The following is a 60,156-nucleotide window of genomic DNA, read 5'->3' on the forward strand; positions in this document are numbered from 1 at the left end:
TGAATCCTGAAGTGGTCAGGCAGTTGGACGAGATGATCGTTGTAGGACCCTTCCAACTGAACTATTTTATTCTTTTAAGTGGAAACACTGAGGAACCTGTGAATATGTCCAAAACGCTTAGCCTATTTTCATAATTCCAAACGATATCCTAACCCTGCCCGTCTTCTAGGTGAGGCAATTTTAGTGGCTTTATGCTTTTAGCATACTGCTAGTTCAAGAATGGTAGTAATTAACACGACTTTATAGCGACCGCTACTTGTTTCCGCAAACTGCGTTCGGGCAGCAGGGGAGGTGGGCTGCCGGCTCTGCTCTCCATCCTCCCGCGGGCGGCCTGGTGCTTTCTGTGTCACCGCTCCGCTTAATAACGTTAAATGCGCCCTGGCGGCAGAGTCCTGGAATTGACATTCGCCTGTCACCGTAAAACCTAGATGAGGTCAAACCCAAGGGGGTGACGCATCCTACACCCTGTCCTCTGCCGGTAAAGTTCCTTTTTTCTGTGATTTTTGTTCACGAGCCATTCGGTTTACTTGAGAACAGTGTTTCTAATGAGATAACTGTATCGCTGTAAGTGTTCCATTTAAAAGCTGAGCAGGGTAGTTACCTCCATCCTGTAACATCTAGTCAGGTTCCTACTCGTCTCCCATTAACAACATTATTAATTATCACGTTTTTCCAGCAGCTCCAGCCCCGCCGGCGGAGCGCGGCCTCAGGACTCGAACCGGCAGCCCCGCCGCTGCGGGAGGGGGCGGAGCTTCTGCCTAACCGCCGCCCGAGGCGGCCACTCAACGGCTGGCGGGGGCGGGGCGCCGCCGTGACGTCAGGGCGACGGCGCCGGTGGGTTTGGCGGGGGGCGCGGAGTAACGGGCGGGAGCGGCGGGGCTGAGGGGAGGGGAAGGCCCCGGGCGGGGCGGGGGGCGGTGGCCCCGCTGTGCGGGCGGGCACGGGGGACCCGCAGGCCTGCCCCGGGAGCGGTCTGCGGAGGGGGGCCGCTCGCCGGAGCTGGTGGCACCGCAGGGCCTTCCTCAGGCCTCGGCGCCCGTGGGAGGCCGCAGCACCGAGCCCCCACCTCGGTCGCTTCCCAACGGCTCGCGCTTGTCATTCCTGCAGGGCTGGCAGGTCGGAAGGAGTCTCGGTGTAGTGCTTAAATCAGAGGCAGCCTCCATGCTGAACACTACAGTCGTAAATAGTTACCAGTATCCACTAGTGCCTGGTAGCGCACTGGTCCCCAGTCCCCTATGAATTCATCACTGCCGCCTTCTGCTTCACCTCAGGTAAAAAATGAAAGTACAGTTAACAATCAGAGCGCTCTTATTTTTAACGTGAAATTGCTCATTGTACTGCTGACGGTTTCAGTCAAGGACCACAGGTGGTACCACAAGCGTGAGGAACTTTTTGGAATGGTCTCTGTTTATAATATAAAAATATTTTAAATTTAATTAAAACTTGGAGTTTATTATCGGAGAATTTGTGGCTTCTTCTTCATGTTGAAATGCATTCCATGTGTTACCTTTTATAGAAACTTAGCCCAGGCCTTGAGAACAGCACCATTCAGAAACAGAGGCAAGAACTCCATCTTTTAATTGCAGAACTGAAAGATCGTGATAAGGAACTCAATGACATGGTTGCAGTGCATCAGAGACAGCTTCTAGCCTGGGAAGATGACCGGCAAAAAATACTGACTTTAGCAGAACGATGCAGCTTATTAAACAGTAAGTATTGTGTGTATAAAGAATAAGACCCTGGTCTTTTAAGTACGTTCAGGTGCTTAAATCCCGTAATAACAGTTTTGCGTCATATAAGGAACCATTTCCTATCCTTCAGCCTTTAATTTGGTTGTCTTTCTGAGATCAAAACTTCCACAATGGTACTAAAGTGATCTGATCTTGAAGGGGATATGATAATCGGATAGCTCTTTCTCATCTGGATATGCAAATGGCTTCTGTGGACTCTAAAAAAAAATCTGATGAAATAAATGTGGGGGAAGAGAACAGTTTGCAAACATGCTGGTGTACTGCAGAGCCCTGTGCCCTGAGGTTCTGCTGCGCAGCCCTGACATCATCTGCAAGCCATCGCCTGGCAGCTCTGAACAGTCTTGTTTGACAGCCATAGTACAGAGGTCACCACAGAGTTCGTATTCCATCTGACCTGGGTGCTAGGGAATCCTGCTTCAGAGTATCCAATGCGAGCATCCATTTCTGAATCGCGTGGTTTTGAAACGCTGGATTAAATTATTTCTGAGATTTAAAAAATTGCATGACAGTATCTGAGCTGTTTTCTCACAGATACCTTGTCTCCCTTCTTTTCAGATGAGCTGAACAAGAGAAATGAAATTATAAAATCACTGACCAAAAGGTTAAAGTTTTTAGAATCTCAGCAGAATGACAGTAAGACAACATTTGAAAATACACAACAGAAGTTTAAAGAGCTGTCTCAAAAAGTAACAGATGCAACTGTTCACTGTCAGGCTCTGGAGGTAGGAGTTGGGTAATGGTCTGATTTTGCAGTCGATGCATGTACGGAATGCCAGTGGCATTTGTGAGTTTCACTAGTGAAGAATTATTTCATATTAAGGCTCTTGAGTTGCATTTGTCTTTTAGTACAGTAATGTTAGATTAAGGTATAGCTCTGATTTGTCGGGGGGGAAAAAAAGGGCAAAAAAGCTTTCCTAAGCTAGGATTTGGAGTTTGCTGTTTGTTTGCTTAGTTTTGGGGAACACTGCTCAGAACCAACTTGCCTCCAAAAATGTCAGGCACTGTGATTGCCAAAGGCAGTGTTGGCCCCTGGAGCAGTACTGGTACTTGCTTGGGAAGTTCCAGAAAGTTTTATTTACAGCTTTGATTACTATGATGAACTGTAACATTCTGAAAACGGTTTAAGGATATGAAAATAAAAAGATATTCAAGGTTCTAGATTTTTTTTTAAAGTGATTTGGCAATTATGTGTTTATTGGGATAATTTTTTCCCCTGTATGCAATACAGAAAAGCAGTATTGTGCGCTTTCATCTGTCTGATCGGCTTGATTTAAGACATGCAGGATATTGAGATCCTTGATTACAAGCAAGTTTGGTTGTAATGAATTGGGGAACAACTTTTACTCCAGTCCTCTTTTCTCCAGATCCTCACAGCTTGCTTAGAATCCCACATTGCCATTCAGGATGTTTAAATGAAGTTGCGCACACATTTACTGGAAAAATAGTAACTTTGAATCATTGGAGTAGTAACTGACACTCTTATTTCTGTTCACTAGGAGAAAAATCAAAGTCTCCACTGCTCAGTTTTGGAACTGTCTGCTAAAACAGGCCAGCTGCAAGCGAGAGAACAGGAGCTACTTACTATGCTTAAGCTGAAGGTAACATCTGTCGTCTCATCAGACACTAAATGTGGTCAAACTGCAGTGCAGTTATTGGTGACTGTGCCGCAGTGGTTTAGTCACCGTTGATCTCACTGCTGTGTAATTCTTAGGCTTTTTTGAGATGGGAAAAGTGGTCAGCAAACAATAAACTGGTTTATTTTCATAAACAAGCTTGTTTCCTGGCTTTGATTTATTTATTTGTTTTCTCAAGAGCTTAGAAGAAAATCTGTGAAGTAGCTATAACTACTGCAGTAAGATGTACTGTTGTTTTGTCAAAATCCATAGACGAAGATAAAACAATAATCCAGAATACATTCTGTTTCATATTTCAGGACGAGGCTATACTTGAAACAACCGATCACATTACTGAGTTTACATCTAAATTCAAAAAGCTGGAAAGTGCATTGCGTGCAGCAAAGACGGAGGAATTCAGTCTCAACAAAGAAAAACAAGACCTCAAACTGAGACTGAAAGAATTAATACTTGAAACAAATAAACTGAAAGGTAAATGTTTATACTGGGCACCTAATTTAGTGTAGACCAGCACGATTCTTTTTCATTCTGGGAAATACTACATTTTGTTTTAAAGATGACCTCTGTGAAAAGATGAAAGAAAATAATAAGCAGCAGGAAGAAATCACTCACCTCAAACAAGAAAATGGCTGCTTGAGGAATGAGCTCACACTTATTGGTAAGTGTGGGCAGTCGGCTTTTCATGCCGTAGCTTTCAACAGCTCGGAGACTTCTAGACAACAGCAATTCACTAATATCTGTAAAGGAGGCAGCTTCTTACCTACCTTTCTTGCAGTTTAATAAAGGCATATGCCTTTGTGTGTCATTCTTCTATGAAAGCAATATCTAGGGCTTCTGCAGGGACAGTTTATAAAATCTTGTAAAAGCACAAAGTTCAATTTGTACAATATGATTACTCGTGGAGGAATAAATGGCTCGGAGGATTCTCTCTTGAAAATTTTTGAGACTTTCATGTCTCCTGTGGTATTAATACAATAAATGGGGGTGACATTCTCCCTTCTGGCATAGGTTGCATAGGAAATGGTGACCTACTGAAAAGAAGCCACATTCAAAACCTAAAGCTTAGGCCATATGAGGTTACCAGCCCATCCACTCCCTCTGGTGTTTGTATGGAAGCAGTAGGTTTACAAATTCACTTTTTCTCTTGCTTTTCTTTAACTGATGGTTTTGGTTTAGGCTGGTTTAATACGCAGGACTTGGAAAACTGCAGCTTCCTATCTGTTGATATCTTCACTTTGGTTTTGGGTAGAGAGGAGCTCTTCTGTGCTGCAGTGGATGAGAAAGGCAGGCTGATGGTTGCTGCAGTATTCTTACAGACAAGCGACATATACCTTGAAAGATTAGGTGACCAAAGATGTCCTCTGCTGTGAGATGATTTACTTGGCTATCACTTTTTATCTGCCATTACCTTTGCCAAATATTGATCCCATATCTCATTATTTTAAAAATAATAGTAATGGGAAGTATTTCCCAGCACTTCCCTGTACAAGGCATGAATTAGAATTAATTACTGAATTTCCTTTCCATGGAAGAATGTTAACATAAAAAAGTAAAATAAATCAGTCAATAAAGCAGAATATTGCTGCTAGTAAAGTAAAGCTAGGTGCTGGTGAAAAGTCCGAGGAAATACTTGATCTGCTTAGTTGTCTTACGGTTTTTGTGCTCTTTTTATTTGGAGGGTAAACAGATCCCGTTGATCTTAAGAAAATGCTTTTTTTTTGGTTAGGTACCTGTTTCTACTGCTACAGACATACGTGTTAACAAATGTACTTGCTTTGTGTCTATTCATTTAAGCAATTAAAAAATTGTATACGTTTTGAAACAGTTGAGAAAGCAAAGAGAAAGGATCAACTTCTTCAGTTTGCCAAGTCTAAACAAGCACGGACTGACACAGAACTATCAACTTTGCGACAGGTACAAACCTAATTGTGTTTCTACTCTGAAATTATGAAGGCATTTTTCAATAACATCAGATCTGCATGGAACAGTATAAAAAAGTTAGCTCTAGCTATTCTTAATCAAGAAAAAAAAATCAAATTTGCTGTTTCTTGTAGATTTTTTTTTTTTTTATTAAAATTAAAAACCCATGGTACAAATCCTTGTATTTACATGTGCTTTTAGCCTTTTTTGTATAATTGTATTTACTCGGTCCTACAACGAGTAAATACCACCCTCATAACAGTAAAGTGCGGCACCCTGTTAAGATGACAGTTCGTCAGCGTGTGTGTATGACCAGAGCGCTAGGCTCGAGAAGCCACGTGAAGGGCAGTGGGAGTGGGGCGGGCTGCCTCGCACACGTGCCCAAGGTGAACTCAGGCAGCGTAAAGGGGCATGGTGTACTGAAAGATCTGTTTTTCAAGAGACTTAAAACCAGTGTTTTCACCTGCACTCATTTCAGGTTCTCAAGGCACGTTCAATTTTTTTTTATTGCAAATAGTTGATCGCTATGTTATCTTCTACATTAGCTTTACAAAAAATCCCCTGCGGTGAAAGCCAAGTACCATGATCATCATTCATGTCCTGCAATTCTGCATAACTTTGAACAAAATCATAACAACACGTATTAAATATCAAATAACAGTAATGATACTGTATTTATGGTTCAATGTGGTTCCATCTTAGCAGAACACTGCAGTCTTCTAATAGAAATACTGTTTATTGGTGCAAAACGTTATTTTCCTAAATACATGTAGATGATGGCCCCTTACATTTGGAAGGCTTTGACAATAGTTTGACTGCAGGTATTGGTTTATAAAAATGTTTTGAGGATATTTTTGGAAGACAAGCAATGTGTTAGTACCTGATGACAATGTTCCGGTGCTCCAGACTTTCACTAATGCGCGTTACTATCTTTAAACAGATCTATGTAAAGCAGCAGCGTGATTTGCAATTTCTTCATGTCAATTTGGAGAGCTCTCAGGAATTAAGGCAAAAGCATGAAAAGGCGGCACATGGAAGAAGGTAAAGTAATTTTTTTTTCTCTCTCTCTTTTTTTTTTTTTTTTTAAAAGTAGTTTACTCTGGGAGAGAGACTTCACTGTTCAGCCACAACTAACATCCTAAAAGAGATGTGTGCTGTGTCAAGATGGCTTTGCTGGACTTAACCACAAACATCCAGTGAAGTTGTCAGCTACCTTTTTTAACTCGGTCAGGAGACACCATGAGTATCAGTCACAGAATAAAGCGTTGTATATATAAGGCCAGACAGTTAATGATTTTTTTAAAAATGGAATAGTCTGGAGGTAAGGGTGTTAATCTGGCCCACTACTACTTTTGTTTAAAAATCAAAGTTTATTTTGCTTTCATATTTGGAAATTGGTGCACACCCTGGAGGTTCAGACAGAATCACCACACTATATAAAACATAAGGGAACTCTCAGACTGATTTTGGAAACTAACAGCCACATCTGGGCAGACTTCTGTCGGGTTTTGGCAGGATGCAGCTGCCTGTTGGTATATGATCTACCGCAGAACCATGGCTACAGCCTCTGGTTAATGTATAGTTTTAACCTTGAGTACAGTTATGTATGCTCTTTAAATGCATTATTTCTGACTGTTTTCTTTATCATGCCATTGTAGCATAGGTATGGCATTCTCTGCCCCTGAAAGTAGCAGCGAGACAGACATGGTTAGGACTGAGGGCACCCACGGGATGTGCGAGGAGTGTGGAACTGCACAAGTTCCAAAAAGTAGGGCAAAAACCACCTCTGAGATGTGTGAAGTAGATAATAGACTATTACTGAATGCATCAGACTTGGAGGAAACTACCTCAGCGTACTTAAACCGGTGTCAAAAAGTTGTGAAAGTCTTGGCTGTCCTTACGGAAGAAGAAGAAAAGCAGGATGTTGCATCAATTTCTGATGAGCTAGGCAGCAAAGTATTTTGTGAGGCAAACAACACAAGGCCATTGAGAAACAGGGAAATTTCTGAGAATGGAGTGGAAAGCAGAGACCAACAAACCTTTGAGTCATCTTTACCCGAATATGAGCATTGGCTTAACGTCGGTTCTTGTGTAGATTCGCAAAGTACTTTGATCCAGAACACCATCACATCTGACAAAACTGATAATGAGAATAAAACCTGGGAAGAGAGAACTGAAATTCTGTTTGGCCAAAAAAGCAGCGAGACTCCTGTTGCGATTCACAAGTCTGAATCTGATTCCTGTAGTAATAACTTCATCATAAAAAAAGATGCGTGGTGGAAGCCAGTATCAGATCTGGAATGGTTGAAGATTTTCAAACCCAAGAAAGGAGATGGAAGTATATGGCATGGAAAAGATTGCAGCTGTCACAAGACTGCACAGGAGATGAAATGTGCCAGCTCAAAAAGGTTATGTGCTTGTTACATTTAAGAAATAGATAGGTACAAGCTGGAGTTATGTAGAAACTTGGGTGTACAAGCTCTCAATAATTTGTATTCTCTTAAGTGATGTTTAAAGTAACTGCTGCTTCAAAATTAGTCTACCAACTTGAACAGTAGTAAATTTAAATAAGGTAAAATAGCTCTAAGGTACCATGATTCTATTTTTAAGCATTTATTTTTTCGCATCTCTTATCCCCAAGAGCTGCGTGGGTAGGAGAAGCTGCAATACCATGTAACTTGCCAAATAAACTCATTGAGAAAAATGCCGATTTTAAAAATCTTCTGATTTTTTAAAATCCCAGATGTTGCTTGTAAATCTGGTGGGTAAAATATGTTCTGACCAGAGTTGGACTTCTGCAGTGATGTTTCTGTAAGGCAAGAAACAAACCTAGATTTTGTGTGGTGCTTTAGTGGCTGTGTTATTTCTGTTGAGAAATCACACGGTGGCTGGGTAAGAATGTAGGACACGGCTCTTCCGCACAGGCTGGTTTCCTCACTCAGGGCAAGAAAATGAGATGGCAGGATTTAAAGGACAGCAATCTGTCCACTCTCCAGTGCGTCTTTGCTCATGGGACTCGATCCCTGTGTTTATACAGGGGGAGGAGAAAAGGACATGTGGTTGGGGATAAGCAGAATGAGGTTTCTAATGCTGAGAAGTGTTGGAAAAATACTCAGGTGTCTTAGTGGTGTTGGAAGGTATCTGAGATATAAATGCTGCTTCGCATTTATAGAAGTGGTTTTACGCCTGCACAAGCAAGGGCGTCAGAGCTGTGACTTTCTGTGGATTTGTTGTGTTCGTTCCTCTATTTCCTTTCAAAAAATTGACTGACTTACCAGCTCTATTTTAGAAGGATTTCTGAAGTTTTACAGAGATGTCACAGCTGCCTTTTAGACAGAGAAGAGAAGGAGTAGCTTTTCAGCTGGTTGGTTGACAAGTACAGTGAATGAACAGCTGTTTAAACCTGCTAAGAATTTTAGCCAGCAAGTCTGCCCAACATCCAAACAAATTAATGTTATGGAATGGAAATAGCTGATGTACAGATGCTTTCATTCTGTGTTGCTTTTAAAACAAAAATATTACAGAAATTGTTACTGCAGTGAGACAGACCTGTTCAGAAACAAGGTGAATGGGCAGCCATTGAAAAAGAATGCTGTCCCGGCACATTCCGACACAGCTTAGCTGAGCTTCACGCTGTGTGTGGACTCTCTCTGGTTTCCACTGTCCAGACTCCATTCCCCTTACGTCTACCCTGACCTTTCTTATCTACTCCCCCAGCAGCATGAATGACACACTGCCATCCCTCCAAATCTCTTTTGAGGCTGAATCATGAAAACTGCTTTCACTTTTTGTCTTGTCCTTAAGGGGATTTTAGGGGAGAAGGAACAAATTCAACCTGGGCAATGCAGATAGAGCAGATATCCTTCAGTAAGGGAGGGCTGCTCTACCCATTTGGGATTTGCTGCCGAGCTATCAAGTTTTCTTGATGCCCACATTCGGTCCTAGGAGCCCTGCTAATTGGGGATGGATTGACTCCGTGCACATCCCAGACTGCCTGCTTTCCAGCCTCTGCTGGCTCTGATTTGCCACCGAATAAATTCTCGCCCCACAAATGGGAGGAAGGCAGTAGTATTGCAGTCTTCAGTGTGGGCTTCTTGTTAAGGCATTAATGGCAGAGACCAAACACCACATTCCTTCTGGGACTTGAATCTGGATCCTCCAGTTTTCCATTGCTGGCTTCGTAGTGCTGATGATGTATTTTGTGTGTAGGGAAGGGTGCTGGCACCTCCCTGTCAGCCCAGCAAATATTTTTGACATGAGTTCTTGAATTCTGGAACAGCCAACAAGAAGGCTATTAACGCAGTCAAATACCTTATCCAACTGCAAGAGTGGTTGTGAAATACTGTAGCGCAGGAATCATTTCTGTGAGCTCTGACTTGGTGACTTCACTTATGTTGGACCAACATTTGCTGCCTTTGGATTTTTATCTCAATTCTGGTTTTAAAGATGGAGTGTCAGCAGTTACTTGTTCAGTGTGCTCCTGCTGGACTAAGCCACCAGTTCCTTAAGCCATCTCCCTGCCTCAAAATCAAACCTGTTTTCCCCCCTCCTCCCAACCTGTGAATCCTTCAAAACTGGCTGTGCTCATTGCATTTCCTCACATCCCCTGCGTCTAGGCTGTTACAGCTTGTTCCCTCACATCTCTCCAGAGCCTTTCCTTGTCAGAAGCTCCCAAACGTGAGCTCTTCCCTCTTAAAAGCCCATTGTATCCCAGTGTTTTACAGGAGAAGTGAAATGAGACACAGCAGACAGTTCTGAGCTGGCATCTCTCACAAGGGCTTTTTCTTAGATTGAATGTCATTTAAAAATAAACCTGTTTGTAAGTCTTGCCAGGTGTGGAAAGTGGTGTATCTAAAGAATATTTAACGAAATGTTGTAAATTTGGAGACAGTATTTTCTTTAAAATATATGTGTTTTTTAATTGTTTACCCAATCCAGGCAGTGCTAGCGGTGTGCTTCAGTTTTGTTCAGAAGTGTGATGAATACAGAAATGTTGGGGAGATGGTCGCTATTGTATTTATTATTTAAAAACTGTAAGAAGTGGAAATTAGCAGTTGAAAATGAAATTCACTGCATAGCTTGTAACTGCTGGCAGAAACCGGGGCGCGTCTTTGTACGAGCCGCAGACAGCACTCAGTGCTGTGTGAAAACACAGCACAGGGGACAGGTGAGCCCCGGGGAAGAGGGCTTAGTTGGGGTGATCAAGATAGTTTCTAATGTGCTACAGCTTTTATTAGTTCTAGTCTTAATTTGTGATTAATTCGTGCTGGAGCTGAGTGAGGGATTTGGTAAATTTTGGTAAAATTGTGATTTAAGGAATTGAAATTGAGAACTATTTTTCTCTAGGGTAGGCTTTCAGTGTGGGAAAGGTATAAGAGAAAAGTTTCAATCATTTGACGTGCATATTAAGGGCTAAAGACCTTTTGTATTAGGACAAGCTTGGGATGGCTGTGAGTCAGTGTTTGGACAGTAATAATGTGCAGGGTATGATTTGTTGTTTAACTGTCATTTAAATTGCTTTTCGGATATTCCTAAATACACTCAGATATAGCCAGTGCTAAATTAAGACTTTGTTTTGCTTTAAAACCTAGGGGAAGATGTATGCCAGTAGATTGTATGCTTCAGCTCCACACTGAAATGGTAGTCAGGCAACTGAGTTTTGGGTTTAATCACAGTTTGCCCAAACAGCACTTTACTGTTTGCTGCTGTATTTAAAAATAAATAAAATAAAGCCTCTTTTGGAAAGCTCTCCTGTGATCTCTGAAGTGAGATGATGACTTTAAAAGACTGTGAAGTTCCCTTGAAAAGTGCACCCACAAATATTAATTTGCCTACTGGTTGATTAAAAAAAAAAGGGAGTAGGCTATGAGAGAAGAAAGAGTAACAGAGTATTGGGAGGAGCTAGATACTGCCTTTTGCGTGATCTTTGCAAGGTTAAATAGATGCTCAGGCACATGGTAATGTAGCTGTTCTTGAAATTGGTTGAATGTCAAACTGTTATCCCCAGAGGATAAAACTTGATCTAATGTTGAGTATGGGAACCACTCTGAAGAACAGAGTCATCTCACACGCTTGATGGTTTTCTTGGCTCAGGGCCCATAATTATTTATGTTGTCCCATGATTTTCCTTTGAAAGTTTAAAATGGATGGTGATACTGTTTCTGGCAATGTCTTAATTTTTTTAACAGTGAAGAAAATGTGGATCTGAATTCTTTTCACTTGGATTCTCCCTGTTTGACATCCACCCAGAAAGGAGACAGGCCTCAAAGATGTGAGAAATTCTTCGATGAAGACTTCCCTCTGGAGATCAATAACCCCTCAGTGACTAAGCCAACAAATAGATGCTGCAGTGCTACCGTGGACCAAGTCAGTATTTTATTGCAGAATGTACTTCATTAATTTTAAGGGGAATTGTGACTGATGGTAGGAAAGCAAATGTCTGCCGGCATGGAAGAACTGGAGACTCGAATGATGAGACAGCAGGCTTAAAGCAAAGGTGGTAAAATATTTTTTCAAAGTAATTCCTTGTTTTCTCAATATATCTTGGACAGCATAAGTATACGTGAGTTTAAAAAAAAAAAAAAAAGACAAGCTTTTGAAATGAAAGGCTTTAGGATAATGGATGCTGGCTAATTGGTAATTCCAGTAAAGCACAATATCTGAGTACATTTGGACACAGTTATTAGGAGCTACTGGACACTGTTTCTTTCTTGTTCTGCCTGGTTTCCCCTCTTTCTCATGTCTTTGTTTATTCTCCCCTTTATCACTGAAGCGTGATACACACTGCTGTTGTGTGTGCTACGTATACATGCATGTATATACATATACATGCATGTCTGTTAAAAAGCTGACACTAGGAAAGACCTCTGTGTTTATTAGAAATACCAGCATTTAGACGGAGTCTGGAGCAGTGTTATGTTGTAGTGTTTTGAACTGAGACATTTAAAGATGAAAGTGATGATTCTTGGTATGTTATAATCCTTTGACATATTCCAAAAAGATCATTTCATAACTTTGGCTCGCTTTCTGTCTCTTCCAGGACACCAGTTCCCCCATAAGTAAGCTGCAGCATGCATTGGCCGAGTCTCGACAGATGGTTGCTGATCTGGAGCTTAACACTCTCCTCCACGCAAGCCCTCGCTGCAGTCCAAACAGCAGCAGCATTAATATGGTATATATTACTCCCCTATGACTAGATTTAGGCGGCCGGGAAGGTGGTTGTGAACATCCTTTCCCTTATGCTTGATTGGCGCTACGACATTATAAACGATATCCTCCTCACACTTTGCTAAAGAGAAAATTCCTGCATGCCTTAGCATGAAGTACTTGAATTTTTTTATAGGATTCTTTAGAGCTCCTCAAGGTCATGACAGGTTTTATCTTTTGCATGTGTCTAAACAGATGGAAGGAAGAAGTCATTTTGGAGCAAGCTGTAGGAGGTCTAGAAAAAAGCAAATACAAGTATGACTTACATTCACAACTGGTTTATTACGCTAGGTATATTTGTGGAAAGGGGGACAGTATAGGAAATAGGTGATATATAGAATAGTTTTGTATATGAATTTAAACCAGACTCTCGGCTTATGTGGGTTAATAGTTTTAGCTCCTTCATTCTAGGGTCAGAGAACTTACTCAATGGTCAAAGAAAATAACCTATACGTAGCTGTCATGGCAATTTATTGTATGAGCATGAACGCTGGTAGGGAGTTTCTGTCTTGAGTGCGTGGGCGATAGGGGTAATTGGAGAAGGGGGCACTTGTTTGTTTTCATAAATATCCTTAAGAATTTCTGCCCTGTTTGACAAGGAGATTGTACCACTCATCACTAGAAATGAGTAAACTTGTGCTGATATGTATCACAAAGGGAGAATTCAGGCTTTTGGTTTTAAAGCAGACTCCTAATTAGAAGACTGCATGCTGAAACCTCTGCTTTCTCCTGAAAGGTATTACCTCTCTCTAAAAATGTTGCACTCCTTATATCTGTAGATGAACTTGACCAGAACAATGTTACTGTAAGTAACAGACAAAGCAATTTTGATAACATTCAGAACCATAAAACCTTAGCTGTGCTGGGACTGACTGACTGAGTATAAAAGTTGTGTGCCAGCGTTTGCATAAACTGAAAGGATATTTTGTTCAGAAGTTCATTTGTAGGATTTAATTCAGCGTGAAAGACAGCAGCAGTGTAGTCTTTTGCAAAGACTGTCTTGTAGGAGGGATTCCTGAAAAGCTCTCTGCAAAACAGTGGTTGCTTGTGGCTCTTGCCCAGCCCCGTCAGCTGTCTGGCTCCTGCTTACTGGTTGGCACGTCACAGCTCGGCTAAACCGGCTGTCCTTTAGTAGCGAGCATGACTCTGCTTTATAACCTGATACTGCGTTTGTGAGCTTGGAAATTGGCTTCTCATTCGGAGCGGTTGCTTTAGTGGATAGAAAATAAAGCAGGCTCATGTTTACTGGGGGGGTAGCTTCTGAACCACATCTGTAGAACTTTGATCTACTTTCAGAGTGGTTCTGGGCAAAAACTTGTCAAGCGTGTTTTAGTTAATCTATGTAGGCCAACTAATCTGTGCTTAAAACCAGGTTTACCTGAGGCTGTTTAAACTGCGCTTTAAAACATAAGATATATATCGAATATAACCCTTAGAATGTAATCAGTAAGAATTTGTACGTGTTGGATTCTGTGCCCTGCTGGGGGAGGGAGGAGAGGGAATTAAAAAGCGTATCTTTGCTGCTTGCCAGTTTGAACCTGGCAGCTCTGTAATTTTTATTGTCTGAGCTCTTTGATTTCCAAAAATGTGTTTTTGCATTACAATATAGACAACAGAACTTGCAGAAGCTCTTCACAGAACCCAGTTATCTGCTGCAGAAGAAAGAGATGCTAAGCTTCCATTCTTTTCTCTATGACGTTTTGTGAGTATGAAGGTGTTTTCAACTTTTTTTTTTGTTGATTTTTTGGTTTCCCTCTTTATAAATGCATCTGCAATATTAATGCAAGTCTATGGACTTCTGAGATGACTATGGACATGGTTTAGTGGTGGACTTGGCTGGGTTAGGTTTACAGTTGGACTCGATGATCTTAAAGGTCTTTTCCAACCTAAATGATCTATGATTCTATGAGCCTGGCACAAGATTCTAAGTGCACTGCTCTGAATGCATTTCCAGTAAAACTCTTGTGAGTACTGTAACGGCAAACAGATATTAAGGCAGGAAGTAATTCCTTTAGTCAAATAATTGAACTTTTCTCAAGCGTGTTCCTCATCCTCTGGGCAGTCAGATCTCGCAGCTTCATTCCCGAGTACCTGCACACCGCTTATTGTACTTAAAATCCTTCTGTGTGTTACAGATAACAGGATCAAGGATATGAACGTTGTTGAATAAGAGATCGGGAAGTGTTTTTCAGTGCCACAGCCAAGGGCCTTTTTAGCATATTGTTCCTGGGCTCAGAGCTCCAAAAGTAGAATCTATTGAATAGAGCTGTTTCAGAATATAAAAAGCAGCCTTGCCCATACCAGATTGTTTTTTCTTTTTGAATCAGGAAATTTCTCACTCTGATTATTTGTTCTGCTAATGTGAATTGGATGCTTGCAACAGGCACCATGTTGTCTGGTTCTGAGGACAAAAGAGTAACCAGATATGGTTAAAATACTGAACACCACATGAGAAACTGAATAAGAACTAGCAACAATGGGGGGAAAAATTGACAAAAAAAGAAATCTTCCAGTACTGACACAACCCAAGCGCATGTCTGCAAAGTTACTACACAGCAAGCTGGAGCGTGAAGCTGTGTGGCGCTGGATTTCTCATACTGATCAACTTGGATCCAGTGGGGAGCTGGTGCTCAGTTCTTCTCTCTCGGTATATTCAAACTGCAGTCCCTGAACTGTTTCTCCCCTGCGGAGCCAAACCCTCTGTGCCCCTGGGGAGAGGTGTTGGTTTGTAGCACCCTCGTGTTCTGCTGGTTCTGCATTAAGTCTGGAGACTCTGAGTCTTCTTTCAAAATAAGTTGGGTCTGCTTAGTGCACGCTAATGGGGCTCGCATAGGAAATGGATGCTGAGTAGCTGGAATGCCATACCTTACGCTGCTGTAATGTTATGTTATGTACCTTACGCTAATGTAGTATGTAGAGAGCTCTTCTTTTCCTAAAAAGAGCCCTAAGGTAAAAGAAGCTGGAGGTTTTCTAGATCGAAGCCAGCACTGTGACTTGCATCCTGAAACTACTGATGTTAAAAAGTTTTAGGAGCAAATCCCCAAAACTGCTGAGCACCATGCTGATACAGCAAAGCGGTAAGCATACGCTTAGCCTACAGAAATAATCTCATTTGCTTCAAGTGAGAAAGAACTGCTGGAACAAATGTACCCACAATTCACTGTAGATCCATGACAAGAACTAGGGACTGTGCAAGTCACTGGCTGCTGCATAATTCTTATTTTCTTTGTTTATTAAAAGGCACTGAATCACTGTGATCAGTTAAATCCAAAGCAGTTTTTGCAGAGTTGATAGCAGGTCCGGAAATAACTAAACATTTGTGCAATTTCGTGTAGAGAAGTGATTGAATTGAATTGCGTTTGGGTTTTTTTTTAATTGCTCTGAAATCATTTGAGGGCAGGTGCACTGATAAACACGAGGTTAATTTCCTAACTAGCTGACAGCGATTTAGCCATTTTCATCAGTTGTTTTTCCTTTAGAGAGAGATTAGGTGGGGGAGAGTTGAAGAACAGAGGAGGAAAGCAGTGAGTAAAAGGGTATATTCAGTTTTGGACACCGAAGCATGTACCACTGCTCGTAAACTGACTCAGTGGCTGGCCGAGGGCACAAAGATCACTCCTCTTTGCAAAACAAACTGGAAAGATTTTATTTCATAACACTCCAGTGGTGTCCCTGAGCCTGTTGTCTTTCTGTAAAGTGTTTTGTTTACCTTTCTCCTCTTTATATTTTTACTCTGTGTTTTTATTGTCTGCAGTGTGAAAATTTATATAGTAAATTGGCATATATGTGATTGCTTCATATATTTTAGAGGAAATGTTCCTGCATTTTAATAAAAATCTTTAATTTTTTGCAGTGGATGAAGAAGTTTCCAATATAGAATTAATTTTGAGAACTGAAGAACATCAACCCGTCAGCTACAACGGAAAGTTACCTAATTTTTTTCCATGGTTCTGTGAGTGTTTGAAAGACTCTCAAGTGGCAAAAAGATGTCACTATGTGGGAATATATTTTATCTTGAAATAAAACATAGAATTATGCCAGGATTAACAAAACTATTTTTATAGCTGAGAGCTCAGGTTAAATACTAGCTTGTTTGTTAAGAATCTTAAGTGCGTAACTGTTACAACATAGCAACTATTTTTCTTACCTTTTTTTTTTATGGTGGCTCAAAAATATTTATAGCGTATGACACAGCCAAGCATTCTTTTTTTTTTGTTAGTTTATTGTTCTTGTTCTGGACTTCTTGCCATGTAGAGAGAGATGAATAATGTTTATAGGAAGTTCCCAATTAGTGGTGTAACCAGGAAATGCCTCCTACATTGTTGAAATTGGAGAGCTGTTGCCCACAAGATGGGCAAAACAACTCTTCCCCAGTCAGGAGCTGTTTATTCTAACAGGAGCTTCTAACAAGATCAGGTGTGTATGGGCTCTGTTAGCACCGTATGGCAGCAGCCAAGCATAACGTGACCAGCTTTTTAGCATTTAAACTGTTTTTATCTTGAACTATTGGGCAAGACACGTTCCGTTATTACACTTTGAACTTATTTTTTAACTAAAAGGTCAAATAAGCTAATAAAGGTGATACCTTTGCTGTATCTTTTTTGCCTGTTTAACACAACGTCCAACACATTTAGTACTTAATTTATGATGGTTCTCTGGGACGTAGGACACCAACTGCCAGAGACACGAGTGGGCCGCTCGGTCGCGTGCGGATGGTGAGCGGTTTGGGACACCCCTGCCAAGTCCACACAGCTGAGCGCTGCGCCAGCGTTTTCCCTGCGTGGGGGCAGCTAAGAGGTGGGAGTCTCTCCGTCTATCCACTGCCACGAATTAATTGCAGTGAAATACAACACTCACACCATGGTTTCCGCTTGTTAACTCCTTCATATAATTTTCCGCTTTCTCTTTAATTACCTAAATGACAGCCTGCTTTCCTTCGTGTACTAATGGCCTCAAAATTAGTCGACCAATTCTGATCATAACTGCTGTCCTCCAAACTCTTTCCCTCCCCGCCCACAAGCACTACCCGCAGAGGGAATCTCTGCTTCTCAGGTTTTTTTTCAAGTTTCCACAAGCCTTTAAAGCACATTTGATTCCTCTACCTGCGGAGAAACTATCCAGGCTCCATCCTCAAAATCTGCTGCTGTGGGTAGGACAAAAATTCCCCCCAAAAAGCCACCGATAGCAATACCGTGATGCTCACCCTGAAGCTGGCCAGCAGCTATACCGTATGTCGGTATAGCCCTAGAGAAATTGGTGCAGCTTCCCAGCGTGAGCTGCGCTTTCCGGTTTAAATGTGTTTGGCATTAGTGGATGAGCGCACTGAACCCCCTGGGGAATTTAAAATGCTCTGCTGATGGCTTTAAAACCAATATAGAAAACTGAGCTCAAGCGGTGCAACAAGGATCCGCAGAGTGCTAGGATTTTGTGTCAGGGCTGTCCTGGATTTGTGGAATAGGAAGAAGGGGAATATTGGGGTTAATTTATTTGGGCGCTAAGTGACTTACAAATGAACTGTATTATCTACCACGCCTGAGGCTCGTATCGAAACTCAAGCCGCATCATACTCGGCTGCCTTATTTCTGGAAGCATTACAAATGCTCCAGGGAGTGCCTTTGCTATTGTATTCTCGTATTGAATTATTATCAAAGAAAGCAAAGCTTCTGTTCAGCCTCGGCCTGCTTTCCGCAGGGGTGGATGTGCTCTCCGCAGGGTGGACGTGCTCTCTGCCGCTTGACTTTTCTGACTGAGGAGCGGGTAGTAACGAAGCTCCGAGTCTCTGAAATGTGTCGTGTGTGGGTTTATTTAGAGAAAGATGACGAAGGAGCCTGTTGTGCCATTAGAAACAGGACGTGGAATAGGAAATGGGAAAGTATGGTGGAGCGGGAAGATCAGCACCCTGCCTGCCACCTTCCCTGCCCCGTGGCGGGCGCTTCGGGACTTAGGGAAGAGCCTCGGCGCCTTCTGCCCCGCGGGGGAAGCGGGGCGGGAGGGCTCGGCCGCCGTCGGAGGTTTCGCCCGGTTCCCTGCTGGGGAAGCGGGCCGTGCCGGCGGGCTGCCGCTGCTCCCACCTGCCCGCGGGTGGGCGTGGGGCGGGCGGGGCCGCGCGGGGGCCGGGCGCGGCCGCCAGGGGCGCCCTGGTGCGCGGGCGCAGCGCAGCGCAGTGCGCGGCCGGGAGGAGCCGGCGGGGCGGCGGGCGGCGCCGGTCGCTGCCTGCCCGGTGCGCGGAGCCCGGTGCGCGGTGCGCGGCCCACCATGAACAGCATCAAGAGCGTGCCGGCGCGGGTGCTGAGCCGCCGCAGCGGGCACAGCCTGGAGGCGGAGCGGGAGCAGTTCGACAAGAGCCAGGCAAGGGCGGCGGAAGGGGGCGGCGGTGCCCCGGTACCGGCTGCGGTCGCGGTACCGGCTCCGGTTCCCGGTCTCGGCTTGGGGCCGGGGGCGCGGCGGGACCGGCCCGCTCCGCTCCGCGGGGTATCGCCTCGGAGCGCGCTGCAGGCGGGGGCTTCTCGGGGGAAGGGGGGGAGCGGGTCCCCGCAGGGCTCCGGGGACCCCCCGGTGGGGCGGTGCGGCGCGGCCGCCGTTCGTCTGTCCGTCCGCTTTCCCGTCCGTCCGTCCCCGCTCCCGGCGTGGCGCACGCTCCCCCGCCCTCGCCTGCCCCACCGCTTCCTCCCGGGACGGTCCCGCGTGGGCACCGGCCCGTCCCGCCGCCCCCGGGCCGGGCACCGGGGCCGGGTCCCCGCCGTGCGCCGCCGACCCGACGGGCAGCAGAGCCCCGGGAAGGCGGTTCCTCCCTCTACCCCGCACCTCCCCGGGCCTTATCGGCAGGTAAACACGGCCGTGAGCAAACAGGGAAAGTTTAATGGCCCCGGCCGTGCCGGCGGGAGCGCGGCCGAGCCCGGGGGTGGCCGCAGGCCAGAGCCCGGGGCTGACCCCCCGTGCCCACCGCAGCGGGAACGCGCATCTCTGCATCCCTGCGATGCCCCCCCGGGTCCCGGTCCCGGTCCCGGCCCTGTGGCTGCACAGGCTGCCCCGACAAAACCGGGGGCTGTTTTGCACCGGGGATGGGTCACCCCCCGCGGCTCTGGGTCACACGTGGGGTCTCCCCGTGGCGGTCGGGGTGCCCGGCCCCGGAGAGAGTGACAGAGTGAAAAGAAAGCCCAAACACGTTGGTGCCTGGCTGGGACGGGGGTGTCCGTAGCTCTTCCTACGGCCCCCGTGGGGTGGGCGATGCTTGGGCGCTGACGGGGCTGGCGTATGGCTTATGGGAAATTAATTACTCCAGGAACGTGCGCAGGGACGGACAGAGGGACGGGCTCGCCGACTGCCCCAGCAAAAATCATAGTGCTCTCCCGGCACGCATCCTCTGACCCCTCTGATTTTTGCAGGCTGCAAATTCATCACGGATGTTTTCCCCCTTTGCACCGTTGCATTGCTGCTCCGTCCCCAGCCCCTGGGCTGGTTTGGCCCCGGAGAGCATCGGCGAAGGCGGGTGGTGATTTCGGGCCTCGCAGGGTCATGGTGCCGCTTGGCCGTGCTGGATAGGAAACAGCTTGTTGGGTCTGGGGAGCAACATGAGAAAACCGGCAATTCCGGTTCCTTCTGGACGCGTCTCCTTCAATCGTCCCGCTGGGCACTGCTGATAAATAATCGCGGCGGGAGCGCTGCCTCGTGCGCCGAAGGGCAGCCTGTGCCGGCTGGGCGGGAGCACGTTCCTCCTCCCTGCCGCCCTTCCACGGCGTTTTGGGCTTTTTGGTGGGATTTGTGCCCCACATGGGTGCGACTTCGCTCATGGCCGCAGGGATGCCTTGGGCAGAGCCACGTACGGGGCGAGCGGGTGGTCACTCTTTATTAGAGCTAAACCTGGGGCTCGCTGGCTGACGGTCACGTCCACCACCCAGAACTGATCTTTTTTTCCAGCATCCGATGAAAAACTGTCCTAAAGGAGCTTTTTCTTAATGTGGCTTCTCGTAGCGGTGCTTGGGGTGAGAGCAAAACTGTTCCAATGTCAGTACGTGGGTATTGATCTGCCTTTTACGTCTAATTATAGCAGCTGCGGAGACGGCCGCCGGTTGCCTTTGTATCGCGGGGAGGCCGGTGGCACGGCCCCTCCGCGTGTCTTTGCCGGCCAAGGATCTTACACTGCCCTGGAGAACGATGCTGCCGAAACCGAGCACCCCATCCCTTTCCCCCGCACACCTGCGGGTGCAGACAGGGGTTGCTGGCCCTGGTGTGATCCCGGCTGCTCGCGGGTGACATGAAGGCCACTGCTTTCCCTGAAAATGCTTTTTGAGGTCTTTGTGTCAGGGTGACGCAGACGTCCCCCTTGGAGCGGCCGCGCGTGGGAGGTGGGAAGTGGGAAGCCGCTGTCCCGCAGCGGGCACTTGCTCTGCAGCCTGGCAGGAGGCGAAATTTGCCCTTTTCTGTGGCCAATTTTTGCTTTTCTTAAATAGTAAGGTTAAAAATCCAACGAGCTCCAGAGCTGCCAGGAATACAGCGTGTGTGACTGCCGAGTGGTGCTTTTTTGGTGTAATTTGGGAAGGAGAAGCGTTAGGAAGGGAACTCCGGAGCAGCCGTTTGCAGTTTGGCTGATCCGGCAGCCCTCGCGCCGCCCGGCTGGGGAGGTTTCCAGCTCGACGTCCTGCTGCCAAAAAATCACTCCCCGCTGCGGCGTCGTGCCGGGACCCGGCATCCACCTGACAGGTGGGGATTGTGGTCCCGCGGGATGCCAGGGTTTCGGGGAGCCGTGGGCGGGGAGGATCACGCCGTAATTAAAAGCAGCCTGGAAAGAAAGGGTGGATGTAAACTGCGCTCCTTCATTTGGGCACTTTGATCCCAGCTTTAGTCACCGGCTTGGTACGTGAGAGCTGTGAGTAAGGCGTTCGGGCTGCGCCCGTGTGGGCTCCCACGACCGGGCAGGTTTTGGGGGTCGGACCCCACCACTGGTGGGGCTGGGGCTGCTCTGCTCCCCAGCGGTGATGGGGAACTGGCCGCAGGTGGCATGAAGGTTTCGGCCAGGCTGGTTGTGCACCTGCAGTGATAACAGGGACGTGCCCATGTCTGGACATGCCGATGATGTCCCAACAGGCTGGGTCGAGGGTGAATCTCCCCATTTCGGAGCCGTCCCCCACGGCCCAGCTTTGCCAGGCAGCTGGCAGGGACATGCTGAAGGCACGCGTGTCCCAGGCTGCAGCATCGCCCCGTCCCCATCCCTGGTCCCCCCATCCGCTTTTTGGGGACGTCCTGGCCAGGCCGGGGTTTGGAGCCAGCGAAAGCACACCCGAGCTGGCAGCCCCGAGGGATTGGCATTGGTTCGGTGCCACCATAGTTTATTTGGGACCACGCTGGACACGGCGTCTCTGTCGCGGCGGTGCTGCGGGTGGGCTGGAGGCTGCCCCTGCACGAGTCCGCTCCCCTGTGCCATAAAATGGCTCAGTTGAAACTTCTGTGCTGAATCACCAAGGATGAAACCAGCCTCTCTGGCAGCTCCCGGGCTGGATTTTGGCTGGTCAGGCTGGAAACGAGCTTGCGGGCAATAAATGCAATAAAACCACCAGAACCAATGGGAATTACAGCCCATTTTGGGACGGGCCAGCTGGGTCCCAGCCCTATCCCTGTCCTGCTGGGCAGCGCTGGGTGGCCGAGCTCCCGTCCCCGGGGACGTGGGATGGCGTTTCCTTTCCTGGGGGTCTGCCCCTGTCTCGCGCATCGGCCCCTTCGGCTGCACCTCCTCCTGGCCCCGCAGGGCTCGAGGCTCCCGCCGATGGGTTGGGATGAGCGTGATGGGTTGGGACAAGCACATCGTGCTGCTCCCACACGCGGCGAGAGGCGAAAATCCAGGTTTGGGAGACGTCTGCCCCACTCTCCCCTGCCATGCAAAGCACCTCAGTAAGATGCAATAACCCCTTTAGCACCTCTTCGCTGCAAGGTGCTTTTCCAAGCCCTGCCTTGCAAAACCGCCGGCTTGTCGCTCTCCGGCACATGATAAACCCTGCTTTCTGTCAATAAACCATCACTGTGGTGTCGTACTGGGAGGTGCTGGCAGCCCTGAGGACCCATGGCACATCTCCTCGCCGTGGTCGAGGGCGCAGCCTCTCCGCCGGCTCCAGCCTTTCGGGCGGCTGCGGAGGTGCTGGGCGCTTTGGGTGAGGCAGCTGCGCTGCAAGTGCCTGTTCCCGGGCACTCCAGGCTCGTTAACCTTCGGGGATAAGAGGATTACAGCAAGTCGCCGGCTTAACTCTGCTGCTGCTTTATGGCCCCACATGGCAGGGTAACGCCGGGGCTTCCCCCGGTGCAGGAAAGGCAAAACCGGCGTCTTTTCCCAGTGACTGGGCTCAGCGTTTCGGGGCTGGCTCACTTTTTGGGATGCATTCACAGTGTTTTTGCCGCTGTTGTGCCCAGCTTGTGGGCGCAAGTGTTTTGGGCTCGTTGGGGCTGGATTTGGTGCATTAACACCTGCAGCATCGCCCCTTTGGCAGGGCGTCGGGTTCCTCCTGCGTAAGTCAGGAGCACTCGAGAACCCGGCGTCGGGTTCCTCCTCCTGCAGGAAACCGCCTCGATTCGGAGGCGTCTCTGGGACAAGCGGCCGTGTCGAAGCAGGTGCTTTCCCCGGGAGGGGAGATAAAATTTTTATAAGGTTTTACAGTTTGTGGGGCTGCAGGGAGGGACTGGGTTTCTCTTCCGGCACGAGCGCTGGCGGCGGGGCCGCTTCCTGCCTTCCCAGCGGGGACCTTTTTCCTCCGCCGGTGACCGAGGGCTCACAGACATGGGCACAGACCGAGGGCTCGGGCGAGGGCGAAGCAGCTCAGTTGAGTCTGCAGGGACCTGGGGAGGAGGAGGAAGATCCCCATCGATCGCAGCAACTTAGTTTTGCAGCCCCTCATCACGCGGGAGACGTAACCGATCCCTGTCTGGGGTCATCTTTGGGAATAAACCCGTAATTTAAAGTGTGCTGTGATCAAACACATTAAAATATAGATAATCCTCCTCTGATAATCACGTCGCTCTGGATTTTTGCTCCGTTGAAATGGGCATCGCGGCCGCCGCTCCCTCCTTGCTTGGGGGCCGCCTTTTCCCCACGTGCTGTTTGCGCGCAGCGACGCCGTCAGAAAAAAAAACCCCACCACCCCCTGCTTCAAAGGCTCTTTGTGATTAGAGAAACAACCCTGGAATTTGGCATCTCGCTGTCGTGCTTTAATGCTCCCTGGGCAGGGCGCTGAGTTCAGGCTGCAAAAACGCCGTTTGTTTCCTGGGACGGGGACAGCAGGGAGCGGCAGCAGCTGAGTGCCCGTAGTGGCCCGGAGCCGACTGATCGCACTGGGAATGGGGGGTTTTAATGGTCCGCTTTCATCATGGATAAAAAAAGCCTATTTCGATGTGTCATGAATGGCTTTGAGGTGACAAATGTGTTATAAAATTCAGGGTGTTCCCCAAAAGCGCCGGGTGGCCAGGCCGTTCCCAGCTGGCAGCGCACCCAGCTCTTCGCTTTGGGGGGACGTGGGTTGGGGACCGCGAGGGTCGTGCTGCTGCTGACGGCCGCTCTCTCCTCCTCTCGCAGGCCGTCAGCATCAGCAAAGCCATAAATACGCAAGAAGCACCGGTGAAGGAGAAACATGCCCGCCGTATCCTTTCCCCCAACTTGCCTGGACGGTGCGGAGGAGATCCCGTGCCGAGGCAGGAGGGTTTCACCCTGTGGGGCTGGGGCCACGGGAGGTTTGGGAGATGGGAGACCTGTGCAGAGCTTGGTTGGGGGATGGCATCATGTAGGATCGTCCGTCAGTGAAAATGCAAAGAAGGGCAGCGCAATAAAATTGTGTTTCTTTGGCAATAAAATGCAAAGGGCCCCGGCGTGCCCTGCAGCAGGGGAAGGTGCACCAGAAAAAAAATAAACGGGGGTTTTATCTGCAGGTGCAGCATCGCGCCAGTGATCTCGGTGCCTGCGGTACACTGGGTGCCTGTCCCCTTTCTAGTGAAAGTTGAACAGGAATAGTCCCCAGCCCCGCCTGTCCCCTGCTCCCGTGTGTCTCCGGTTGGCCTTGACCGCAGGGAAGGGATCATCCTGGGGACGCACCACGAGAAGGGAGCGTTCACCTTCTGGTCCTACGCCATCGGGCTGCCCCTGCCCAGCAGCGCCATCCTCAGCTGGAAGTTCTGCCACGTCCTGCACAAGGTCCTGCGCGACGGCCACCCCAACGTGAGTGTCCCCTCTGAAACGTCCCTCCCGCGTTGCTGGCAGGGGGAGATTCTTGGCTCCTGCCGACGTCCCTCTGCGCAGGGGGTGGGTTTCCTTCCCTGCCCCGCCACCATTCCCAGGCCGCGGGGCTGTTATCTCCCATCTTTAAAACCTCCCTGTGCAAAGCCCCGACCGCTGGTTGCCATTGAAGGGCTTGAACAACTTCTCCCAAAGCTGGAGTGGTGTAAGGGGCTGGATCTGTCTCCTTCCCCAGCTCCATGGCAGGCAGGCGGGCACTCGCCCAGCTCGGTGCCAGCCCTACCACGCCACATCCCTCCTGTTTTTATCCCTAGGTCCTCCAGGACTGCCAGAGGTACCGCAGCAACATCCGAGAGACGGGGGACCTGTGGGTGAGTGGGGCGAAGCGGAGGTTTGTGCCTTCCTGGGGGTTTTGGAGCGGGTGCTGAAATGGGCACAGGGAGGGCGAAGCACCACCTGAAATAACCCATCGCCTCTGACCCCGCTGGGTGGTGGTTACGCGGTGAAGGGCGAGAGCCGTAGGGCTGCTGCGGGTTCACCGGCACGTGCTGGATCCGGTGGCATTGCTCCGGATTCGCCACGTTTCCCCTCGTGTCTCCGGCAGGGCCATTTGCACGACAGGTATGGGCAGCTGGTGAGCATCTACACGCGGCTCCTCCTCACCAAGATCTCCTTCCACATCAAGGTGAGAGGCTCTGCCGCCTCCGCACCCTGCCGTGCCGGGGCTCGGGGCTTCACCGGGGGTTGTGTTGATTCAGCAAAAATATTAACAGCAACTACTGTTTTTTTTTTTTTCCTTTTACAAAGCATCCCGAGTTCCCCCCAGGCCTCGAAGTGTCGGATGAAGTGCTGGAAAAGACCGCGGGGACGGACGTGAACAACATGTGAGTGTCCCGGCAGGAGCAAAGCAACCGGTGCGTGGTCGCCGGCTCCGTGCCGCCCGGGCTGGCAGCATCCTGCTGGCGAACCGGCTCCTGTTCAGGGCAGCCGTGTGGTATAAATTAGTCGGGTGGTGCCTGATTCCTCCTGCACCGGCAGAGCGGTGGGGAGCGTAAATGCAGGGAGCAAAACCACCAAATTCTTGTCAATCTGAACCCTTGCTCAGAACATGAGCAGCCGGAGCAAGGATGTCTCTGCCGCCGGGTGACGGGGTTTTGGTTTTTTTGGCAGCTTCCAGCTGACGGTTGAGCTGTTCGACTACCTGGACTGCGAGCTGAAGCTGTCGGAGTCAGGTGAGGAGGCGGCAGGTCCCTCCCGCTCGCCCCGGGGCTCTTGAGCAATAGTTTCACTCTTTGGTCAGGAATGGAGTTCCAGCTCCGGTGAGGTCGGAGCCTCAGGTCCTTCTTCCTCCTCCTCCGATGAGATTTCTGAGGTCGTTTCTCAGCCGGATTCCCCTGTTGATGCTCTGTAGAGGCGGTTGTAGGAAAATATTTAAGGAACGTGGCTGGTTTTAGCCCACCTGAGCAATGCAGAGTGTTGTTTTCCGAGCGGTGCTGCTCTGGAATATGTTTTTATTTCTTCTTGGTACAATCATGTTAATTGTATGGATTACCCAAATCCTTTCTATCCCCCTGAAGCAGAGGATGGGGCTGTACCTCTTTCTAAATACTCTTTTCCCCTCGTTGAAATACCTCCAGGGAGGGCTGGAGGCCCCTGCCCATGTTTGCTTCTCTCGCCTCCTTCTCCAGGAATTTTTAGATGGCTTAAAAATGCGGCGGTTTCTTCCTCCGTCGCGAGTCAGGAACACGGGGCTGCCCTGGAAAACAGGGCACAGCGGGAGAGACGGTGCTCCCGGCTACCGTCAGCCTCCCGCTTCTCCTCCTGACCCAGTTATACAGAGAATTTATGTTCATAAATACTTTAAAGCTGCGCGGGGAAGAAGCCAGAGTGGATATGCTGGCTGGATTTCTGCCAAGGGAAGGGATCCGTTTCTGAGCCGGGGCAGGCGAGGCTGCGGTGCCGGCGGGCCCGTCCCCTGCCCTGGGATCCTCTCCCAGCTCCTTCCACGATTAAATAGAGCGGAGCAAAACCCCTCGCCTTCCCCAGCTGCGTCGTGCAGCGGCAGCTCCCGAGGGCAGCCGACCTGCCTTTGCATCGTGCTGGGGTTAAATCCCTCCTTTTTGAGGTCAGGGTACCCCGGGGCAGAGCTGAGCACCCCTTCCCTCTGCCGCCACGGTCCCTTTGGGTGTTTTTCTTGCACGCAGGGGAGTTGTTCCCAGCTCGGTGGGAGAGGACGGGCAGCAACCCCGGCATTTACCCCTTGTCCTGGCAAAGCCACATCCGTCGTGGTTAATGATCAAGCCGAGTCGCCCGGAGCGGGACGGCTCTGCAAACACGGCGCCCGCGCCTCACCGCGCTCAACCCTTCAGTTTTCAGGCAGCTCAACACCTCGATGGCGGTCTCGCAGATGTCGGCGGTGCAGTGCCGCCTGGCCCCCCTCATCCAGGTCATCCAGGACTGCAGCCACCTCTACCACTACGCCGTCAAGTTGATGTTCAAGCTGCACTCCTGTGAGTCCCTGGGACGTGCCCCGCGCTGGCCTTTTCCCGGCCGGATTCTCGGGGTCAGGCTTGTGTGGATGGAGGCATCCGTCGCCATGTCCCCGTATCCCGGCCGGGCTCTAAGGACCCGCTCCATCCCACGTAGACGTCTCAGATGAAGGAATTCATGTCCTTGATGAATTCAAACCGATGTGCTTTGGCCCTGCACGGCAGTGCTGGGCAGCACGGCACCAGGGACCTCGCGCGGGTATTTCGGGGTTCCCGCACCCGCCTCTCTCTGCGTCACGTCCCTGGTCCCTATGCCAGGGATGGGGACACCCCACTCCCATCCTGACCCCTCACATCCCACTCCCACTTGGCCTTTACCCCACTGGCTTTTGCAGCTGGAGGGATCCGGGCGCGTGTGAATAAATTTCTAGCCCCGGGTCAGTCATGGCTGTCCCCCCCCATCGCCGCAGGTCTGCCAGCCGACACGCTGCAGGGCCACCGAGACCGCTTCCACGAGCAGTTTCGCAGGTAACCCAGGGCCAAGTTGGGGCGATGGGGTCCCCTCCCTCCTGCCAGGCCCCCTCCCCACCTCCCCTGCGAGCGGTTTTTCTTTCCCTCCCTCTCCAGCCTCAAAAACTTCTTTAAGAAAGCGTCCGACATGCTGTATTTCAAGCGGCTCATCCAGATCCCTCGGCTGCCAGAGGTACGGCAGGATTTTGGTGTGGTGCTCGTGTGTGATGCTTTGGAGAGCTTGTGGGTTCAGGGTGCACAGGGGGTCCCCACGGATGGGTTTGGGGTCTGGGGACACTGTGGAGGGACCCGCCAGCACGTGTCAGCAGCAGAGGGATGGCTGCCTCCCTTCCCTCGGCGGTCTGCCTGCAGCCGTTCCCGAAACGCCAGGCGATGCTGCCGCAACTTCTTGTCCCTGCAGAGCCCCCCGAACTTCTTGCGGGCATCTGCGCTGGCCGAGCACGTGAAGCCGGTGGTCGTCATCCCCGAGGAAGCGCCCGAGGATGAGGAGCCGGAGAACCTCATTGAGATCAGCACGGCTTCCACCACGGAGCCGCAGGTGGGGGCACGGGGATGGGATGGGGACCCTGGGGTGGGGGGGACAGGCACCTGCAGCCTGGCTCAGCTCAGCACCCTGGCTCAGCTCAGCACCCTCTGTCTTCCCCAGATCACCTCGGATATATTTGAGCAAACCTTCGGCCCACCCAACGGTATTCGGGACGACAGGTATGGGGGTCCACAGTGGCGGAGGGGGGGACGGCTGCCACCGCGTGGGATCAACCTGCCTCTCTCCGCAGGGATGCGCAGATCGAGAGCCTGAAGAAGGAGGTGGACATGCTCCGTGCGGAGATGGAGAAGATTAAACTGGAGGTAAAGCCCAGTTTAAACTGGGGAGCAGCCAGCGCAGGAGAGGGGGGCGGTTTTCGATGCTGTAGCATGGAAACCCTGATGGGATGCAGCAGGAACCAGAGTCCTTGCACCCAGTGCCACGTTTTGGGGCCTCTCCCAGTGCCAGGACGTGAGTCCTGATGAAGATGGGGTGTAAGACCTGTCCCTTGCTGTCCCAGACGCGCTGCTTGCAGCGGGGACAGAGCGGCTGCAGGGGCCAAGGGGAGAGCTTTCCCGTGCATCTCACGGCTGCTTTGCCCAAATTGCAGCCGGGCACCTGGATAGGGGTGTTGGGGAGGGCAGAGTCGTTGCTGGCATCGGTGCAGGGCGGTGTCCGAGTGCCTGATGGTGTCCCGCAGGCGCAGCGATACATCACGCAGCTCAAGGCGCAGGTGAACAGCCTGGAGGGCGAAGTGGAGGAGCAGCGCAAGCAGAAGCAGAAGGCGCTGGTGGACAACGAGCAGCTGCGGGATGAGCTGGAGAGGCTGCAGAGGGCGAAGCAGGACAGCGACAGGTCCCAGCGGCTCTGTGCCGAAGCGGAAAGTAGGTGCCCTACAGCACCCGTCGGCCGTGGGACACCCGCGCCGCAGTTGCTGATGCTTTCTCACCCCGTCCAGAGAAAGCCAACGCCACTGAGATCCGCTACACGAAGCTGAAGGAGAAGCACAGCGAGCTCATCAACACGCACGCCGAGCTCCTGAGGAAGGTAACGCTGCTGCCTGCGCCAGGCAGGGACCGACCGCTGCCTTCGTTCCTCTGCCACCGCCGGTGTGGCTTCTGCGTGCCCAGCCCCACCCCGTATCGGTCCCATCGTCCTGAGCACCGAGTGGGGGGCACCCCTTGAATTCATGTCCACCGATGGTCAGTGTTTGGGATGTCGTGAAAAAGACATCGCCAAGCTACCCCTCCAGCCAGAATTTGGGCAGAAGGAGCACAGCGGTGGCGAGAGTCCCCCCTCCGAATGCCCAGTAGTCCCCGTGTCCCCGCGCAGAACGCCGACACCGCCAAGCAGCTGACGGTCACGCAGCAGAGCCAGGAGGAGGTGGCACGCGTCAAGGAGCAGCTGGCGTTTCAGGTGGAGCAGGTCAAGCGGGAGGCCGAGATGAAGGTGAGCCAGCGCGGCCCTGAGTCCCCAGCCGCCGGCCCCGGCACCGAGCCCTTCCTAGCCCGGGAAACGTGGTGGCTGGGCACAATTTGGGTGCAAGGAGTAGGGGTGGTTGTTGGTGTCGGTCCCTGATCCAGGAAAGAGTTGCCCTGGCTCCTCAGGAGGGCGTTATTTAATGTGTGCTTTATTCCCTCTTGCCCAAATCTGCCGTTTCTTGCCTCAAGAAAATGTCACAATGCAAATTGATGGGTTTGGGTGCTTTCGTTCTCTGGGGCCCAAGCTGGAGGCTGCTCCCAAAATTCCTGCCCAGGGGAAACAACCCCCTGAGATCCTGAAAACCCCTCCTGCAAAATGCGGCCAGGCTCGCTCCCGCTGTCCTGGCCATGCACCGGTGCCGAGCGGGGCCAGAGCGCGTTTGCAGTGGCTCAGCCCCCGGCACGGGCATGCGGTTGCAGCTGGAGGACCAGAGCGTGCAGATGGAGCAGCTGCGGCAGGAGCTGGACGCCCGGCGGGACGAGCTGGACCAGGCGCAGCGCTCGCTCAGCCACGCCAAGCAGGTACAAGGCCGGGGGCACGGGATGCGCCCAAATCCCCATCACAAATCCCTGTCGTGCAAGACGGCGCGCCTGCCACCACTGCCAAGCCAGCGGCGCAAACGGCAGCCCAGGGAGCCGTCATGGGCATGTCCTCAGCTCCCCCCGGCGTAACCGTCGGGCTCGCGACGTGGTGACGGGTGAGTGACAAGGATCTCCCGGCCCCACTGGCAGGCAGGCGCGGAGCTCAGCGCCCAGGTGGAGGCCCTGCACGCCGAGAAGGAGGTGCTGAGGCGGTCGGTGAGCGAGAAGGAGTGTGAGCTGCTCTCCACGCGTGGCCTCGTCGAGGAGAAGGAGCTGCAGCTGAGCCAGGAGGCGGACAAGGCCACGAGGGAGATCCGTGAGCTGCAGGGCAGGCTCCTGGAGAAGGTACGGCGCTGTGTGGAGAGCCTGGTGCCCCTCCGCTCGGTGGGGCGAGACATGTTTTGGGGATGCTGAGTACTTGGGGGGCTCAGCCGAGCCATCGCCAGCGTAGCCGGTGGGATGTGACCTGCACCAGCAGCAACGGGATGCTTGGGTCTAATCTGCAAATGGGCTCTCAGGGGACATGCTGGTGACAGGGCCATGGTGACAGGGGTCCTGCGCCTTGGCTGTGCCACCCACGTGTCCCTCCTGCCCCGCAGAGCAACCAGGAGCAGAGCCTGCAGCAGAAGCTGCTGGATGAGCAGTTTGGCATCCTGCAGGAGACTGTGCGGGAGGCGGAGGACATCCTCCGTGACGCGGTGGCCAAGCTGGACGACCCATTGCACGTCCGCTGCACCAGCTCCCCAGGTACGTCCCGCTCGACCTCGGGGGCTGCGACCCACAGCTCCTTCTCCCTCCGAGACACGTGATGTTGCATCTCAGCTACCCCCAGGCATCTTTTCCCACCACAGAGGTTGGGGTTTGACTTCCCAGGGGTAAATTTTTAGCTCCGATCTCAGCACTATTTTGCTTTTAGTGACTCAGATTTTAGTGCTGCTCCCCGGCCGGGGCTGCGAGGACCCAAGCCATCTTGGCTTCCACTCAGTGGTGCCTCGTGAAGTCTGAAGTCAGCCCCCCTGCTCGTTCAGACACTCGGCAGCCTGACTACACTAACGAAGCTAAATTCATTGCAGATTACCTGCTCAGCCGGGCGCAGACAGCGCTGGAGTCCACGGACACCCTGGAGAACGGACACGCGCAGTACGTGGCCTCCATGGCAGGTACCTGGGGCTGGGGACCGGCGGCATTGCTTGCATCTTGCTTTTATTTTTATACATCCAGCAGCCCCCGACTGCTTTGGGGCCGTTGGCAAGGATGCAATGCCCTGGTGATGGAGGGACGCGGCGGGTGGAGCTGGTGGGTTCCCATGCGCTCGTTGAAGGAGCAACCTGCAAGCAGGAGGGGTCCATACTGACCTCTCCAAGCTCTTGTACTGATCCTTGGGTGCCTTCGAGGGCAGGTCGTAGCCCCCAGGACATGGCAAACGGTGCCCTGGGCTGGCAGCACCTGACCACATCCTCTCGCCGGCAGATGCCGCGGGGCTGGTGGGGGCTCTGGCCCTCTTCGCACACCTGACGGCCGACACCATCGTGAACGGCAGCGCCACGTCCCACCTGGCTCCCACTGACCACGCTGACCGTGAGTGCCGTGTGTGGACGCGGCAGGTGTTGGGGGTGGTTTTTGCTCGTGGGGCTTGTTTTTGGGGTGGCCATGCCAAAGCCCCCTCTGCTGGGGGCTGGATATGGGGCAGATCTTCCCCGGGGGCAGCACGGTCCCCTTAGCTCCCCGTGCTCCCCTTCCCGACATTCCCTCCTCTCCGGTGCCCCTTCCTGGGCCAGGAACATGGCTTTGCTCCTGGAAACCGATTTATGTTCTTCTGCAAGAAATGTCCTGGATGCCGCCGATGCTTAGCACCATCTCTGCGGCCAAGGGGAGGAGGAAGAGGAGGGTGGCAGGGCTGGGGTGGGGGACCCGACCCGACCCATCCTCTCCCCAGGACTGACGGAGACGTGCCGGGACTGCGGGCAGCGGAGCCTGGACTACCTGGGCCAGCTGAAGGACAAGCAGACGCTGGGGCGCGCCGAGCTGGGGGACGTGCGGCGGGCGCTGCGGGGGGTCCTGCAGCTGGCCCAGGTAGGAGAATGGAGGCCAGCGCACCCACCTTCTCGCCCGGGGCTGGCAGGGTGGGCTATTGGCATTGGTATTTCCCAAAGGAAAAATCAAAGCAGGCAGTTAACGCAGAAGGACGTTGCCTCCGTTTGTCAAGGTGGGCTGTCTGCTCGCAGCCTTCTGGCTGCACCTCAATGCAAAGAAAAAAATCAAACTATGGATTTCCCCATTGTCCAGAGCTGAAATTGGAGACGCTGGGTTGGAGTGAGCACTTTGGGATGGCTTGTCCCCCATACCCACCGGTTCTGGTGCCTTCCTTGAGCCATCTCAGCTTCCGAGCACCGAGACCCTTCCTGGTGGAGACAGTCACCCTCGGATCAGCTGAAGTCTTTCAGCCCAATAACCCCTGCGGAATAAAACTTCCCAACTTTCAGATATTTCTTCTCGTGAAGCCCCCATTAGTCTTTTCCATTAAACTGCTGTTAATTCAAAGGCTGTCAGCTCTTCAGAACCCTCTGGAGCCCTGCCCTGCTGAAACTGCTCCTGTGATCGAGTTTTGTCACTTTGATTTGGGCTGTTTCTTACCTCTGAGGTCCCTGTGCCATGTTTGCTGCAAGTTGGTGGCACACGTGCCTCCACCCTCACGGTCTGCTTCTGCAGCTTTATTTATTTAGGGGGAAAAAAAGGAGTCGGATACCTTGGTTTGGTGTTATTCCTTACAAATATCCCTTTCTCTCCCTCTGCCTAAAACCTCCTGGCGGCTGCTGCCTCCTCCGGCAGGAGCTGAGGCCCAAGAGCTTAGACATCAAGCAAGAAGAGCTGGGGGACATGGTTGAGAAGGAGATGGCCTCCACCTCAGAGGCGATTGAGGATGCCGTCAGGCGGATAGAGGTGAGACGAAGCTGCAGGACGGGCCATTTTGTGCCTTGGGGCAGCAGTGTCCATTCCTCCACCCCGCTCACCATCACAGCAACGTGGTGTCCAACCCTTCCTCTTGCGTTTCCCAACAGGAGATGATGAGCCAGGCCAGAAACGAGAGCTCCGGTGTTAAGCTTGAAGTGAACGAGCGGTGAGTTTTGAGGGTTGGCGTGTGACAGCCGCGGGCAGGTTTCTGTGCTTTCCTTCAGAGCTGCACGTGCGACCCAGTGCTGCTGCATCCTGATGTTGAGCACAAAATTCTCTTTAGGAGGGTGGACCTTCATCTCGCACGTCTAAGCCAATTGTTTGCAGCTCCTTTGTGAGCTGCTTAGAAGTAACCTGCAGGCTGGCCGGTCTCCAAAAAAGACCCGTTTTCTAACTGAGACCAAAGCCTGCTTCCCTGGACGCGGCCTCAGAGGATGCTGAATACTTTTCTCTTGTTTCCCTATAGGATTCTGAACTCCTGCACGGACCTAATGAAGGTCAGTACTGCAGAAACCTAGCTGGGGCATCAAGACTGTGCAAAACTGTAACTTCCCACCATCGGCAGCATCAATCCTTCTCTATAAAATCCCCATCAAACACCAAAACCTGTTTTTCTTCTTTCCAGGCTATTAGACTTCTTGTAATGACATCTACAAACCTACAGAAGGAGATAGTAGAAAGTGGCCGGGTAAGTCCTCCCCTACACTCGTCTCTCTGCACCGACGTGACATACGGGAGCATTTCCCACAATTTGCAGAAACACCGGCTGAATTTTGTGCTTTCCAATATTGTGGTACTCTGGCAGTCTTGCTTGCTGGAGACGGGCTGCTCAGCCCTGCGCTCTGCAGACATCGCTGTCACCTTTGCAAAGCCTTGTCCATCTAAAGACGACAGCCCAAACGTGTGTGTGTTAAACCCAGACCAAATTCGCAGACTTTGGGGCTCCAAAGTTAGCTTTCTCGATCTGTGTTTAAGCAGGCCAGTAAGAGCGGCCTGAATGACACAGAAACGCTGCCAATCCCTTGATTTATGGCTTTATATATGAATTTATATATTGTTATATTTTATATGGATATTTTATATGGATTTATGGATTTATATATTGTTGTATATTAGAAACAAGTTAATACAGGCTGTAATATTCTCATAACAACAGGGGGCAGCAACAACTCAGGAGTTTTACGCCAAGAACTCGCGCTGGACCGAAGGGCTGATCTCTGCCTCCAAGGCGGTGGGCTGGGGAGCCACGCAGCTCGTGTAGGTACCCCCGGGACCTCTCCCACGGCCGCTGCGGGAGGCTCCTCTCCGGGCTCAGCTCCGTGTGCTGCGCTCGGGGCTGGCCCACGCTTCTCCGTCGACCGATAACCCAAACTGTCCCGCTGCTGAGTCGGCGTGGAGCATTATGGCTCATCCTTACAGAGCAGCATGGCCTGGGTCAGGCCACACGGTCACCAAAACAGGGATCTGCCAGTTCTCCCTGTTTGCAAAATGTGAAAGTTGCTGCAGTCAAATACTTTGGGTCGTGGTTGCTGCTCAGATGGTCGTGGTTGGGATCGGGGCAGGGTGTCCCCGTGCCAGGGCAGGAAATGTGGGGGCTGTTTTGGACAAAGCTTTAAAAATCTCATCTACTTCATTATGGAAGCACAATCCTGCCTCTATTGATGTTTTACACCCATCCAAAACCTCTGGATCTGGGCTTTGAGTAATTGCTTTGTAAATGAGCTTTAAATAATTACAGGCAAAGCTGCTGGTTCAAGGTCTGATGCTGATTTCTAAGGGTATAGCAGGAGGTAAATAACCTGCACTTGCTTCACAGTGCACAGCGAGTATCTCTAATGCGATCTCCCTTCTGATCCGTAACGCAGGGAGTCAGCAGACAGAGTCGTCCTGCATACGGGCAAATATGAAGAACTGATCGTCTGCTCCCATGAAATCGCCGCCAGCACGGCCCAGCTGGTGGCTGCCTCCAAGGTGAGTGTCCCAGCAGGACCGTCCGCACGCGGCTCGTCAAGTTTTAAGGCATTTTGTTGCCACGGTGTTGTCCCACGGATGCTTTCGGGCGGCAGTGTGTGGCCGTCCTGTCGCCGGTCCTGCAGCCTCCTCCCGGAGCAGGGAGCAGGGGAAGCTCTTACTATTTTCAAGTCAGTCTGTGATTTTAATCCGTGTGTCTTCACCTGCATTAATATTCCCACACCTAGCAGGGCTTGCCTCAGAAATGAAGATGTGTAAAACCTCCCATCTTCCTCCTGTCAAGCTGATTATGTAAAGAAAATGTTAATAACTAACGAGAAAGCCCAAATAAGCAACTGCAGGAGCCAGCATTGAGAATGATGGATTTTGGTCCTTGCCACCTTTCCTGTTGGTGTGGGCAAAAGCGCTGTGTAGAGGTTTCAGTGAGCAAATGGGGGTGGAGGTTGGGGGGAGGAGGACGCATGCTGCTTTTTACAGCAGATGGTTTTAAAACTAAGAACATGGTTAAAAAAAAAAAAGCTCTGTCTTCCCCGCTGCTGCTTATCCACGTGTGCTTGGCAGAGCTGGTTTGGTGGCTGAAGGGCCTTGCGGGGGTCACCCTTGATGGGATCATCAAGAATAAACATGTGTCCATCTGTCCGTCCTTTTCACCCCCGGGTTTTCACGCCCAAGGACTGTTCTGTGATGGGTGTCTCTGCTCTCAGGCAGAACATGGCTGCCTGGGGGCTCCCCTGAGCCCGCGCGGAGGTGCCGTGATGGGGACCCTCAGCCGTCCCCGTGCTCTTTGCAGGTGAAAGCCGAGAAGAGCAGCAGGAACCTGGGCCGGCTCCAGGAGTGCTCGCGCAACGTCAACGAGATGGCGGCCAACGTGGTGGCTTCCACCAAGTCGGGGCAAGAGCAGATCGAAGAGAAAGGTGAGATTTTTACAAAGAAAGGGGAGAAAAAACCCACCCCAAATCCCTTTCTGGCCCAGTGACCACCCCGAGAACCACCTGCTTTTCCCCACAGACACCATGGACTTTTCGGGCATGTCCCTCATCAAGCTGAAGAAGGAAGAGATGGAAACACAGGTATGGCCAGGCTGAGGTCCTGATCCGCACCCCGCGCAAGGCGGGGGGATCCCTTCTCCTGCCCCCGCCCTGCAGCCCTGGGGACGGCGGCAGGGTCCAAGATGGCTGTTTGGGTGCAGGTGAAGGTGCTGGAGCTGGAGAAGCGCCTGGAGGGTGAGCGGGTGCGCCTGGGCGAGCTGAGGAAGCAGCACTACGCCCTGGCCGGGGCCTACGAGGCGGCGGAGGACGGGGAGGCGAAGCCGGCGCCGGCCCCCAGGCGAGGCATCCTCAAGAAGCCCCCGCTGGCCCAGAAGCCCGGCCCCGGGGAGGTAGGGTCCCGGGGGGTACGTACAGAGGGGGGAGGGTGCGTTGGCAGCGCGAGCCACTGATATTTCGCTTTATCCCCCTCTCGTTTCAGCCCGAGCGAGACGCCGGCCCCTGCCCGCCTCACGGGGCGAACTTCTAGCGGGGGGCGGGCTGTGTTTTCACCAGATCGCGCTGCCTTCGCGCTGGCGTGCCTTCATGCGCGGGGGTCTCCTCACCGCCCGGCCTGGAAAACTGGATGGTTTTTAAAAAAAATTTTTTTTTTTTTTTTTCCTTCACTTGATTCCTATCCGTAGAGCGGGGGGGCTCCTGCCGGCTGCCCGGGCGGCGCAGGATGCCCTCCTCCTCCTGGCTGCCAGCTGGCTCTCCAGGTTTAATTTAATTTGGGGTTCGTTTGGGTTGATTTGGTTTTTTTTAAAAAATCTTTATCAGCACTAGAAGTTTTCAGTAAATGTAGCTCTCTTCAGTACTGCTCAGACCCTTTCAAAGAACTGTGAACTGTTTTTAAAGTAGAAAACTGTTGGGCTTTTCTTGCAACCGTTTTTTTAAATTCCCCTTTTTCAGCCTGAGGAATAATTTGCCTTTGTTTTGGCGGGGGATCGGCCCTCAGCGGCGAGGGAGACGTTAGCCTTAAGTGACACGAGGAGCAGGGCTTTTGGAAGGGAAAAAGCAGTTACTGGCACACACTGGCAATAAGGATACAAAACTTTTTTTTTTTTTTTCCTTTTCTATTTTTTATTACTACAGCAACGTCAGGGGATCAGTTGCATTATGTTTTATATTTAAGATAATTAGCAGAATTAAATCTAACCGTGGCCTACGGGAGCCAGGGGATAGAGAGTCTGCAGCAATAAAGGAATTACTGACGTGGAGAGACACGGGAGCAGAAGAAAAATCCTGTCAGCTCTATCTTCCCTTGGAGCTACTACCACGTTGTAGATTATTAAAGAAGCAATATTTAAAATACGTCTTGCGGTGCCTGGGCAGCTTGTCGGCGGGGAGGGGGCCGATGCGGGGCCATGGCGCGGGGCTCCGCTGGTTGAAGCAAGCTGGCCCTGAATCGTGGGGCAGCGAAAGGCGGTGAAGTGCTTCGAAGGAATTAGCTAAAGCACCGGGGCAGGGCGGGGTGTGTGGGGACACCGGTGCCTGATGTGGCTCTGCGCCCACCGAGGGGTGGGGGGGGTGTTTTTTATATATACATATATATGTATATATATACAGCTATATGTGTGTATATATACATATAGATATATGGGTATATGTATATAAATGTTTGTATGTACATATACCTGTATATATATACAGCTCTACACACAAATATATATATCTCTTGCTCTATAGCTACCTAGCTATACAGATACAGCTATGTATCAAATATATATTGTGTGTATCGTGCTTTTTTCCTCTGTGTACACACATACACGTGTATTTGTATAGCCATAACTCTTTAGGTCTATACATGTATATCTATCTACACATATGTATTGCTGTAGATATAGATATACATAGCTAGAGTGCATCATGTCTATATGTATCTACGTATATGTGTATCTATAGATACATATATATGTCATATCTCTATATGTGTAGCTATATGTGTGTATCTAGGTGTGTACGGCTCTGCGTGTGCCTATATATATATGTATATATTTTTATACATATGCATGTTTGCATATTTTTATACACACACACATATTTATGCACATATATATATGTATAGGTCTGTATTGATGCGGCTGTAACGCTAAGGCAAGACCCCCCCCCCGCCCAGCGTGAGCAGCTCCCCGGGGCAGAGCAGCACATTAATTTCTGCTGCGTATGATCCCCACATGGCTCTCGCTGGTGACCGGGGTGACGGGAGCCTTACTGAACGTAAGTAGCTTAAATAAATCAAAAGCAATCCGGCCGCAGCAGCGCGGGGGCAAGATGGGTGCTGCCTTCCAGCCAGGGCAGCCTCGCAGCCGCTCCCAGCAGCATTGGCACACGCCTGCCAGAAACGCGGATTTTGTTTGTTCTACGCTTACCTGGGGGTATCTGCAGGGCCGAGTGTCACTGGGGTCGCTGCGCTTCTGGGTGCAACTTGGATGCATCAGTGAAACGGGAAGCCGGAAGCGTTCGGGGCTCAGCGAGGATGCCCACGACAGGGCACACACAGCTCCCTGGTATTGAAGAGGAGACTTGTGAGGGTCCCTTTGAAAAAAAAAGCCTAGAATCAACATTTTCATCCAATTCCTCGTGACCCCCCCCAAAACAATTATAACCAAATTTCATACAAGCCACAGTAAAAACCATAGCTCTTAGTTCCTAAGATTAACAATAGACTATAAAGCAGGTAACTAGAATTACAAGTTGCTGTTTTATCAAGAAAACACATTTATAAGGTATTTTATTATTTATTTTAGTTCCACAGCAGTCTCACGATGACTTAAGATTTCCGAGGTTACATGTCACAAAACAGACCTTACAGTTTTATTTGCAGCTACTACGGGCAGCGTAGCAAACGACAATTCTCATTTCCCAACCAACTGTATGTATAAAGTGCGTTCTGCATTAAAAGGCTTTGGTGTTAATACTGGTGTTACTGGGCAAGGCAAGCAGCTGGCCTAATCCTGCGAGTTAAGTCAAGATCTTCTCCAACCCGAAGACGTACATCCTTCTCAGCCTTTCCACGAAGCCACGGAGAACCTCTTATCTACAGCGGCGGCGGCGACCTGGGAGAGAGCGACCCAGCCGTGTCCCGCGGATGACTGCTGCCACATCGAGTGACAGCGTCGATCGAGAGCGACCGTGGCCAGCTCCATAGTTCAGTTTCGTTTCTTTCAGAAACCTTTTCTCTGGGTACAAGGAAGCGCTTCCCGCAGTAGCTCGCAGTCTATTTATAGACGGTGATGAGGACATATTTGCTGGGAGACTGATGTCATCCTAACCACTCACAACATTACCTTTCATAATGGAAATACTGATTAATCAAGAATGCTAACTTTTAAATCTCACTACCGTAAGTCTAGCCACAGCTATATTTAAAGTTTAAAGAATTCAAAAATAAGAACGATGCTATGGGTAAACGTAACTTGTTCAACGCCACTGCTGGTTCACTATGATTTGCTTAAATCGATACTGAGAGGCTGCAGGTGAAACAACCCAGGCCAGCACATACAAAGTCTCAAAAAATATCAGCAAAAATAAAAACAAGCACCAAAGGCCACTTAAAGTATAACCTATGTGCTAAAGTAATTTTTATACCAAAATTAAGCTTACTGTCCAGGCTAAGATTTTTTTAACTCCTACGCTTTTTGGAAAGTATTTCCAGACCAAAAAAAAAAAAAAAAAAATCACAACTGCAAACTGTGTATGCAAAGGTTGATTTTGAGACTCCCATCAAGACATCCTGCTGTACAGGATCCAATTTGCTAATGACTTTTAAATACCATTATTGTATCTGTGGAGAGAGGAAGATGTTTAACTTGATGTGCTACTGAGAACAAATTTTACTCAGTACCTGTAGCAAAAGCAATGGAAAATAACCAAGCGAAAGCTATGAAATACTATGTTCTGCTCCCTTCCACCGAGGTTAGCACAGTACAATTTATTTTTCTTGAAGCAGCTTTCAAACCGCCTGTTATCAAAGCCCTCCTTTCCCCACCCTTTGGTTCCCTCGGCGGCCAAACCTCCAGTAACCACAAATTAGCTTGAACACGAGCACACAAAGCCGCTGAAGTTCAGTAACAGCATTGCTACAGAGAGCAAAGTTTACAAAACACAAGCATCTCTTAGATCATTGGGAAAAAGAGTCCACTGAAATCATGCACACGAATAGAAAACACTGCCCTTACACGCTCTAGGAAGTCAGGTAAAAAAAAAAGCTTCTGTAAAAGTATGTTTTTAAGAGCCCTTAACTAAAGCCATGAAAACAGCAGCCACCCATTTGCAGGGTAGGGTATTTCCCTTCTGCGCCTCGTCTGCTGGTAGCGGTGACTAAGGCACGAGTTACCTGCGTCTGGGCAGTACTACTTTTAGCGACAGTATTTCCTGAATAGCCCAATCACAAAAATTACTTGGGAAATACAGAAATCCCAGCTAATACAAGCATTTAACAAATGCCTCATACGTATGCAAGTTTAAATCAAAACAGAAAAGTACAAAGATAGTATATATTCCCCTTACTAACTATTTACCACTGCTGGTAGCATGAGACAACTAATATACACACCACCCAAAGAACATTATTACATCTCCACATTTCTCCACAATCACCCTTTTCTCCTCGACCAGGTGATCTCGGTCCAGTGCCGAGAACTGCAGCCACTTTGTCACCTCCCATCCTCTACAGGATGCGTTTGGCTTTTCACGACTAACGAATCTCTCAGAAATTAGCCCATCCTGAGCAGCAGTTGCTAGAATAACGCACAACTTTAAGGGCACGTAGCAAAGTGTGGAATTAGCTTATGTGGTGAGAGGAAACGTTTTTAGCTTTGAAGGAAGAAATAACTCCTACTCATCATCTACAAGAGTGCAGAAAAAGCACCCTCGAACAGGTTGGAGATAACAAGTAGCACTAAAAGATAGCCTTTAGCTTAGAGCAGGAGCCAGGGGTCAAGGTACGCACCAGCAAGTCTTCCAGCCTCGGCAGTCTGCGATTTGTCCTGCAGGTCGGAGAAAAAGGGAGGTTTGGCTGCAGGGGAGGTTGAGAGCTCACCACAGGCTGCCCGGGGACAGGATGTCAGCTGGGGACCAGAGTCTCAACAAGGCTTCTCCGAAACTTCAGTTGCGACAAAAATCTTTCGGAAGAACTCAAAGCAAGTCGTCTTGTTTCTTGTGACGCCTCTTGGAGAGGTGAACAGACATACCTGTAAAAGACTTGTATCAGGGTTGATTAATATACAACTACAAAAGGACTCAAATTACAGGAACAAGTGCTACTGCAGGACCTGTGTAGGCTTGCACGGCCTCCGAAGCCAGCTCCCAAAGAGAAGGGACAAGTCAAGACCAGGTGGAATGCTGCCAGTGTATCACTGACGCTCCGCTTGCCTTTTTTGCGTTACTTTGCTTTTTTTGTTATCCACTACACAACTGACATGTGAGTCCCCTAGCGTACTGGGTTACCTCTCCTTTCCACAGGGATCGATCCCACCCAGAACGATCTCCTGGTGCACACGAGCCACGTGCATCCCAACCCCAGTTTCAGAACTGGCACTTCTTGAAGTTTTGCATGCACCTTCTTCAAGCTGCAGAACATGGGCGTTGCTGCAAATTCTTCGACGAGTCAAGTTAGAGAACTGCAGCTTTTACATAACACCATCCCTTCCCTCGCCCACCTGCACTGAGTCAGCACAGCAAGTTTTTCTCATCTGTAGCTTCCTATTTCTGCATCAGCAGGTTATCAAATCTCCGTAGCCACCACAAATGGAATGTATCAAGAAACAATTAAAAAAGGGATTTTCTTCCATGTATTATCAGTTATTCTGCAGCAGGACTTGTATTTCACATTGCTATTAAAGGGACAGATATTACAGAAAATTACATCAGGTCTTTTCTGCCCTCTGACTCATATTCCTAAATAACTTTCGTTGACTCATTTGTCCTAATTTGACTTGGCTGAATCTGAGTTTTTCTTCTATTAACAAATAAAAGTGGCTTTCCCACTTCCTTCAGCTTTTCCAGGTGAAGATTCTAAGCCACTTCCACTATCCCAGCTAATTGTAGGAAACTAAAACAAAAGCGAAGGGATTCTACCTGGCAAGACAGCCCACCTACCTCGTTGCCATGATTACAACGTGCAGAATCTACTCTGAGCGTATCCATCCTGTATCAGCTACACACAAAATGGACTCGCTATAACCAGTCACTAAAAACACGACCAACAGATTTACTATGAATAATTAAAGTTATTTTCTTGCAAATTTATGTTCTATATTCACCTACAACTGTTGCTACATTAAACCCACCATTAATATTGAAAAACATTGACATAACTCCACCGTGATTAAATGAAGCCACAACAGGAACATGCCACCAAGAGAGATATGCTATTTTATTTAAAATCAGACCACAGTAGATTACAGAAAGACTTATTATGCAAACAAATCCACTGTACGTTTCACAACTTGCTAGGCATATAAAATTGCCCCTTTATGAGACCGTCCAGGATTACACAGAGGAAATGTTCAGGTGCAGGACGACTCTACCTCCTCAGAACTCAACGTCTGCCAAGCCGCTCTATATTCAGGCTAAAGGAATTGTCGATTTGAGCTCTGTATCTAAGTCGTTATTCCAGTTTGAGAGGGCAGAGAAGTCCCGAAAGAGGTCAAGACTGAGGTTGTGGAAGTTGGGGCATTAAACGTAACCGTTACCCATGACCGGACTGTGCCCAGGGCTCTGCCTCCTGGCATCATGTGAAAGCTTATATTCTATATAGTCCCTGCAGGGTCACTGGTACAAAGGTGACCTGCGTGGATCAGCTGTGCTAGAACAACTGACTCCGCTTCCTCTAGGAGACAGCACTGACGTGCAGCGAAACTCATCCTTGAGTTTGAACCATTCAACGCTGATCATCGATCAAACAACCTAACCACATACAACTGAATTACTCATAACTTACAAAACTGCATACAAAAGACTGGCAAAAGTAATGCCATCCAAAGAGAGCATTTTCAACGCCACCAACACTCTAAAGCCATGTGACACATCGTATTTAAAAGATTTCTCCACTCCAATTGCTTTGGGGAAGTATATGCTATTTGCAGCAGACATTAAAAATCCTCAAGACAACATAATAATATATATATTGGCAAGCATACTGAGCCCCCTCTCAAGTCTCAGCTTGCCTATGGCATTTTAATCTCACTATCTTATAAACAGTGCAAATTAGTATGATTCTAAACATCCTAGCCATAGCAGAATTTATTTATTAGCTATAACAGAACAGGAGAAGCTGTCGAAGGGCAACAGGTCGAAAGCACTGACGCATCTCTTGCCCAACTCATTCAGGTTAGTGTTCTGTAACATTTGTTTCTGAAAGGATTTAAACAGTTCTCCACAGTCGTCTTTCTCCTTTACCCTTAAACATTACCAGCAGTCAAGTATATATTTACAGTTTGTGCGCACACACACACAATTAATTAATGGCAAAACGTTTTCCATGAGCAGCTGGATTTCAGTTATGAGATTGCTATAACTGAAACATCACATTAGTTATATTATCTATGTTCAAACTTTTATCCATCAATGAAGGCAACTATAAGCTTACAAATAGCAGATACAGCCTTTGTTTTTTCTGAAGTATGAAGGTTTTTTTGTAAAAGAAAGTGCTCTTGAAGAGCCCTTAAATTAAGAGTTACACGATGGCCATTCAAATGATAAAAATGCTAATATCCTAGTATTACAATCACAAGTAGTGATCCTAAGGCACATCAGCCACATGCATATGCAATAATGCATTGTTTTGCTTTCAGACAGAAAAATTGCATTAGCTTTGTCTGTATTTAGTTTGCACAAGAGTTTGTTTTTAGATAAAGTATCCCTGAAAGGTCATGTTATCACAAAAGTTACCAAAAGACAGAAAATTTAACAAGTAGTAAAAACATTTTTGGACTACTACCACCAATAAAGTTAGATACATAAAATGCAGTGCAAATTCACAATACACTTATCTATCACCTCCATCACTTCTGAGGATTTTCAACCCTCTGAAAAAAAGTTGGCACTTGATAAGTGTAAAATATACCTGGTTGTTTTTATTCAATGTTAGCAAAACTATTTGAGAGTGTTTTAGAGTTTTGTGTAGCAGGCTCAAAGTACGAATTTCTGTACTCAGTCACCACCCTGGTAGCCCCCACCCACTTTAATTCTTCCTAGGACATAAATCATTTCTACAGCAGACTTACGTTTAGCATTCAGATACAACAGTTGCCATCCAAATACCAGCACTAATAGCACAGCAAAATTACTTTGCAACGAGTCATAATTAACCATGCTTAAACGAAGCTTCAATGAAAAAATAATACCAAGAAAAGATATTACACTATTTAAAAAAAAAAAACACATCCTGTACCATCACTAGATTACAGAAAAAACACACTTTGCAAACAATCCAATGTACACTGCTTCACAAAATCCCCCATCTATAGAAACTTTCCAGACTTACACTGGGGAATTGGTTCAGATGCCAGTAACACTGACCAACCTTCTGCCCTTTGTGTTCAGAAGGCAAAACAAGCCAAATACTCATATTTTCAGAATGGAGAGCTTCCTGTTATGAGCCTAATTTGAGATTAGTATTTGCTAGCAACCACCGCACTCCAGAGGAAACGATTAAGGGACAGTCAAGGGCCTTACGTAAAGAAAAAAAATAGATATTCTATTTTGACTGATGCTGTTTGTACTACAGACTTCCAAACAATGTAGTGCATTCCAGGATAACGGTATGAAAATGTTTTGAAATAATGCAGGGGTTATGAGAGATTCTGGACCGTGAGTTTCTTAAGTTACCATTAACAGTTGAAAGTTGTTCGTGGATGTGAGAAATTGATAATGAATTTATGGACACATTCTGCGCAAGCAACAAGTGTTAAGATTTGCCTCTGCCAATGCTAGATTAAAATACCAGCACGTGTCTGCACCTCAGGCTTCAAGAGTCACATTGAGAATGAAATCTGAGCTCCCCTAAAAAGCCTCCCCCTCCAGTGGCATAAGAAGTCAAGAATGGATTATGTAAGATGCAAACAGCCACCACGGAGTTCAAAAAGCTTTTCTGTTTTGCCTGCTTGCAAAGAAATGTTAACTGCAAATTCCAGATACATACACATGCCAAAAACTGCAAAACTAAAGGAAATGGGAAAGTTAAAAATAGTTCTGCCAAGTGAGAGACTGAGTTTGAGGGATAAAATGAAATTGCAGAGCTTCAAGTGGGCAATTACATGATGTGAAACCCCAGTATTTGATTAAGAAAATACCCTGCCTAGATTCCTGGAATCACATGATATCAAAAGCTAAGCACCTGTGTAAAAAAATCACTTCTGTATCCAAGGTGTGGGAAAAAAAAAACACACGTAAGAAAGAGTCTTAATAGGCAAGGAAATAAAAATGCCTGGTAAAGTTTCTATAAAACCCTAAACTGGCTCTACAAACAGTTTAGTTTAATTTCAAGAGACCAGGACTTTCAGGATATCAAGCTATTTAGGAGTGGGAGGAGCATGTACTTTTATTATTAAAAGTCTAAGTAACAACTGAAATGTAGAAATGAAACTCTTGTAACTTTTTCTGTCTAAAAACCATAGAACATTTTCTGACAAGAGTTTCAGCTCAGTGAGCTCGGAAAACATTGTGCACCTGGCCACAAATGCCGTTGTCTGGGCACACTACAAAGGATGCTGATGCGGTCCATTGCAACTCTTTGCCCAGCATTCAGATATGGTTGTCACTATCCAAACACTGGCAGCGAGAGAGAATTCTTTAGAGAGACAAATAGCTCCCAGTTTGCCACACGTACATGCAGCTGCGATGGGAATACATCAGAACAGAAGAGGATGCTGATTTCCCATCACTAAAGAATTCAGAGCATGATGCGATTTGTAATGTCAGGAAATCCACTATACGCTGTTTCACAATTTGATGGATTTACAAAATTTAGACCCTATCACCTTCCTAGAAGAACCTTGTTGTCACTGATACTTGAAAACAAAAATAATCACATTTACCAAACGCAATTGCAAACCTCTGTGCCACAGCTCGGATTTTGTACTCCATTGTGCAAAAAACAGAGGCTTTCCATTGCCTACATTAAGTCTCTGATGGGGAGAAAAAGGAAATATAAGCACCAATACATAAGTTAGGCGCACCAAAATATTCACTGGAGGATAAAGCCAGGATGTGGTGGAAGGCGAGGTGGTCTTTGGGGAAGAGCTGGAGGATACTGTGGTACAAACTGAGATGGGTATCCTGGCTGTGGCATTTGACTTGCAGACTGAACTCCTGGTCGAGGGGTGAGAGGAGGATACGGAGCACCTGGATAAGAAAGAGCTGGTCCTGAACTCATGGCTGCAGTAAACGGAGTAGGAAAGCGTCCTGCTGGGACTGAAGAAGGTGGAGGGGGTGGTATTCGTCGGGGCACAAGTGAAGGAGGAGTGTTTGCATCCGAAGTGTAGGAATCTTGAGGTGCTGGTGTTGTCTCGGGTGCTCTCGGCTGAGCCTGCGGCTGAACCTGTGGAAGTCTCTGTCCCTTCAGCACCATTTCTTGGAGCTTCTCAATTTTTACACGTCGCAGGTGAGCCAGTTTACGCTTGTTCTGGTACTCATCAATGAAGGAATCCAGCGGTATTTCACCATCAAGAAATTTTTCTGCCATATTCTGTCAAATATGGAACAATCTCTTAGAAAATGGCATACTGCAAGAGAATCTAAATGGCTTATATCCTAAAAATAGCATAATTTTGTCTGTGATTTTCCAGCTTGCATATGGAAGATGACTGGCATACTAAAAATTCTGAGCAGAATTTTGAATTCGTTATTACTCAGAATCACTAGGAGTTAAGTATCATTTTTGCTTAAATTTATACTGAAGCAACAGCAGTAAGAACATCTGAATCTAGCTCTAAACATTCCCCTGATCACCAGAGATGGGAACAGGTTGCCAGCTAAGCTGAATTATAGCTCAGTACTGCTTGTGATGCCAACAGAAACACTGAGAACTCTGCAAGCCTCAGTACAGACAGGCAGATTATTGCTAAGCCAGGTTTAATACTCACACTTACTTGTGGCTTTGGTAAATGATGTTTAATTATTAAGAGAGGTGACCATACATATAATCACAAAGTTCAACTTGTCCTGGGAACGTCTTTGTGTAATCACAACTCGGCCAACAAGCAGATTTTTCCCCTGAGGCTAACATGCTATGTAGTTATAGAGAATGTCCTACAGGCAAATCAGCAAACAAACCCAAACACTTCCTTTATTCTGAAAACAGACCACCCTTCAAGCACTTGTATCACAGCGAGTGGTGACTACTGGCACCTAGACAGACACGTTGAAATCATAATGAAATATTTCACTGGAAATGCTGGAGAAAAAACAGTGCAGGCACAGTCTTTCATTAGGTTACTAATTGACATTTGTAATGGATTAATACATATACGAGGTAAACACCATTAAAAAAAATTTTTCACATTTATACGCTATGGGTTTTAAGACGATGCCAAGGAACTAAGAGGGTTTGGCTTTCTTTTCTGAGAAGGAGTTCTCTTAAACTTCAAAGATGTTAAGAGTAAAAACTTACTCAGATAAAAAAAAATTCTCGCTGAAGCCAAATGACTGTTCATTGAAGCTCAAAGCAAAGACCAGACCATATTCTTAAAAATACCCCTTTAGTCCATTACACGTTCAACACTATACTGCAGTTATGTACACTCAAAGTCTTCAGTAACGGGTACAAGTGGCAGCATTGAAGTGTACTGTCATTACCTCTGTGTCTTCCTCAATCTTAGCCCCCTCTGCCTGAAGCAGCGCTAGCAGTGTCTCCAGCGAAGCATTACTGGATTGTCTGTCTGTAATGGCACAAAAAGAACAGTAAATGACAGCTGGCTCTAAGTGACTTCTAACTGAAGCTATACAGCCTCAGCAAGCACAAAAATTTCTAGTATGTACACTAGCATACTCCATTGTTCTAGACAGGATGATCTACAGTAAGAAAATATATTAAATAGTTTAGGGATATTGTCAGAGTGCTAAAAGTTGAAAGTTAATTACAATGATATATTTATAATATTGAAAGACAAAGCACTTCAGCAAGTGCAGATGTACAATACTTCATAATTCAGTATGAAATGAGAAAATTAAATGCAATATTCCATTTGATTTATGAGTCACCACTGAAAATTCAAATTATGTTCTGCTTTTTAGCAAAGTAAACAAATTTGATCATTTAGAGAACAGTAGGTCAATAATAGGTAGGTAGCCACACAGTAACAGAAAGTCTCTACAGTATCTATTACCAGGTGAAACAGATACTTAATAAATCATTAGAAGCATGATCTATTTCAGAACTACATGAGAATGACATTTCATTTTGTACCCTAATTCACACAGCTAAAAATGAGGCACCAAAAACAACAACAAAAAAATGTGCCACAGATTTACATTCCCTTAGAAAACAGCAAATCATAATCGTCAACAGAAAATGTTACCTAATTTTGTTTTCTTTATCTGGTATGCTTCAAAAAGAACTTGCAGCTCTTGATATTTTTCAGTCAAATTTGATTTCAAAGACTCCAACTTTGGCTGGTACAAAAGATTGCCTTCTGCCAGACTGCGGTTGCTGGCCAGAGTCATGTCCTTGCTGTGTTGAACGTTTTGGGCCTGGGGGGAAAAAAAAAAAAGTGTATGAAATGACTGTGAAAATGTTAAGCAAGACTAACGGTTATTTAGATAATGTAAGATTTTCAAAACTTCTACATAAACAACAAAAGTAAGCTCTCTGTAAAAATTAGTACTATGGTATTGGACCTGCAACTAATAACAATACTTTTGGACTTTTTATGAACAGTGGGAATGTCTACTGTTTTGGTGGGTACGGTCAGCTTCAGCTATTGTGCCCTTTTCCCATGATCTCTTTTTTCTGCTACACAAAACCCTTTCTCACAAACTGTATTTTTACCGCTCTACTAACATACTATTTTACTAGCGTATCACCTAGAAGGAGTAAGAAGGTCTATGCTGCAAACAGCACATTGAAATCATCTAAAACAACAGCGGACTGTTAAAGCTCACGGGGGAAAGACCTTCAGAGGAACTGCCCTGAGAATAAGGATCTCTTCCTTCAGCTATGAGCACCTGTGAAAGAATCGCTTTCTGAACAGGAATTAATACTGACCTGAAGTCACTTTCCTGCACATTTTTTTCCACATGCAGCAGAGAGCTCATTAAACAGTTTTCTGCTGGAAATGATAATTACTTGAAGAGTTTGTGTTGTGGGCACGGACTCCTAAGAACCCCCCTCTCCTCTGAGCGGGGGCAGAGGTGCCCGTGAAGGCTCCTGCAGGCAGAACGGCTTTTGCCCGATCAGAACAGGAACCGGGCTCCTGCTGTGCTGAACCGCCTGCAAGAGGCCGGTTTCACCTCGGTGGTACAGCAGTGGTTACTGCGTAGAAACCGGTCTCTGGGCGCTCACTTAGACATTTCTGCTAAGTGGCAGAGGAGTGCAAGTTTACGTCACCCCAGTTTCTTCTAATTCTTGTCACAAATCTATGTGACCTGTTGGCTGTCACAGACTTGTGAGATCAGATTTTTACATTCATGCTCTGCTACCTGAAGGTGCTTTGTATGAACTTTTACGCATTATTTAATGTTGATGCTTATTCATTTCCACCTCACACACCACCCTTACCATTCCCCCATGATGAACACTGACTGATAAAGCAACAGTTGCTCCTAAAAACATCTTTGAATCCCAGCAGTAAGATGCAATGAGACTGCAGAAGAATGTCATCTCTTATTTTATTAAAACGTAAAAAACCAAGGACTGCGTCATTACAGTTCCTTCTCCAGAATATTCTTCCTCAACTATGTTAAATCAATCCTGGATTAATGCCAAAAGCTTGTTTTTCAGTTTAATCCTTCTGCTCAACATATCCTAGCCTGAAGACATTGTTCCTAAAGAACAAATGACAGTTCTCAGAAAACCAAGATTCGGCAAGATTCCGAGTTTGCTCATACACACCCATGCACGCGATTCTATCAAGACAGTCTTCATGAGCTTTGGAAAAGCTGAGTGTTTGGGGAAGTCTGCCCTGGATGTCACATTAGATTCATTAAAATATTCAGACATGAAAAGAAAAGAAAAAAAAAAAAAAGCAAGGGATCTGATCTCAGATTTTCAGTCTGAATCAACAAGTGGGATAGTTTTCCCATGGCACAACAGACTGATTCTATTAAGCTGCCTTCAAAATCAATAAAATGTTTGGTACACTTTTTGTGACCTCCTACATTAATATGCCCCTTCCAGCCCACACTATCCCCGTTTAGCTATAACAGATCTTATTTACGGACAGTTGCACTGAATTCAGTGCAAATACAAAGAATACAGTGCTTTCTTCCTTTCACACTCATGGGTGGATATAGGAGAGCCACACCTCAGAAACAGGAAAAGGGGAAACTCAAATGAGCTATTTAAAAGCCCCAGAAAAGGACATGATCAGAATTCAGGTGTTCTTGGCAGCCTAAGCACACATCTGGGTGCATCAGGTAAAAATATTTTTCAAGCATAGCAACAGTGTCTTTGAAAACATTACTTTAATCTGCTAAATTCAAAATTAGTCCAATGTTACTTAAACACACCTTTGTTCCCAGATATTGCTCTTCCAATACCAAAGTTTTACTCTCTCTCACCTTGTTCTTGCTAAACCACTTTAAAAAAATCAAGTCAAGGATAATGGCGAGTCCTAAATTCTACATCAATCAAAATAAAATTCTATTCCAAATTGTGAAAATCGGAGAAACTGTACTTGCCATACAGTTTTGTCTTCTCGAGATTCTCACATCAAGCCTAAACAAGCTTCCAGCCCTATGCCTGTGTTCAACTTGAATCCTTTCCAAGAATAAAAAGAAAATCCTCTCTTCTTGCTTTTGAATCCGATGCAAAATAATTTAAATTAAACTGGTTGCTTCCATTTGTTTCTCCTCATATGATCCAATGCTGTTAAGACTGTTGCTTTCAGAAAGCCTAAGTCCCCCTATTTTGCATTTTTTCTAACAATTATGAAGGGAACTAAAATACACACGATTTAACAGCTTAATTACTGGCATCCAGCTTCTTACCAAATCACCTGCCATCACCACAAGTTTTGTTAACTAGCTGTCTTCTGAACCGCCAGCCAAAGAAGATTGCGTGCAAAAAGATTCATGGTTTCTGATGCCTCTCCTCTTTCACCATTTTAATGAGCAAACTACTTCCTTCAAGCGACTTCAATTTGATCTGGTGATTGTATTTTCACTGTTTGTAAGGCTGATATTCTCATTTCGAAGCAATTGCGCAGTCAGTCTGGGAAGACCAGTTTTATGAGTGAACTTTGATCCTTCTTCAGGATGAAGAACACGTACATTTCCTTAGAGAGAAAAAAGCCGGTGGACACAAACCTATAAACCTTTCAAGAGCACAAATCCCAGGAAAAGGAACCTTTTACTGAAATCATATATAATAAAGAGAAGGAAGAACTCCAGGTAAACAGACAGAATAACCAAAAAAGCTTCCTTAAGTCAGATGAGACTTTTGTGGTGTTTTTAAACGCTACTTTAAACAACTCTCAACATCGTAATGTCTCCCAACAGGACTAGGGAGGGGAAGGAGGAAGCAAATGCCTAACTTTCTACAATGATTTTCTTTACTTTTAAATAATTTCAAATGTGTAAAGATGAATAACTATCAGCATGACATGATGTACCTGACTTGTAAAAATACAAAAATAATCAATACTATGACCTAGCTACCCCTAACGCAGAGTGACATCCTTTCCTGCCCTTGGCATCTGATATCTAATAATTATGGACGAGGCTAAACTTAAGTGAAAGTCTTAAAAATACTTGGTTTAAAACTGAAAAAAGTTAAGGTATTCATAATGGCACTTTAAGTTACAGCGCTTGAAATTACACAAGACTTAATGACTCAACTTTTTCCGTATTATAGCACTTCTGAAGGGCACATTTTTTCTACAGAAGTTGAAGAAAAAACATGATTGACATTTAATGATCCATTTAAGTGTCACTCTTGAAGTCTTCACTTCCAGCATTAGTCCGTGTCAAACTTCTTTAAAAAATGGACAGTTGAAGAGATAAGAAACTCAAATTGAATCTTACTCAAAACTATGAGAAGAACCAGTTCCTCAAATACAAGATAAACTTAGGAATGACATTTAATGAAACTTAAGGAGGAGCTGGTGAAGACCCATCCACCTGTTCAGGACATTTAAATGCTTCGCGTCACTGAAAAAAGCTTGCAGTCTGCGGAATGAGTAAATTCTATTTCACAACAAATAGAACAAATGTAATCCCAAAGCAATGCAACTTGAATACAGTCACGATTTTACAAACCAGAATAATCTCTGGCGCTGATGTTAAGGTCCGCGTAATAAACTTTTCTGCAACTGTTCCACTGCATTTAGAAGTTAATTCAAGGAATCAGAAAAGAAAACACTGTGAAGTTAGCCTAAAAAGCCCTACAGAATGATTTTCAAAAAACGTTGACTAATTTAAAACATAAAAAAAACCAGCTGCAAAATCATGCAAGGGTCAAAGATACAGTACAGCATGACCAGTCTATTAAGATTATCAATGCTGCACAAAGCATGCTTTCAGCATCCATTCACAGCTTTCCACAAGCCCAAGACAACAGCCAAGCAAGGAATAAATCCAATGCAAGTTATTTTCTTGTCAGATGTGTTGTGCAACAAAAATGTGTATCAGCAGGGAACTGCCACTGCATCAGATGTCCACCTGCCTACTGGAAGTGCAGTGAAAAAAAGTTATTAAGAGAAATAAGCAAACAGCATGCGACTCTAGCAGAATTGCTAACAAGACTATTGAGGTCATGAGCACTTCAACAGGCACGAGACATTAATCTGAAAACTGATGAGAAATACCGGTCAGAATCACGAGACATAATGAGACAGGACAATACTAAAGAGAACATACACTTTTCTTTTTTTTTTTTTTAACTGCTAAGCTCTCACTATGAATTGTGAATGGGACAAATGAGGCAACGATACTGAGCTGCTTATAAAAGGATTTTAATGGCAGAAGGATTGCTCACCACTGAGTAGACTACTCAAACCAAATTGTGTGCGCTGCAAGAAAATGAAGCCGTGGACACACAGAGGTTATTAAAGACAAAAATCATGGTTTATGCAGCACTTCAAAACTTAAGATGCTTAAAAAGTGAGTTTCTTTAACAGAAATAATTTGAATAATTTTTCTCAAGCAGCAACTGCTTTGGGAATTGAGACTCTACCATTTCATCAACTGCAGCTTCATTTCATCCCACTTTTAAAAAAGGAAGAAAAATGCTGGATAAAATTAAAACAGAAGCTAGTAATAGCTTAGCAACATTTTTACTGTTTAGCATTCACTCCAAAATAATGGTTTGCAGCAAGAGTTATTTGTGCAAAATGCCTCTGAGAAGTGTCACTCCTGTTCATCCAAAAGCACGTTCCCAGAAGAACGATTCCAGACCAGATGCCTCCTGAGATGCAGCCTGAGTGACTGAAATCCCAACTACCCACAAAGTCCATCAAGTGCTGCTATAATTATAAGCTTGCTTTGGCAAGCAGCACAGCAAGTGGTCTCTCGGTACTTTCAAGAAAAAGTCTCTTAAGGAGCTATAAATAAAAAGAAGTTTTAAGTGGCACCATTTTAATTGCTTTATACATAGCATACATCCACGTTAGTTTTAGGTTTCTCTGGTCTTGCTCTAGTCTTTATCATTCCCACATTCTCTTTCACTTACACATACTTGTACATTAGGAATAAAATATGCAGTCACACTGTGGAAGTATAACGATGCACGCTTGGAGTGTCAAATTAACCCCTGAAACGGGAGCTGACAGGTGCAGAGTAGGAGAATAGAGACTTCTTTCACAGAAGAAGATTTAAGAGTGCTTTTCATTACGTACTGGTGAATGATAATACACCTTATAACAACATCTGTTTGGTAATAAACATTAATACATGTTCCAAAGTAATTAGATTTGCTACATTTAGATCTTCTGATTACGTAAGTACTAGCTTTAAAATGACAAAATAAAGGTTAAAAGGTAAGTTGCAATTCCTAAATGTTTACTGCAGAGGAAAGAGGCACCCAGAACTGCAACTTGTGCTCATCAGACCCAGACAGGTTACTCATTTGATGCTTAGCTGGAAGAGAAAAAAAATCTGTAGTTGCCACCAAGTCTAATTCCTAACTTTGTAACTAAATTTCATGTTTGGCAAACAAGAACATAACCACTTACACAATGTGGTTTTAGGACAGGAGTGGGAATCCAAGAAATCTGGGCATGCATTCACATAGTTTTACCACGGACTTTGTGGACTGCCCAATCTTCTCAAACGGCTTTTGAGAAAAGGACTATACCTGAAAACCCCTTCTGCGCTTGCCAGTGTACTCTGAAATCCTGGAATGAGAGGAAGGCCATGCACTTCTGACTTCTTGATTTCATATAATTAAGGTCTTGAAAAGTAAATAGTTTTGGCAGTAGAACCTTAGCGGTCAGTAACACAATGCTGCACTGTTACTAAAGTGATGTTCCAGTAGATAAAAAGAAAACTCATTTTCACAGGAGAAATTCATCGAACTACCACCAGGTCACAAATTCTCTCATCTATGCTGTTTAGAGTTACCAGACTGAGATTGACTGTTATAAACAATGTACTTTTATTTCATAAAGATGAATACTGTAGCTATATTACAGAGAGTAACCTCAAAGGATCATAAAAAAACCCCTCCTCAATTTTAAAAGACTAGGAGTACCAGACAATTGGCTTCCTTCCTCTTTCTATCGGACAAGATGTTCGTTGTTCAAGCGCTAAAAGCCCAGGGGCTTCAAAAACAACCTTATAGACAGAAAAAGCAGCAGTTTAGCTCTTCGATGCCACATTTTCACATACCTGGGGATACAGTGTAAAGGACACTGTATATGCACATTACCCCGGCGAAATATGAACATGCGCGTGAGCACACACCCAGATAGGCAGCTATACACACACACACACACTGACATAGAAATCCTGCTCAAATGCTGCACAGGAATACATTCCCATTAAGGCTGGAAGGTGCCTATTTTTAGCTATTAGCAAGAAAGCCAAGTGGTTTTCCAAATCCTCATCTTTGTGAACAAAACATTGGGTTTTGAGCTGGGTTTCCCTTGCAACAAGGAGAACAAAGGTTTTTTTCAATTATGGAATAATCAGCTTTAGCCAACTTCGCCACTGAAAATACAAGTGACCTCAGAGAAGTGACTCAGGAATCATGATTTAATTGGTATGCCACAGCGAAATTACGAATCTAAGGACTTTGGAATAACCCTACAACCGAGATACATATGGACTGACAACTGAATACCTACACAAGTAGCAGTGAAGTCACCACGGTTCCTCCTTAACGTTCCGGATTTCCCTCTCTCCCTCTTCCTGCCACATACTTCACAGTGAAAAATCAGGACCCAGTAGCACAAACTCAAGCGGTAAATAATTCAGTGGAGGCAAAACCAGGAAGAGGATGAAGTATTCAAGCATGGCCAATTCCTTCCAAGGTGGGTAAATGCATTTCTAGTTGAACAGACTCTAGTAAAAGCCTCCACACAAAATAAAAGAGGATTATACCAGACAGTAGTATAGCCATATTTCCACACAGCTTGAATACCTTCAAACCTAGCCACACTTTCCAAACACCACAAAATATTCCCTCAGGCCCGGAGAACTTTACTCTACAATTTAAAAGCCTTCTGTTGCCAACAAAAGAGGAAAACCGGAGGGTCAAATTGAGAATATGGTCTAATTCTGCAGTGAGAGGGGATCTTTTCTACTACGGTCATGAGGTTTTCTGTCACTTCTGATCTACAGTCTTAAGTGCGTATTGACAAATAAATAATAACAGAGCCCACTGAGCCAGGACCTGCTGATGGACCTTGTCAGAGGTCACACCGAAACCAGCAATAGTGCACCCATCCATACCTTTACAAAGTTAAGCCTGTTATAACCCGTTGACTTTCCTTAAATATTTAGTCTTAATGTAGAGGGATACTCCTGCCCCCCAGTAGACCACGGTGCCTCTAAGATCTCTGCATGTTTTAATTATCACAGCAGTATCTGTTTCTTCAGCAGTTTAAATTCTCAAAATATAAGCTCATATGAAAAGCTATTATGCCTGCCCTCCTCTCGCAAATCTATTTACACAAAGTTCAAAATACAAATTGTTGCATAATGCAGCAAGTAAATTCCCTAGGACACCTTATTATCTCAGCCTCAACCTTCAGTGGGCGTCTTCATCTGTAATACTTTGACAATTTGGTTTGAGGTGATCCAGAACAATTTCCTCAGAAGTACCAAAAGGGCAGGAATCTTAGTTTGAGAGAAAGCAATTATAATTGATTTTACTTAATAAACTAAGCTTCTTTCTCAAGAATATATTGCCACTTTTTTCTTTCTGGGGCTTTTGTCCTCTAAAAAAAAAAGACAAACCCAAACCAATAAATGCAAGACCCAGAGAAGTACAGCACATTTCTTTCTTTTAAAATTCTCATATAAATAGTTTCATCTCATTTGTTGTTAGCTGACTACACAGGTAGGAGTCTTTTAGGAGCATCTGTGGTCAAATAAACCTGGACCAGTCTCATATCAGAACTGCAACACACAGGGTCCACTGGCATATAGAAAAACCAGTAAAAGACAACCACAGCAGCAGGAAGAAAACAGGCTTCTGTTTTGTTTTAATAAGCATAGATCCAAATGCAGGGCTTGGAGTCTGATACACTGACAAAGACATTTCAAATAGGCAAAAAAAAGCACCAGAAAGCCTGACAGCCTTCACCGCGCCCAGCATACCAACTCGGGCACACAGAAATCTCTTTCATATTGCCTTGAATTAAAGTTGCGCTGAGATCGAGACCACAAATAGGACCGACTTCACCCTGACAAAATCCTTCATCACGGCCAAGGCACAAGACAAGGGCTGTATTAACGGAAAAACTGATCCCACCTCCGGTCCGTCAGTGTCTCCTAATTTAGTACGAACCGAGCACTTCAGCACGGCGAGCCCTCAGCCCCCCTCCTCCGGCACCCAGCGCCCGGGAGAAGTGCCCGGCCACGGACCCCCCCTCACCGAGGGCCGGCAAACAAAAGGCCGGGAGGGAGAGGGGGAGGGAGAGGGGCAGGCAGCGCTTCCCGCAGCACCGGGGCTCCTCATTTCCCGGCCACTCCATGGCGGAGCCGTGACCGCCGAGCAGCCCCAGCAAGGGCCGGGAGGAGGGAGTCACCTGCGCCGGGGGTGGGGGGGAGGCGGTCATTAACACCCCCCCCAAATAACAAGTGGTAACGGAGGCGGCGGGACAGCGAGCCCCGAGCCGCGGGGCCCCAGCGGGCTGAGGGGGGCGACCCGAGGGGAGGCCGCGGCCCGGTCGCGGGGCTGCGCGGGCGCCCCTCACCTCTTCCATCTCGCGGGCCATGTCCTGTAGCTGCTCCTCATCGTCCAGCAGCGCGCTGAGCTCCTGCAGGCTCAGCGCCTCCAGCCGCCGCACGTCCAGCGCCATCCCGGCGCGGCCCGGCCCGGCCCGGCTCCCCCCGGCCCCGCTCCCGCTCCCGCTCCCGCCGCCGCCAACCGGAAGTGCCGCGGCGGTGTCGCCCCGGCCCGGGGTGGGCACCGCCCTCGGCGCCCCCTGCTGGGGGGGCGGGGCGGCAGCGCGCGGGGCGGGGCGTACCAACGGGGCTGGGCGGCGGGGGGGGGCACTGGGCGCGATGGAGGACGGCACCAAAGGGGGCTAGGGCGGGGGGTCCCCGCGCCTGAGGGGAGGAGGGCGGCCAAGGGCGGCTGCCGGAGGATGAGGCCTGAGGGGATCCGGGGGTGCCCAGGGCGAGCCGGGCCGTGGGGAGAGGGGGAGGCTGGGGGGCTGTAGGGGAGCCCATGTGAGCTCGTATATGTGAGGGTCTCTGTGTTGGACGAAGCCCACCGTGGGATCACAGCGCATCAGGCCTCCAGCCCCCGGGCCCGAAGCTGGGCAGGAGAAGGGTCCCAGGATGGCGGTGCCTGGCCCGGGGAAGGCTGCCTGCTGAGGGAGGCCGAGTGCCATTTCCTAAAGACGTCGGGCCTCAGCGTGGGCCCGCGGAGCCCCTCACAGAGCGTGCTTTGTCCCCCTCGCTCATGTGATGCCCGCCTGGTGCTCGATGCCCTCGGTGTCCCGAGGGATGGCGGCTGTTGCAATAGCCGAGAGGTCAAACGGCTCGCTGGGATGGCTGGGCCTCAGCGGTTTCATTTCACAGACCGGCACGGGGAGCAGACTCTGTCCTATGCCCTGCAAGACGTGGGGAGCTGAGCTCTGAGCCTTCACATCAGCATCAGATACAGCCAGTTACAACGCTCCTGCCTGGAAGTATTGTAGGCACTCTTGCTCTCCTTTTGTTTGTAACTGCACAGCTGTAAATTAGGAAGGAAAATCAGTAGAATTATTTAATTCACACTTCCTTACCAGGCTGGGACTTGGCTACAGTAAATCCCAAAAGAGTGACTGGATTATTGTTCTCAAGCCTAGGCTGAATACCTATTTAGGTTAAAAATAGCTAAAAATTGTATCTTGCCAAGCTGTGGTGCTAGGTCTTTTTGTCCGTCTTAAGCACTTTCATCTTCAAGAGTGAAGGTCAAGAAATGATCTATCAAAGATGTATTTTATGGTGAATTTAAATACTTTTGAAATGTAATGTAGCAAAAGCTCTGCATCAATTAAAACATTACAGCTAAATTTTGTGCTTCTGATTTATATCTATTAAGTCAGCAACACTTCGCTAGGCACTCTGTGGTGACACTTTGGAGCAGTAGCTCTCCAATTACTACTGATGTTAGCATAGCTGATAAAGACAATTATGCCTGGAAATAATTAATTGTGTTAACATAGCCTAAGTTGTATGCATCTCTAGGCATGCACCACCTTCCCAGCCTGCTTTTGTAGCTAAGGGATCGTGGGCGTGGGTGTGCTTGTTTCCGTGCGTGTAACACCAGAGAGAGAACCCGAGCGAGCACATGAGCCAAAGGAACAGGGTAGGGAATGGCCATGTGGTCATTGTTCTTTGTAGCTGACATTTTTGGTCTAACTAAAAAAAAAAAAATCAATATAGCGAACTGAATCAATCTCTGATGTAATGCTATAAAAATGTAATGATGTTACATTCAGGAAGTGACCTGATACTTCCTGGAAGAACTGAATGAAGACATGACAGCTCTATATTTGTTCTTTTGTCCTATAACTAAGCACAGCTCCCCATGCCTCTCACCCCCCCAAAAGCCCCCTCTGTCCTTATTATCCGCAGGTAATAAAGACCAACAACGTTGACACTGCTAGAGGAAGGCTTCCTGGCCTTCTGTCTGCTTAGTGCAAAGCTACCGCACAACCGTGATGCAAACCGAGTGTATTCAGAGGTAAGAGCGAGATGTTTGTGCAGCAGGAAGCTGAGCTGAGCTTGCTTAGGGTGGGGAGAAGGTGATTAGCGATACGGGCATGTGTCCACTCATCCACGTCAACGCACCTGCCTGTGGTATGTGCTGAACTCCTCCTTGTGTGGGGTGCTCTGCTCGGAGCACAGATGAGTAAACAGCTGTACCCCTTGGCAGTGACGTGGGTTTGCACGGCCACTACAGCCTGACCTTGTCAGTTAAAACCAGTAGATAGTTGCCATGCCAACACGATATCATGGACCGTATTTGCACGTGCCCATCAAAAAGACAGAGCTACACCCTTGTGTTAAACCAGATTGTAAATCTGCACATGCAGACATACACACATACATACATAC

At 47.8% G+C, this 60,156-nt stretch overlaps 3 protein-coding genes across 13 annotated transcripts; 2 read left to right on the plus strand and 1 right to left on the minus strand.

The window, feature by feature from the left end:
• Positions 1 to 642: 642 nt before the first annotated feature.
• Positions 643 to 16,659, plus strand: CCDC62 (coiled-coil domain containing 62). 10 transcript variants are annotated; one of them, XR_012676463.1, is made up of 15 exons: positions 643 to 834; positions 1,108 to 1,271; positions 1,517 to 1,709; positions 2,307 to 2,473; positions 3,248 to 3,349; positions 3,685 to 3,856; positions 3,942 to 4,043; positions 4,394 to 4,503; positions 5,180 to 5,299; positions 6,246 to 6,346; positions 6,964 to 7,713; positions 11,494 to 11,801; positions 12,345 to 12,476; positions 14,121 to 14,213; positions 16,365 to 16,659. XR_012676463.1 is itself a non-coding variant. In XM_075167747.1 (15 exons), the coding sequence occupies exons 2-14, from the start codon at positions 1,236 to 1,238 to the stop codon at positions 14,205 to 14,207; spliced, it is 2,250 nt and encodes a 749-aa protein (XP_075023848.1). In that variant the 5' UTR covers positions 643 to 834; positions 1,108 to 1,235; the 3' UTR covers positions 14,208 to 14,213; positions 16,365 to 16,659. The 10 variants fall into 10 exon arrangements, 9 of the variants coding, with proteins under 9 accessions (XP_075023848.1, XP_075023849.1, XP_075023854.1 ...); XM_075167747.1 differs by having other exon boundaries at positions 11,494 to 11,671; XM_075167748.1 differs by lacking the exon at positions 16,365 to 16,659 and adding an exon at positions 14,839 to 15,050 and having other exon boundaries at positions 11,494 to 11,671.
• A 2,008-nt stretch (positions 16,660 to 18,667) lies between these two features.
• Positions 18,668 to 37,591, plus strand: HIP1R (huntingtin interacting protein 1 related). The gene is made up of 32 exons (XM_075167746.1): positions 18,668 to 18,859; positions 24,066 to 24,129; positions 24,559 to 24,701; positions 25,034 to 25,090; positions 25,324 to 25,404; positions 25,527 to 25,603; positions 25,890 to 25,951; positions 27,089 to 27,229; positions 27,679 to 27,736; positions 27,836 to 27,911; positions 28,140 to 28,277; positions 28,386 to 28,444; positions 28,516 to 28,588; positions 28,966 to 29,149; positions 29,224 to 29,312; positions 29,598 to 29,714; positions 30,167 to 30,268; positions 30,479 to 30,673; positions 30,928 to 31,075; positions 31,402 to 31,488; positions 31,799 to 31,906; positions 32,265 to 32,401; positions 33,158 to 33,268; positions 33,388 to 33,446; positions 33,747 to 33,777; positions 33,906 to 33,968; positions 34,437 to 34,537; positions 35,146 to 35,251; positions 36,042 to 36,165; positions 36,260 to 36,321; positions 36,441 to 36,629; positions 36,719 to 37,591. Exons 1-32 carry the CDS (start codon positions 18,767 to 18,769, stop codon positions 36,764 to 36,766), a joined length of 3,183 nt encoding a protein of 1,060 aa, XP_075023847.1. The 5' UTR covers positions 18,668 to 18,766; the 3' UTR covers positions 36,767 to 37,591.
• Positions 37,592 to 42,631: 5,040 nt separating this feature from the next.
• Positions 42,632 to 57,944, minus strand: VPS37B (VPS37B subunit of ESCRT-I). Of its 2 annotated transcripts, none has more exons than XM_075167757.1 (4): positions 57,801 to 57,944; positions 48,801 to 48,972; positions 48,079 to 48,161; positions 42,632 to 46,969 (listed from the first exon to the last, which is right to left on the minus strand). In XM_075167757.1, the coding sequence occupies exons 1-4, from the start codon at positions 57,903 to 57,905 to the stop codon at positions 46,469 to 46,471; spliced, it is 861 nt and encodes a 286-aa protein (XP_075023858.1). In that variant the 5' UTR covers positions 57,906 to 57,944; the 3' UTR covers positions 42,632 to 46,468. The 2 variants fall into 2 exon arrangements, with proteins under 2 accessions (XP_075023858.1, XP_075023859.1); XM_075167758.1 differs by lacking the exon at positions 57,801 to 57,944 and adding an exon at positions 51,430 to 51,541.
• Positions 57,945 to 60,156: the final 2,212 nt, after the last annotated feature.

Source organism: Calonectris borealis, chromosome 18 (assembly GCF_964195595.1).
Source record: "Calonectris borealis chromosome 18, bCalBor7.hap1.2, whole genome shotgun sequence".
Taxonomy (NCBI): Eukaryota; Metazoa; Chordata; class Aves; order Procellariiformes; family Procellariidae; genus Calonectris; species Calonectris borealis.

Bases quoted from the DNA above. Each gene is read 5' to 3' on its own strand.
- CCDC62 (XM_075167747.1), top strand. From the start codon at position 1,236: ATGAATTCATCACTGCCGCCTTCTGCTTCACCTCAG. The intron at 4,504-5,179 runs GTAGGTTTACAA...TATTCATTTAAG, and splicing joins CTGGTGTTTGTATGGAAGCA to CAATTAAAAAATTGTATACG. The intron at 11,672-12,344 runs GTCAGTATTTTA...TGTCTCTTCCAG, and splicing joins GCAGTGCTACCGTGGACCAA to GACACCAGTTCCCCCATAAG.
- HIP1R (XM_075167746.1), top strand. From the start codon at position 18,767: ATGAACAGCATCAAGAGCGTGCCGGCGCGGGTGCTGAGCCGCCGCAGC. The intron at 25,604-25,889 runs GTGAGTGTCCCG...TTTTTTTGGCAG, and splicing joins GGGACGGACGTGAACAACAT to CTTCCAGCTGACGGTTGAGC. The intron at 34,538-35,145 runs GTAGGTACCCCC...TCCGTAACGCAG, and splicing joins TGGGGAGCCACGCAGCTCGT to GGAGTCAGCAGACAGAGTCG.
- VPS37B (XM_075167757.1), bottom strand. From the start codon at position 57,905: ATGGCGCTGGACGTGCGGCGGCTGGAGGCGCTGAGCCTGCAGGAGCTC. The intron at 48,162-48,800 runs GTAACATTTTCT...GTGCCATTACAG, and splicing joins GATAAAGAAAACAAAATTAG to ACAGACAATCCAGTAATGCT. The intron at 46,970-48,078 runs GTAATGACAGTA...CATATTTGACAG, and splicing joins AGATTGAGGAAGACACAGAG to AATATGGCAGAAAAATTTCT.